The 65,091-nt window shown below is 32.0% G+C and overlaps 3 protein-coding genes across 3 annotated transcripts in view; 1 reads left to right on the forward strand and 2 right to left on the reverse strand.

Moving 5' to 3' along the window:
• Window positions 1-2,699, forward strand: part of LOC132741712 (uncharacterized) — an 8,499-nt gene extending 5,800 nt beyond the window's left edge. The window contains exons 3-5 of the mRNA XM_060729961.1: window positions 1-43; window positions 707-898; window positions 1,355-2,699. The exon at window positions 1-43 is cut by the window's left edge and continues 47 nt beyond it. Coding sequence (XP_060585944.1) covers window positions 1-43; window positions 707-898; window positions 1,355-1,515 — 396 coding nt within the window. The 3' untranslated portion in view covers window positions 1,516-2,699. The remainder of the gene's footprint in view (window positions 44-706; window positions 899-1,354) is intronic.
• An 11,419-nt stretch (window positions 2,700-14,118) lies between these two features.
• Window positions 14,119-20,707, reverse strand: LOC132741720 (uncharacterized). Its single transcript, XM_060729973.1, has 3 exons — window positions 20,561-20,707; window positions 17,924-18,052; window positions 14,119-17,178 (listed from the first exon to the last, which is right to left on the reverse strand). The coding sequence occupies exons 2-3, from the start codon at window positions 18,030-18,032 to the stop codon at window positions 16,358-16,360; spliced, it is 930 nt and encodes a 309-aa protein (XP_060585956.1). The 5' UTR covers window positions 18,033-18,052; window positions 20,561-20,707; the 3' UTR covers window positions 14,119-16,357.
• A 2,083-nt stretch (window positions 20,708-22,790) lies between these two features.
• Window positions 22,791-51,344, reverse strand: LOC132741729 (ATP-dependent zinc metalloprotease YME1 homolog). Its single transcript, XM_060729984.1, has 20 exons — window positions 51,186-51,344; window positions 44,070-44,243; window positions 42,545-42,692; window positions 41,952-42,050; window positions 40,935-41,035; window positions 39,967-40,192; window positions 38,304-38,380; window positions 37,592-37,682; window positions 35,064-35,123; window positions 34,424-34,516; window positions 33,891-34,023; window positions 33,387-33,449; window positions 32,848-32,960; window positions 32,220-32,264; window positions 30,374-30,484; window positions 29,733-29,884; window positions 28,809-28,935; window positions 28,498-28,571; window positions 27,975-28,094; window positions 22,791-27,305 (listed from the first exon to the last, which is right to left on the reverse strand). Exons 1-20 carry the CDS (start codon window positions 51,213-51,215, stop codon window positions 27,060-27,062), a joined length of 2,283 nt encoding a protein of 760 aa, XP_060585967.1. The 5' UTR covers window positions 51,216-51,344; the 3' UTR covers window positions 22,791-27,059.
• Between the last annotated feature and the right edge of the window lie 13,747 nt (window positions 51,345-65,091).

Genomic DNA, 65,091 nt, shown 5'->3' on the forward strand with positions numbered 1-65,091 from the left:
AACATCAGTACAATCGTTATATACGGAAGAGGAGATACTGAAAGTAGGCTGTTTTCTTATGTTTTTTGCTTTCTTAATTTCCTTCTTTCTTTATTGATATATCTATTATGGTTTTGTTTTTGAATACACATTATATATTGTATATAAGTCATCTTTATTCTTTAAACTCCAAGTTTAAGATTACCATGTCAATTTTCTACTATATTTCTGCTATGATAAATTAATAGCAAATGTCACTAGTATTCAGTCAGGCAAGCCTGAACGTCTTAGTAGTCTAACCTGAGTTTATACTGATGGTTGACCAATTTCAACGTTTATCTTGATATCTCCAAAATTGAATTAACAGTTCAAGAACTGAAAGCTGAGCAATAAAATCTGAAAGAAGGGGAGATCACACAAATAACATCATTATATGAACATTGCAGTATCGGTTTGATTGGGTCTCTTCATGGGGGATAATGGAGAAAGTGGGGCATCCCTTACGCCCTCCAGCACCGGCTTAAGCGGCATTCAATCTTCAACAAGAAAGTACAGGAATCATACCCCTCAAGTCTACTTTAAAAAATTACGCTGGTTAAGGGTTTTTAACTAATAATAACCACTATAGATACGTACAAATGATATAATATTCTAATATCCTACTGATGAAATAACGTATCTCATTGTAAACTAAATTATTAAATTACTCATGTTTATCATCATCTAGCCCAGACAAAGGATTTCCTGGTACATATTGTGAACGAGAGCGGAGTAGAGGTCCTGGTATATGACAACACGTGCTGTGACTATGGTAACGGAATATTCACCATACCTGTGAATGATACGGCTGTTCTATCAATCGTCCTTACCAGACCTAATAATGCCATACTGACTGTGTGCGAGATACAGGCTTTCCAAAGTATGTATTTTCTTACATTATTTTCATTTCGCTGTCTATTATTTTAGGTGAAGTTTTTATTTTGCAGCTCAGTAAAAGTCTGTTAATCTTCATGTTAATTAATGATATGACATCACGTTTCAGTATTCTTTAAGAAGAGTTCTTAACCTCCAAATGACGAGTTATTGCCCCCTATACTAACATGATATAACGGGATAGTAAATCTGTAGTAAGCGTGTCTAAATACGACAATGGTACGTTAGTACTGTATGAAGTAAAAAAGAAATTTTTAATTAAATGTATTTTTTTTTTTTTTTTTGTCTAAAATGTCCAGTGATTCAAGTTATTAAATCTGCCAAAATGTAGGACACGTTCTACAGCAATCGTTCATTATATGTTGCCAGAAAGTAGAAAAAAGTAATCAATTAGGAAGAGGTGTATCATAATTTCTATCTACATTTCTATATATTGTTGCAGCAATGGAAGATGTCATCTCACCATCAGCAGTCACTGTAACATCTACAACAGTAAATACAACAATGAACGGAAATCCAAATGCTGCACCAGGCATGTTTAGACATGGTGAAGTGGTTATGTTATTATTAATGAATATTTTGTTTCTTTTGAGAAACATCTAATGTGTTTTAGGAAACATTAATATGCATGATTCAGAGATGATATATCCAAGGGGAAAAACAAAACGTTTTTGTTCCTATATAATAATACCGAAAGCGCTTGTCCTTATGTTATATTAAAATCTAATGGTATCAACCAATTTCTGTTAAAATTTTGGCTAATTTTGTGTTCTATTTTTATCTATTAAGTGACAATACGACCAGGAATAACATAATCTTTGTTAAGTAGACGTTCTTTCAAGTTGATATGGGAAACAGAAATTGACACTATTGGCTGAATTAATACAAGTTGTAGATTCAACGGCATTATTTGATATATATTCAAAATGTAACGACAAAATATTCTGATAGAGACATTGAATACTTGATATGTCCTTCAGTATTTGCATGTTCTACACACTGTTTCCCTTTAAGTCAGGGTGTGTATCTCAATGAATGAACACCATGGTACATTTTAAATTGGTTACAATCTTTTTTTCGACACAGAAGAAAGAAAATAATATTTGATTTCGTTTGCGAGAATACATTATGAATTATAACGTGTCTGATTATACTGAAGCCTGCATTAATCGATATATTTCATAATAGTACAGTCTAATCAATAGCAGAACAATGTTGTTTTGTAATCATTGAAATTTTAATTATACAATGATGGTCCTATATACAGGTTTTTAGCTAAATTGTCAAATATCTTTAAATATTAAGAGGATATTCTTTCCTTTGAGTGAAATATGGAATATATTTTCACGAAACATGATAAAATGCCACATATTTTCACGAGCCGAGACGACTTTTCTACTGTGAAATCAGAAATTTTTCGCGATGGCTTAAATTTTTCTTATTTCGCGAATTGAGATTTTCGCGGAAAATGTTCTTTAAGAAGCTACTAGCTTATGAAAGTATAATATATATATTAAACTGAACTAAGTGGAGAAATTCGCAAATATTTAACTTTGCCATTTAGTCAGCAATGTTGATTTCGGGGTAATTATGGTCGATTGAAAAAAGCTGACTTTACAGTATTTGATAACTCTTCTAGAGTATAAGTCATTACTTTAAACGAAAACCTGTTATTTATGACCGCACATTTTTTTGTTCTGTTCCATTTCATAACCAATAAATACAGTGTATATCAACTAGTTAAGAAGAAAACACAGAGACGCACACACATGCGCGCGCACGCACGCACGCACGCACGCACACACACACAAACAGAACAGTTGTATTTTTATCATTTGTCAGCACTAGTCTTAACTACATGTTTGACTGTATCAAAAAGTAACCGTTGTTCTGTTTGGAGGGAAGGAATCTTTATGTTTAATTAAAAAATTTATAAATTATTTTGTTTAATTTGATATTTAAAAATAATATTAACATAATGACACGTAATAAAGATGCTGTATATCTAGGGAACAAACAGGGTTAGCCCTATATGTGTACATTATATGCATTATGAAATGGGTTGAAAGGATGTAACAGGGTTAAGGAATGATTACTAACGTTAAATGTAGATTCACTCAGCGTTATTTGTGATTTAAATATGTACAATATCTATATTATAGGAATATCGGCTGATTAAAATAACCTGAAATGTATGATGATAACTTTACATATATATCTTAATGATCCAAACATATATAAATATATCTGAAAATTGTAATATGTAACCAGACATAAAACAATACTTGAAATTACTACGAACAAATTATATTTCGTGCCATAAGTCTATAACATTTATTTTATATTTTTCTTGTTTATTTATTACTCAAACCAATATAAAATGTACCCAGTGAGATGTACTACTGACAACAAATTTAAAAATACATTTTTGTGTCACCAAACAAACGCTGGTGCGACATTTCCTCCCATTAAGATAGCTCAACTCATAATTTCAAAACGTTTTAATAAAAGTCGCTCAGACAATTTTTCTTTGTATATTGTTATCTTTTAAAGACAGCGCTTTTCGGTATTAGGGAAAATGATTCTTTGATGAACTTGCTATTATCTTGTGTGCACATAATATATTTTTATACAAAAAAGTCATAGTTAATAAAATTTGTTTGCAATATCTCTGTCTCTTTCTGATATATACAAAACTACCATAGAAATATATTATATTTCAACCACTCTTGACGAGTCTGTTTTCCTTGTACTTACCAGTACTGGTGGCATACACAGGTGTACGGCAGTAACTAGTACTCCAACCCAAAACCTCTCTTCAACCCCAAAAAATATATTGATGTGAATAAAATCATATTTAAAATGAATATTAATGCATAAAAATGATCATTAAAATATCACAGATCAATCGGACTTACTGGTTATCTGTATAAAAAAAACATAGTATATATATTAAAACAAGGTATCCAACTCCCCTGTTATTATCCCGCAAGAATGTGCCCTCGTCTACCGTTGATATTTTAATTACAACAGCTTTTAAGCAATTTTCAACAAAAATTGATGTAAATGTTAGGGAGTAGATTGCTTATAAAGGAAAAAAGAACGGTCATTTAAATTACCTCGGGTTTTCTTAGAAATACTTTATGTCTAAGTGTCCGAGAATGTTCCTAGGAAAAGATCTGATATCATTGTTATTGTACAAATGCCATGATTGAACACCAACCCAGTCGTAAAACAGCATAATCCTGAGTTACCGGTAATTATTAAAAGGAGTCAATATCTAAATCTTATACCCAAACACAACATGTAATATAGCTAAATACGAACTTAAAAGAACAACAACAACAAAACAACACGCCAAAATCAAATCCGAAAGTAGACATGTTAGTGAGCATGTAAGTCGACATCTTGGTCAGAGGTAAGACTTTGACCAATGAGAGCTCTGCGTACATGCGTGTCTCGCTTGTATCATGGCAGTAAACGCAGTAAGGCCAAAATTCATGTTCCCTGTTTTGTTAGACAGACCACCTTAGCCACAAGACCACTGTTTCCCTAAACTGTTGTCTCTCACATGTATTTTATCTTATCTATCAATTTGTTTGCATTTAATAAGTAGAAAGTAGACATCTGATTGGCGTAAATAGTTTGAGACCATCTCGCTACATGTATTATCTTAATAGGCGAAGAATGTGAAGCGAGTATTTATATCGCATTGTTTATAATGATCAAAATGAAATATGATACTTGAAAGTTTATAGAAACAATAAACATCTGATTTATCAGTACACTGTATCAAATGACCAATTGTCATATATTGCTGAATAAACAATCATAGCCAATAAAGCATTGTAGTGGCAAAGACTTATCATCTCTTCATTGATTGGCTTGGTAATTGTTGACGTCATTGTCAAGGATATAACCCAGATAGCAGGCTTTAGTCAGCCAATCAAATCACACTATACTCAATAGGCTGTAACATTTCAGACCAAATATTGCATGGTTATACAATGGCTGTTATCTGCACAATATTTATGCATCATATATCACTGTAAATCGTTTAACTTGTGTAGCAGACAACATTCAAGTAAACCCCAATCTTGCGTACATGTAAAACCTTATTCTGTGTACATGTAAAGCATAAAATTCCATTTTGTGATGAAGAATCGCAACTTTTGTAAAGCCTTGCTGAGTTTGACTACCCTCTGTGGCCAGTTATATGTCGCTTCAGCGCCAAATGTCGCCTTGCCGCTAAATGTCGCAACAGCCGGTAATTGTACATCTCGCAAAACATTTTGCCGTTAACTGTCGCAATGATGACGTTAAATGTCGCACCATTTCCCCTTGCCGTTCAATGTCACAACACTACCATTAAATGTCGCAATATATTAATTTATGTTAAACAACTGGTATTGTGACAATGTCAGAAATGACGGCTGCTAATGTTCATTAAGTTGTTTTTTTATAAGTAGAATAAGTCGAATATAGAAATTAAATGCGTACTTTGGCAAAAATGTCCCTAGGTTACTTTAACACAGTGAGTGTGGTGGAATGAATGTTGCCGGTACTCCTGGTGTGTCTGAGGTTGCGTTTACGTCGTATTCACTGGTGAGTAATGTGTTCGCCACTGTTCTGACATCCTGTGTTTGGTTGTCTCCTGAGCCGTCGTCACTGTTTCTTCTTCTTTGAAGTCCAGCCGATATGTTTATGTTCTGTTTTGTGTGATTGTATGTCAGTCCCACTTTGTGCATTGTCAGCGTTCTTGGTCTGTTCAAGTTCCACATGTTTTGAGGTATTCCTGCTATCTCCCATATGTCGCCTGCCAGCATGTTGGATTCCAGTCCGCTCAGATTCATGGTGAAGAAGCCCAAGTCTACAGACGTTCTAAACTCAATTGTGGACTCGTATGTGACTCTTATTTTGGCTATTATGTTGATTGCTCCGGACTCGCAGTAATACGGTGCTACCTTAATAAGGAGGGGTTTTGTCTCGTCTAAGAAGTTGTGATTGACGAGTGTTGCGTAATTAGCTTCTATGTCTCCTGTGGTGGTGGGACATTCTGTTGTCTTAAAGTTGTTTGCGAAGGGCACATCTCTGAGTTCCGTGGTGTTGAAGTTGCCAATGGGGTACCATCGACATTCGCTGCTCTCGTATATTGTTCCGTAACTGTAATTCATTCCTGGTGCCATTTCCTCTATGTCTAACATTCCGTGCTTATCGTTGACTATGTCTGTGGGGAAGTCTTCCGGTTCTATGTGTTCATTGTTTGTGGATTGCACGAATTCCTTTCCTAAGTCTGTTATGCATCTGTTCAGAGAGCCTTCCTGCAGGGATGTGGGTTCCGGAACTTTGAGGTATCTGTTTGGACTGTATAAGCTCTGTCCGACCAGTTTAGGGTTTATGGCCTTGCAAGTCCAGAACCTTCTTGGGTCCGTACCAATCCATACTTTGGGTGCACTCACGAATTGTGACTGTATCTGGGTGGAGTTACTTGCTGACAGACTCTGTTGAATGGGTGTTATGTCTCCTATGTTTACGGTGTGTGATTTTATCCTATAGCTGCTGGCTTTCATGACTTCGTTGAACCAGTTCTAAGGAGTCCAAGGTGTCGTAAGGGACGTATTGCCAGCCCGCGTCGCATGTCCATGACCAGTACCCGTCGGGGTCTACGTATACTTCTAGTCTGTCTTGTGTCATTGCATTGCTTATGTAATGTGTGAGTGTTCTTTTGTGCGTGCATAAGTACGTGTTAGTATCTGGTTGTTTTGCAATTGAGATTGTGTACTGCAGGCGCAAAGCCGCTTCCCATGTTTGTGTTTGCATTATTGGTCTGGTCGGTGTCCATGTCTCTGTCTATCTGTCTGATTAGTTAATGTAAAAATTAACGTAAAAACAATTTGAGAAACTTATAGGTGTCTCTTTGATTAAAACCTGTCTGGTTGCTTATTTTTATCAAAGTGTTTTTACTTTCTTTAAAGTTCTAAGTATGAATTTTCACTTACCTTTATTCACAGTTAATCCAATATAATCCTTTTATTCCAATTGAATGTTAATATCCAAGTTGTTGTTCACAGAATGAGGACTTTCTTGTCTGCACGTGTATTTATAGGGTGTGATCACGTGTTTATTATGGATCAGTTTATTGTTGGATGAGTTCATTTCCTGTCTTTTCATTGGTTGGACGATTTCATTTTTGGAACTTTCCATTGTATTTTTTGTGTGTGTTTTGTTGTTTATGTATTTATTTTTGTTAGTTAGCAAGTTCGAGGTCCTTGAGGGGACCATCTATAGACATTTATATATAGTTAGTGATACCAACACCCATACCCAAGAGCCCAGAGCCCAGAACCCAAGAGCCCATCACCATCACTAATCACTTACCCCTTTTCTTGATACCCAAACGTAAGGGGAGCGGTGGCCTAGTGGTAAAGGTGTCTGCCTCTCAACCCAGAAATCATGGGTTCGAGCCCTACTCGGGTCACGACCATGTTTCTTCATATGACACCAGTACTGGTTGGTTCCAGGAAGCAGACTCGAAAGTGATTAATATAAGTTGCAAGAACTTGTTTCGCAATCGAGCTTAAATAAATATGTTTAAACCATTTAACACAGTGCCTTATCCAGGTGATTAACAATCTATAAAAATACATATGTATATAACAAAATGTAAATACCTGTTTGTCCTTGAAAATTAATTCCTTATGTGTTAAATATTACATGTGAAAACGTCTCTCAGTATGTCATCATTAATTACTCACTAGTGTTTATATACATACACACGAGATGTACGTGTAATGCATGTTAAATCACTTGTTTAACTCCATGTGGTATTTATTTTTTATAGGAAAAACCAAAATCTAACATAATATTGTCTATATTTAGTTGTTTTAATCGTTTGATTATGTGCATTTGTATTGCGAAACTTTTCACTGTGATTTACAAACAATATTTTGTTTGTTTTTAACAAATATTCTATAAAGCTATATATAGTATTGTTTTTGCGCACATGTTAATGTTTGTTTTTAACAAATATTTTATAAAGCTATATATAGTTTGGTTTTTACGCACATGTAAATTAAAATGATAGCATCTATTAGAAATTTGTTTAGAATGATTTATTAACATGTACACACTTATGTATTTACTCTTTTTTGGAAATGGTATTTATAATTTGTTGTTGTTTTTTGTACAAGTATGTGATATTTGTAGTTATGTTTGTTGTTTGTTTGTTTGTTTATTTGTACCCGTGTATATAAGATTTTCCTGCTAATATAAGACGGACACGGAATTTTGTAAAAAATCCTGCTAAGCAATTTCATATTCCGCCTAAGGCTTAGGCGGAAAATATGGGATGAGCAATAATTAAGGCGGGTTTTAGGACTTAGAATTTTGTCAGTTATTTGTTAACAGGAATTATGTACTTAGACTTCTTTGTTAACCAGAAATGGAACTTAGAAATTTTTACTAGACAGAATTTTTCTGAATTAAGAGAAATTTCTGCAGAAGACAGGTAAATTATAAATAGAATAAGTGATCAACAATTATTTTGCTGCTTTTATTCATTGTTAATTTTCAAAACTAAAATATTGTTTGTACAAACATAAATATACATAATCATTAATTGATAAAAAATCTCCACTACAAAACTTAAACTTAGAACATGTATAATGATGTTGTGGTGACTTTTGCATAGAATATATTTCACTGTGTTAAATTTGGGTATGAACTAAACTCATATATTAAGCTTTTTAATGTAATATAATTAAATGAGTAATATCCCTGAAAATTTCTTATCAACAGGATAAATAAATAAATACTGCCTCTAGTAACCACTCTACTATGATTTAACACCACAGACCTGATAACACACAGATCAGATAATGGTTTCCCATCGTAAATTCTGCTACAGTCCAGACTGTTCCATGTGATTTATTTGGGGGGAAGCAACAGTTACTTTGTACATTTTATATGAAGAGTCTGTTAAGAAGGACTTTGCAAAGTTTTTTTTAAAAATATTTATTATGAATTTTGGATTCTTTTTCCATTTATTTTCTGGTATGTTTATATAATTGTGAAAATAAAACGATGGGTTGGATTATCCCTGTTTACCATCATATCATGGACTTGTCCATAATTTGAAATCTAGCTAGGAAATATGGGTCAGCAGAAGCTGAGACAGTGGAAATAAAGCAAATAACAAAGGATTTTATTGATAGTTAAAAATTGTGGTGATAATATATAAGCAATTTTTGAGATAATATTTTGTTTAAAGTGTAAGGATTGAATATTTTTGAATATTTATTATGAATTTTGGATTCTTTTTCCATTTATTTTCTGGTATGTTTATATAATTGTGAAAATAAAACGATGGGTTGGATTATCCCTGTTTACCATCATATCATGGACTTGTCCATAATTCGAAATCTAGCTAGGAAATATGGGTCAGCAGAAGCTGAGACAGTGGAAATAAAGCAAATAACAAAGGATTTTATTGATAGTTAAAAATTGTGGTGATAATATATAAGCAATTTTTGAGATAATATTTTGTTTAAAGTGTAAGGATTGAATATTTTTGAATTTTTCAAAGAAAAAAAATTAAGACTTAGCCTTGTGAATGAAAATGACAATAATCTGGATATGCTCAGTTGTAAAGGAATTTTGAATGCTCAGTGGCGGATTCAGGCATGGGCTTCAGGGCTGCAGCCCCCCCCCCCCCCCAGCTTGGCCCAAAGATACGTTTACCAGCTGGGCTGGAAAATATTTTTGTCAGTTTCAAACTCTATTGCCTGTAGTGTTCTCCCTTAATGGCCTTATCAAAACATAAATTGCTGTCATCCAGTTGTTAATCTCCTGCCTGGGGGCTTGGCAGAGATCTTTATCTATCAACATGCTTGAATGACTTCAATGTTTAAACTGCATAATTGATTGGTTTTTGTGTCGCCTCTACGGAGTAGTGGCGACATATAGGGATCACTTCTCCGTCGTCTGTCTGTCCGTCTGTCTGTCTGTCCGTCCGTCCGTCACAAAACTTGTCCGGACTACTCCTCATAAACTACTGGTGCAATTTCATCCAAACTTTACAGGAATGATCAGTACCAAGTCTAGTTGTGCATATTGTCAGCATTTTCCGGTTCAATGATTTTTGTCAGAGTTATGGCCCTTTAATAATTTTTAATTTTAAAGTTTGTCCGGACTACTTCTCTTATACCACTAATGCAATTTCAATGAAACTTTACAGGATTCATCTGTAGCTCAAGTCCTTGCGCATATTGCACGGGTTTTCCAGTTGAATGATTTTTGGCCGAGTTATGGCCCTTTGATAAAAAGGTGTTTTTTTCTGTGTGTTGCCAGATACACAAAAGCTTGTCCGGACTACTACTCATAAACTACTAGTGCAATTTCATCCAAACTTTACAGGAATTATCAGTACCAAGTCTAGTTGTGCATATTGTCAGCATTTTCCGGTTCAATGATTTTTGTCAGAGTTATGGCCCTTTAATAATTTTTATTTTTAAAGTTTGTCCGGACTACTTCTCTTATACCACTAATGCAATTTCAATGAAACTTTACAGGATTGATCTGTAGCTCAAGTCCTTGCGAATATTGCACGGGTTTTCTGGTTGAATGATTTTTGGCCGAGTTATGGCCCTTTGATAAAACGGTGTTTTTTCTGTGTGTTTCCAGATACGCAAAAGCTTGTCCGGACTACTTCTCATAAACTACTGGTGCAATTTTATCCAAACTTTACAGGAATGATCAATACCAATTCTAGTTGTGCAATGTCCGTCTGTCTGTCCGTCTGTCACAAAATTTGTCCCAACATGAAATTGGCCATCATGAGGCGACACATGTGATTACTGATCGCTCTTGTATTACTTTCCAAAGGTCTAATGAAATTAATAGTCACAGATAGTGGCAAATAGATGTGTTACATTGCACACCATATTTTACCATCTTTGTCTTTCATTTTTCTTTGCAAAAGCCCTATGATTAAGAAATTGAAAATTATTATTTGTAAATTAAAAGGGTGACCAGTGTTATAAAGATTATACTATATGAATAGCGTATTAAATAATAACTAGTTTTTCTAAGATTTTTAATCAGATGAATTGATTGGTCATTTGCTTTTAATAACTTTTTTATTGCAGTTATATTTTTTAAAATTAAATTTAAATTGTACTGACCTCTTTAGTATCTAAAATGGATTCATTGATTGAAAAAATTCTTATTGAATATATGTGTTTGAAATTATTTTTTTTTACAATTGAAAGGCAGTACTTTAATAATATCACTTTACTTTGGAAAATCTTCTATTATTCAGATGAGTACATTGATCAAGTGTTTAAAAATTATTTTTATCAACAGTCGCGCAAACATTGGTTAGTGTGCTGTTATTTTGTAAATGCTTAATACTAAACACCAGGGGAATTCTATTTGAAATACCTTGTAAACACTAACCTGTAAAACCATCCACAATTTATTATAAACAGCACTAGAAAGTCCAGGAAATAACACCATTTTTAACCTCATATTTCAAAATTTTCTCAGTCTATGGGAGGGGACACCCCTCCCAGGCCCACCCCAATTACAGATATTTTTCTTAATTCCATATCATAAAAATATATAAAAAAGTATTTACGAAAATATTAGTATACACATATACAAGCAAAAGTACATTGCCACTCATAAGATGAGCTATAAAACACATAAATTACAATCTTTGTTACATGAACAAGGTATTGACCCTATCTTCAAACATGCACAAGTTTCGACGGTTGCATTATTTTTGTCAAAATATTCCACCCATATGTCAGCCCCCCCAGGAAACCATGTTCTGTATCCGCCCCTGATGCTACATTATGACCTTGGACAAGAAGATAAATACATTTGTGTACCAACATCATAAAAATTCAGGTAAGTAACTTTTGGATACATTTAAACAATAAAAATATATTTCAAATAAATTAAATAATTTTGCATTAAGTTTGATAGTAAATTTGTAACACTAAGGTTGGTTGTAATGAATTATAGTTTAAATGCATGTATAATTATAACTGCATACATTATGACAAGAAACAATAATATAATGTTTTACTGATGACTGTTTGTGTTTCAGGATATGTGTCAAGCTGGTGTAAAAAGAATGGGAGAGGAGTCAAGGACAAGGATATTAACGATGCCATAACTCAAAGCAGATCAGTTATGCTTGGAATAAAAATGAAAACAACTGGCTGAACAGAAAACATTTACAGTGAAATAAAATGAAATAATTTGCCATGGATTAAAACAATACAATAGCAGTGCAATAAAAATATATCTCGTGTTTCTGTTTTTTTTTGTGTGACTCTTTTACGTACTGTACATGCACCCTAATTTAGAAAAGATATGGTAAAGCTCACAAAGATAACTTAAAAGCTTTGTAATTGTGATCACCTATTGTCTGTCTGTACATTTTGGATTCCAATTATTCTTATGCAGCTAAATAATAATGTTGTATCCATCCATAATTCAGCTTTATTAGTGACAAAGATGTATTTTAAATGAAACTTTTAAATATTTTCTTCGTAATCTCAGTCATTTAATATGAAAAGCCGCCTCAAAGTGGTTTATGTAACGGCTGTAAAATTCTAACATGTCTAAGTTAATATTTTTTATGTTGTTTAAAAGTGTGTTTTTCTTTTACCTAATAGGTGATGATTTAACCATACACTCTCAAAACTGCAAAGGACTGGGAAATTCTCACAAAACGTCGTGCCATATTTCATTATTTTACAAAGACCGATTACAATATTAAATGTCTGCAAGATGTTCAGATTCAGAAAAAGTCCTTTGCTAAAAAATGAATGGGTATATGACGCCTATTATGCAAACGTAAAAGTTGAGGAGTAATGAATTTGTTTAGAAATTGTTTACAAAAAGTAGAAAATACATACACATACGAAAAAGGGAATTATCTTATTCTTCATATGTTAATGCCAAATTGCAGACTTACTCCCGTTAATTTATTCCGTCCAAATGATGATAAACCGACTTAAAAATATTTGAAATTGGTAATGACAATGTGATAATTTACGGAGATTGGAATCTTGTTATCAATCCGTCTGTAGATTAGAAATAGAAAGAGCATGGAAACATGACGCTATCTTATTTGTATGCAGAGGCGTTTCTCCAGAATATAAAACAGATAACCGAGTGCTTTAAATAATGTTCTTCATTGGCAAAATAAAAACATGTTCTCTGTCGTCACAATATTAAACCCAAGAAAAAAAGTAACTAATGTACGAGCATCTTAATATGACTTTTCTATCGTTTTCTTTGAGTAAAGCAAGAAAAATGAGCCAGTCAACGAGCATGTTCTAGACAGACAGTGGATGCGGGTAACTAAAGTACATATTTTCTAAGCAAGGACATGAATTTGTCGTTGTTTCAGTTAACGTAATGTGTAATGTAGATTGAAAAATAATGTTTGCTGTAAAGTATTAACATAGAGAAAACGGAATACCTAAAGAACGCCTAAAAACGACAAAAATTGAAAATTTTGCCAACTCGGGTTGAGTCTGCTCATGAACAGTATATTTGAAAGTGTAAGTTACCGTTCACACCCTAAGCACCGGCGTAAGCAGTATTCACTATTTAAAATTAAAATAAAATGGTTGAATTTGAATTTAGAAACATCCGCAGACGTGTTCATACAGTGGTTATGATAACTGTTATTTTTGTTGTTGATATTAATCTCAAAACTGTTTCTAAGACAAACGGATTAAAATAATTGCTACACGAGCCGACAGGTTAGAATAATCTAATAATATATGTTTGAGAAAGACTTAAGAAATTATAAATTCACATTTATAACGTGATTGACGTATTTTTTTTTCGATTTGATATTATGTAAGTTATCACTGGTGTTGAACTCTTCCTTTATGTAAACATGCTTACTTACATGCCATCGTTCTCCCTGTTTTACAACACTACAACCTTGGTTTTCTCTATATTAACTGAGACCACCTGTTACTACATTAATCGTATAATTTAATAAGGAGATTTTACCTGAAATAGGGACAATAAACGGAGTTACCTGTTGGGCTTCAAAAACATGTTTTTATCTCTCAGATTTTAGACAAAAACTACTATGCTCCCAACAATAATTATATGTGACATCAAATACGTTTTTGTATTTTTGTTTTGGTATAAAGACAAGCCAAACAAATATGACGGCGTAAACTTTTAATAATATAAATATATAAATATATAATAGCTACATGTTTGTTCTACATTACGTAATTGAACACAGATCTTTTATTACGAGAATTATATTAATAAACGATCAATTTGATTTTACAATCATGCCTTTTCATCAACAAACGTCAAACAATATATTTTGTTAAAACATTTATTTTAGTTCCTTTGCAAATTAAGCAAACTTGAAAATAGATCGAGTCCGTTCCCTTACATAGGATGAAATACGATCATGACACTAGAAGTGTTCAGACCTACGATCCCTGGGTTGGAAGGTAGACCTGCTAACCACTAGGTCACCTGAACAACCATGAAAATCAGTAAAATATGCCCGAGTAGTGACACTATGTCAGAACATATCATAAAAGAAAAGGCTTAAACAATACCTATTTTCGTAATAAATTACTCGGTAAAACAATGTAGTTATGTATGAAAATTCAGAAAATATAAATACAATAAACTGACCAGAATCACAAAACAAATCAAATGGAAATGCAACATCAACTTTTCATGCTGACTGTTTCAACCCCTCCTGTGAAGGACTGACTAGTGAAATTGAAAATACTGATTGAAAATACCTTAACATTTGTACAGGAATCATTCAGAAACAATCATATACAAAGGTGTATACTGTAAACATGACAGGCACAAAAAGAACTACAAAATATTTACAATATTTTTTTTCAATAGAACAAAAATAACAAAAAAAACCTAAATATATGTATACCCTAATTACAATTAATAATGTAAATAATGTAACAATAACAAAACAGAGTGAATTACTAAATGTGTACTACACATATACAAAAAAATTGTTCCTTGTTTCATCATACCGGGTGATCACACATAAACAATATTCATTGAAAGTTTTTTATGAAACCATCAAACTTTATACAGGTGGCCTATCTTTTTCATTATCAACACACACAAATATAAAGTCATTTCGGTATTTTTTTATCAAATATCTTGCGAAATTAACCTCGATTATTATTTTTTTTATCGTTTTACTAAAAATATGTAAATTATAGTGTTAGTGATTACTAGAATTGAAACGTCTTTGCATAACACAAGCTACTGTATATTAAATTACTCTTTAAGTAAACGCATGTTACATGTTCAGCTTAAATTTATCATAAATAGTCAAACCATTTTCCCGGTTTTAATTATTGAGTTCAGCATTTTAAATTTGTAAATGATTATTTATTATGCTATTTTGAGAAATTATGAAGTGAAAACTTAACAGGTTAACCAGAAGGTCAATGCGGCATGCTGTCAGTTCGACCTGGTCTGTTCTCATACGGCAGTGTTCCTTCAGGCAAACATGTATTAATTTACTTCTTACCTACTGTTATAGAAAGATTAGTCTTTGTCGCCAGTATATAGAGCCAGGGCAGTCGTCACATCCATGTAGTCTGACCACGCTCTATACTGTTGGTAGCTTAATATAATATTATAATTTTTGGAAATATGCACTGCTCAAAATTCAAGGCTAATCAAATCCATTACACAAATTCAGCAGGTTTTTTTTTAATTTAGAAAGGAAAAAATAATGAAACGGTTGCATGATGCTATGGTTTTTGTTCATCAAATTTCAAAACTAAATTCTATATCGACATTATCAATAGTGTAAGAAAACTGTTTATAATATGCATACCGACAATGTCAAATAAAATGCACATACATGTAGAAATGCTTAATTAACACAATTAAATTATGTACAAATATATACAAATATAAAAACTTATAAAAAATTGTAAAAAAAGCTGTCGTAATTTTAGCACCTTGAACTTCATAATTGTAAACTGAGGTAGATTCTAAATAATGATAAATAATTAGAACAGGTGAACGAGATTCCTTTATTCTGTTAAATACTACTTCATCATGACTATACATTGTAAAAATATAATACTACAAATATCATACATGTAACGGAATAAAATGTTTACCCGTACATCCGGATTGACTTCTCGGATAATACCCTTGAAAATATCAACATAATTCAGTTAAATGGAGAAAGAGCTAGTCATAACTCATAAATTAATTTGGGTCTTTCAATACATTTAAAAGACCCTTCTCAAATTAAAAAAATGCCCATGAAAATATTACCAATGAGAAAAAACAAAACAAAAGAAAAACATACAATCTATATAATGCCGTTTTGTAAATAAATCTGGTCACATTGACAGAATAGTCGTATACAAATTACAATAATCTAAGCTAATGTTCCCTTGACGTCATCATTGACATTTCCTTCAATCGGAAACCTTCTGTGTCGTCTGACGACAAGGATTAGTTTCGTCAGTAACAACAAACTGCTCACTGCCAACATTACCACAGTGAATATCGAGTTGCGGTTGTTGGTGTCAAGGTCAAAATTCTTGGTTATACTTCCGGTAAGGGCGACAACCAGGACAATATACGGAGTAACTGTATAGCGGATGTACTTATCAATAAAGCATGTATCAATGACAAAGTAGGTGACAATTTCGGCCGATAAGATGGCAAGGACGATGGTTGAGGACAACTGCAATTCAACTGACCAAATGTATGTTAAAACTATACCGAAATTTAGCAGCGTTGCTATGGATACCCACGTGGCGAAGAAAGACATACCATTATGTATCAATACGCGCACGAACCATAATTCCTTGCCTGCACCTCTACGTTTTAGGACCTCGATATTGTCGTACAGGTATTTATAAGAGATGAACAGACATACGTATAGAGTAGCCGGTGCAAAAATAATATCCAGCAGTGACCATTGGACCCATTGCCTATCCCATAACACCAGCCATGCAACAAGAACTACATTGTTGACCATGAACACTATGTAAAATGCAGACGGTAAATATGGCAGTGTGTACAAGTAGTTCCCCTCGTTATCTCGTCTGCAGATGGTGGTCAAGGCGTACACATACCATACTAGCTGGTAAGTGTATATAATTGCCCATATCAGTCCGAATGTCCATCCAGCTGGAGTGATGGTCAGGTAAAATTTGTCCGAGATATCGCCAGTTTTGTTTTCGAATATTCCTAAAATAAACAAATGCATACATCTTAAAATATTTTCAATCTCAGCTAATCCAGCTATATCATCTTACACACATATTCCTGAAATTAGTTATTAACTTACCAAGGATATGATAAAACAAGAAAACGTATACAAGGTATCAAGCATCGATCCGAAAAAAGGTATTTCTACCCTTAAAGGACATGAATTAAATTGGTAATTATCTAATTAGTATGCCAAACATTTAAAAAAAAACTATTGATTCCGAAATCGAATGAATATCCACTGGGCGGATTTTACAAGATATCTGGAACATACGATACGTTATAGTACATCCCAGAAGATATGTAGCAATTATGAAAGTGAAATATGAGGAGTATAGTTTGCTTGTTTGTTTGACTGGGTTTTACGTCACACCGACACAGTATAGGTCATAAGGCGACTTCCAGATTTACTGGTGGAAGAAGACCTCACGTACTCTTCCGTGCATTACTTCAGGCACGAACGGGCACCTGAGTAGTACCACCGGCGTTCCGTAAGCTAGCTGGATAGCTTCCTCATATGAAAGAATCCAAAGTTCCTGTCGGGATTCGAACCCACAGCGGTGAGGGGCAAGTGGTTTGAAGTCAGGAGTATAGGCTTTAGTAATTCAAATCAAATATTTTCTAAAGAATATTAGTATGAGAACCATTATACTAGCTTATGTTTTGTTTAATTCTTACTTTTAATATCTAGAAAGGTTATAACTTATAGATGAAGCCTACTTACCAATATCAATGGCGTTGTTAGAGGACATGTAGGAAATAACTAATGTAACCGCGTACCACAGAAACCCTATGAGAATCAACGCCATCTTCCCAGCACTGTGTGACGTCATAATGATCTTTATATTGTTCGCTGAAAGTGAGACAAAATAAACTAATTTATGCTAAATATGCAAACCGAGACACTACTTATTTAGTCATACATGTAGTCGTATCTTACTCCCATTTCCTCCCCGCTCACATAGACACACACCAATACTCTCTCTTATATAATAATTATATAATATACTTAATATAAATATGATAAGCTAATCAGGGTATTTCTATTTAATGAGAAAACCCCGAGTGAATCTGTACCTGATTTTATGTACATAAACCTGTTAGATCAGCAAGTTAAAAGTGAAATAGTACAAGGATTAACTTTGTTTCTTTGTTTGTATGTAGGATTTTAGGCCTAATTCACACAGACATTGCACGGTCATACGGTGACTTTCCGGCTTTACTGGTGGAGAAAGACCTTACATCTTATTGAAGACCTTATTTAAACACGAGCCGGTTTCCGTGTACGACCGGAATGACATAGATGCGTGTGTAGAATTTACTCAATAACATTATTATAATGAATTTAGACTAATATGTCTATATTTACCATCAGTGGACATTTAAGTTAACAACGAAAATAAGTAGCCCAACAAATTGCATGACCTCCATGGCTTTATATATATATATTGATAGAAATTCAAGTTCCTGTGGAAAGAACTGCGAGATATTGTCAAACTTGTTGACAAAATTTATTACATAACACCACAGCGATTTTTATTCACATTTAACAGAGGTCCATACAAGATCTCATACCAATCGTAATTTTCCAAAAAAAAATAACTTACACCAGCTTTTTTACTTCTTACATAGCGATAGTTTTTTCTTATTAAAATCAAAAAGCTACGGCCTTTTCCCAATTTAGTTAGAAAAATCAGTCAGTTACATGCAATTTAAATTATCAGATTTATATTATGATATAATTTATTTCGGGAGTATGCCCGGGGCTCTACGATATCGGTGTACTTACTCGATACATGTACTGATATATAGGGCCTATATTATACAGTATACAGTTGTTTAGGCAGTAGCGGATAGCTAAGGAGATCGGCGCTGCTTATGTCTTTAATAATAATATTCAGAAAATCAAATTGATGCCATTCAGAAGTCAAACTACTTCCCTTTTTAAAATAAAATATTTTTAGCAGTATCTTTGACATTACATGTAGTACTCTTTGTTTATGTTCGGCATATAGTTCAGGTAGTAGTGGATAGCTTTGGGGAGTATGGGATAGGTAGGTGAAGGTCAATGAGGGCGAGTCTCAAAACGTTCTAAATTTAGTATTTACAAAGTACATGTCACAGAAACATGTTTTGGGGTTACTGGAATGAAAAATGTTACATTTGATAGTAATCTTTCAAATTTTTATATTTCAATAAATATATAAATAAATATCTGGTCAACAACTTATGATGCAACTGTGACATGTAATAGTTTGAACATAGCTATAGCTAGTTTACCATAGTTATTTCTTTAAAAAATCTATAATTGTATCAACCATAGTAAATAGCTTTATTTATTTAAAAATTATTTATTTATTTTGTAACATCACAGTATACAAGCAATGATAACTGTATAATATGTCGCAATTTAACAAATAAAAACAATATTTCCTAAGATCTGTATAGATGAATTAAAAAGTAAACTATATATTCTGAATACATAAATTACAAAAGAAATTGCAATAAACTTGAGCTGAGCATGTGTATTAAGTATGAAAAATGAAACAACAAAGTTCAATGAAAAAGAGGTCTGTTTTACATTAAAGCAATTATTAATCTTATAATCTAGCTGAAAGAAGAGTTAATAATGATGGTATATTCAAAGTATCAATACAACTGAGTTTAAATTATAAAAAGATAGAATAAATAATATTATACCATTAAAACTGGGATAATTTTTTGTTAAAGTCTATTTTTAATCCACTTTTGACGGCGTTTTGACACATAAAATAAATTTTGAGACCACCCCCAGATGTAAAATCCGTTACTGACAGAAGCACTTGCTATTCATTTTCAATAATTTTTAGTGTCAGTAGGCGTTATATCTGTAAAAGCTTTTGCAAAATTATAAACAAATGATTTTTACACCAAATCATGTCAATATTTCATTACTTTACTTGGTGTTGATCAATAGTTTTTTGTTTATTTCTTTTGGAAGCGCTTATAAACAGTCTGACGGTGACAACATCCGGTTACCTCGTTCTGATTTATGTAAGAAAAACTCGCTGTGCAATTTGAAATAAATAAAACAAAATTAGCCACGGATGGCAAATATATCACTCTTTTTGATGGTATAATTGTATTATTTTGAAAAAGGCATATTTGATGGAAAGGAGCATTGTTACTGCCATGTTATCCGCTATACCCTAAAATCCGCTACTGCCTAAACAACTGTAGTATATACATACATTAGTTATGTAACCGGGCGCATAAATTATTGTAAAATCCACAAATAAAAGCTTAATACCCGTATGACTGGAGCAAATAACATTTATATATATATACTACAATATCTACAAAGTAATTCTCAATCTCTCACCTTTTAATCTTTCCAACTAGATAAATTTTCACAATTTTCAAGATGTAAACAACTTCACGTGACGCACAATGTGATCTACGTAAATTGATTATCTAGAATAAATCCTGTGTCCGGTCGTACCATTTCCGTATGAAAAAAAATGTGAATCGCACGTTTCTTTAAAATTATAATAATTCTCACGTTGTTACGAAATATTACTATTAAATATGAAACTTTTTTTTATAAATTTTCATGCGTACAAAAACCATTTAGTGAGTGTACCTCTTTTAATCAGTAAAGGAAGTAATTTCAGATATTTTTTTCGGAGTTGATAATTGATACCGGACATTAAGTCTTAGTGCCATTGTCTCTCAACTCTGACTCAGTAATCATTTGTGGATAATTGATAATTAATGGTTAGTTATCGAGGAAACCCAGTTAGGTACCTGAACCGACCGATGTCATGTGACCAAAAATGTGATGAAATCGTCGTAAAAAAGACAACCAAACCTTGTTTTTAACCATTAATTATAATATGACGTAGGTCGCTAAAATAAACAAATGATTGTACATATCATAAGATAAAATAATTATCGTAAAGGTACATAGAGATACTTCTATGAATGTCAATGACATCACCATAAATCCCTTCCGGCTCTCTGTAAGACTGTACGTCCTGGGAAATATTGTCAAAATTTGTTTTTGACAAAATTAATTCTAAAATTTATTATTTTGTTTTATATGGGAGTGGACCTAATATAAGTTCTCATTTACAAGAAAACCCAAGAGAAACGTATGTCTTGATATAATATATAATTAGGTTAACTGAGATCACATGTTCCACATTCATATTATCAAATACAAATAAGACAATTTGATTCATCAACAAACTCAATCAAAATGGTTTTGTCTAGCACAATGATCATTACAGTAGTAATATTCATCAACATCAAATATTTTAAATATTTAAACATTAAGGTAATATAACCTATATAAATACATTATTGTACAATTATGTATACAAATAACACACAACTAGGGAAGGATGCGAGGGTAAATTAGAATCTCAACATGTGATCTATTTGTCAACCAAATACTGAACTTTAGAGGTGAAAAGGACAAAAATGTTTACCACAAAAGATATAATTATTTTTACAGCGATAAATAGAAAGTTGTTTATTGCCTACGTCAACATCACCCAACTTTATATAATTAAGTTATTTTTAGTTCAAAATAAACAACATTAGAAAATGAAAGCGGATCAGTCAAGGAACACTCTGTGAAGTTTTTATGATATTGGCCGAAATGTTTAGATGTTGATTAAAGAACGTGTGGACGGACGGAGGTACGGACGGACGGAGGTCAGCGATTCGTCACACTTAGAAAAAATTCCTTTGAAAATATAAAATATATACCGGACTTCAGGAATAACGCTAAAATGTCATGATTGGCCTTAAATCGCTCACCGGCCTGTACATAGGCCCCCGGGTGGGGCCAATTTTAACCCAGGGGCTTTGATGTGAACAAACTTGGTAGACAATGACTAGATGATGTTTCATGCCAAATATTTAAGCTCTAGCTCTTTTCTAAAAGAAGATATTATAAGTTTTTTCTTTCGGTTGCCATGACAACCAGAGTTTTGCTTGGAATTAAATTCTTTGAACAATTTTTTTAAGTTGACTACCAAAGGAACATTCCTATGAAGTTTGGATGACATTGGCGTAGCGGTTTATGAGGAGATGTCATTTAAAGTAAAATTTTTACGGACGGACGCAGGACGAAAAGCGACTTTGTGACAGGTGAGCTAAAAAGTGTGCATTTAAATAAAAACAACCCTCGAGATAGCTGATATGATATATTTTCGTAACAATCGGAGACACACAGCAAATGCATATGTGGGGACAGGAACTTTGACTATGTGTGACGTCGATGTTAAAACGCGTGAAATGCTTCCTAGATATATGTTGGATCCATGTAGTTATTTGTCTGTACTTGGCTCTGCTATGTTAAATTACATGTACATAAAACGTTTATAATTATTGCCGTTAATAACGCCATCCATGAAATTTACAGCTGACCCTCGTACCCCTACCCAGTCAAAAACTTATATCCATATAAATTATGTTGTGCAATCGTCAGAAATTGTTGTTATAATAATTTATATAGACATGCACTTGGTTGGATGATTTCTTCTTGAATATAACGACAAGTAAAACTATGTTATGTAAGGAAAAATTAAAACACAAACATATACCATTTACATGTCTTTTATTAAAAACAAAGTGAAATGCTGTTGCATAAATGCAATCAAAATTAAAACATGACATACAATTAACAAACATAATGAATAGTTTTGTATACCTTAGGCTAGTATACATGTACCGGGCACAATTTGATCTAACGAAAACTACTCATCTGATACTATGCTATATCAAGTCATAGACCATACTGACCTACTGATAAAAGTTAACAAGACTTTCTACAAAGGTGAATAAATTTGGTGTCAAAAACAACTACAAGGTATTACTCTGCGATACAGACTCACAAGAAACTCCTCTGTCAAAGGCAATAGATTCAGTAGATCCGAATATGAAATAGAAAGTGCCCAGTACTGATTAATAAAATGGAGGTTTACACCCCAATCCGGACAAGATACACTCTGATATCAAAGTAGAACACCAAATTTACCCATTTTTTTCTATGTGTATAAGGTAAAGACAATGTCCTACTGTGTTCTTAACGCTCATCCTATCCACGTCTTTGTATTATCAATAAAAAAATACTGTTGCTTAAATTGACTGGTATTAAAGAGAAATGCCTGTTTATTTTTTCTTTCTTTTAATCATTCCATTATACTTCATTTGTTCATCTTCAGGAACTAAGTGAGCCGTTACATTCAAACAACTCATTATACTGAAATAAACAGTACATGATGGACTAGACTAAAGTTTGATACACAAGTCATCTTATAAAAACACCCTCGTCTCTCATAACTAATACCTTCTTATGATATATTGTTATATCATGTAAACAAGAGGGCCATGATGGCCCTGGGGTCGCTCACCTGTATATAGCCCCCCCATCCCCCCATGCCAATTTTTACCCAAGGGCTTTTATTTGTTTATTTGAACAGACTTGGTAGACACCCATAAGAAGATGTTTCATGCTAAACATCTAAGTTCTAGCTCATTGGGTTTTTTAAAAGAAGATTTTTTAAGTTTTTACTATACACATATAGTTAAAAACAATGACACCCCTGGGGCAGGGCCAGTTTTGACCCCAGGGCTTTCATTTGAACAAATTTTGTAGATATTTACTTAAAGATGTTTCATGCTTAATATCTAAACTCTAGCTATTTGGGTTTTTTCAAAGAAGATTTTTAAGTTTTTGCTATACACATATAAGGAAAATCAATGACCCCCTGGGGCGGGGCCAGTTTTGAACCCAGGGCTTTTATTTGAACAAACTTGGTAGACATTCCCTAGAAGATGTTTCATGCCAAATATCTAAGCTCTAGCTCTTACGGTTCTTTAAAAGAAGATTTTTTAAGTTTTTACTTTATGCATATAGGGAAAATCAATGACCCCCCGGGGCGGTGCCAATTTTGACCTCAGGGCTTTATTTGAACAAATTTGGTAGACACTCATTAAAAGATGTTTCATGCTAAATATCTTAGCTCTAGCTCTTTGGGTTCTTTAAAAGAAGATTTTTTACTATATGCATATAGGGAAAATCAATGACCCCCTGGGGCGGGGCCAATTTTGACCCCAGGGCTTTTATTTGAACAAACTTGTGTCCATGCACAAGAAGATGTTTCATGCCAAATATCTAAGCTCTAGCTCTTACGGTTCTTTAAAAGAAGATTTTTTAAGATTTTACTTTATGCATATAGGGAAAATCAATGACCCCCCCCCCCCCCGGGCGGGGCCAATTTTGACCCCAGGGCTTTTATTTGAACAAACTTGGTAGACACTCACTAGAAGATGTTTCATGCCAAATATCTTAGCTCTAGCTCTTTGGGTTCTTTAAAAGAAGATTTTTTAAGTTTTTACTATATGCATATAGGGAAATCAATGACCCCCTGGGCGGGGCCAATTTTGACCCCAGGGCTTTTATTTGAACAAACTTGGTAGACATGCACAAGAAGATGTTTCATGCCAAATATCTAAGCTCTAGCTCTTACAGTTCTTTAAAAGAAGATATTTTAAGTTTTTACTATATGCATATAGGAAAAATCAATGACCCCCCCCACCCCCGGGCTGGGCCAATTTTGACCCCAGGGCTTTTATTTGAACAAACTTGGTAGACACTCACTAGAAGATGTTTCATGCCAAATATCTTAGCTCTAGCTCTTTGGGTTCTTTAAAAAAAGATTTTTTTAAGTTTTTACTATATGCATATAGGGAAAATCTATGACCCCCTGGGGCGGGGCCAATTTTGGCCCCAGGGCTTTTATTTGAACAAACTTGGTAGACACTCACTAGAAGATGTTTCATGCCAAATATCTTAGCTCTAGCTCTTTGGGTTCTTTAAAAGAATATTTTTTAAGTTTTTACTATATGCATATAGGGAAAATCAATGACCCCCTGGGGCAGGGCCAATTTTGACCCCAGGGCTTTTATTTGAACAAACTTGGTAGACACTCATTAGAAGATGATTCATGCCAAATATCTAAGCTCTAGCTCTTAGGGTTGTTTAAAAGAAGATATTTTAAGATTTTTCTTTCGGTTGCCATGGCAACCAGAGTTCTGCATGGAATTATATTCTTTGAACAAGTTTTAAAGGTGACCACCAAAGGAACATTCCTGTGAAGTTTGGATGAAATTGGCTCAGTGGTTTATGAGGAGATGTCATTTAAAGCAAAAGTTTACGGACGGACGACGGACGGACGGACGCCGGATGAAAAGCGATCACAAAAGCTCACCCTGTCACTTTGTGACAGGTGAGCTAAAAACGTATTTAATCACCAGAGCCACAGCTTGGGTGATTAAATATTAAAGCATTTAAATGACAAAATATCATATAACAATAAACTACAAGAAGGCACTTACTTTGTATTTTAACAGCTCAACAAAATGAAATTGATAAAAACGTAACATGCCACATGCTATATTATGCCAGTAATAGAGGTCCCACACAAACATTATCATTTTACATGTACATATAGTATGTAGTACTAGCGGAAATGTAGACATACTAACACCATGTTACAATAAAACAGTTTGAGCCACGTCACGACAAAACCAACATAATAGGTTTGCAACCAGCATGGATCCAGACCAGCCTGAGCATCCGCGCAGTCTGATCAGGATCCATGCTGTTCGCTATCAGTTTCTCTACTTGTTATAGGGTTTGTAAGCAAACAGCATGAATCCATGCTGGTCGCAAACGCATAACAATGCTTTTGTCGTGACGCGGCTCATTTAAACAAACTATAAGAGAATACATAACCCTCTTAATTCCAATGAATATACCTAAAATTATACAAAATATCTAAAAATAATACATATCCATTAAAATATCTTCACAATTAGAACAAGCGTTATAATAATTCCATATAATAAAACAAAATTTAACACCTCATTGATTCAAAACAATATCATGTACTAGTGTAACAGATTTATCCAGTTCCTAATTTGAAGCAGTTCAGTAAACAGTATCTCAATCAGGCCGGTCTATCTAATTCTTACCAGCTTAATGGATAACTAACCAGTTACTAATAGAAAAATTCCACTGCAGGTGACAAGACTACTAATCGCACATGATTTCTGAGAACATGTTGGTTAGTCTGGCTCCATCTTAATGTCACAGATCTACAAACATAGCTACTTGCATTTAAGGATATCCATGATTAATGCAACACTTAATTTATGTACCTGTGAATTTCTTAGGTAAAACTAATCAAAATTCAATTAAAACGATTAAACTAGATCTAATACAGATATATTATTTCTAGTTAACTTATCAAACAGTTTTATTGATATCACATTATCTTTTGTTGATATGGCTTCTGGCCTGCAAAGAAAAAATCACAAACGAAATAGTAGGCCAGCATAATCATCACTTCTATTACAGGACATCTAATCTGTATGTTTCAAACATTTCATGTTCAGATGTATAGTCATTTTAAACAGGTGTGCTTGACACAAAACGTAACAAAGGTCCGAGACGCTTATCTTGCATAATGTTTACAATGTAACAGAAACTATATCTATTATATATGACTGACAAGAAAACACCTTATGGCAAGTCATGTTGTTTCATTCTATAACATAAACCACTGTCATTATGGCTTGTTTAAAATTATAACAATCATCTTTTCCTTGGTTTACATAAAGAAAACATTTTTACTTCCATTTCCCCAAACATGATGGAAGTGTCGGAATGAAAATGTATTGTTTATACACATACTCAGTTCCATTTATTTCGGAAACATTAACACTAAAGCCTTCCATTGTAAATTTCTTTGGAAGAACATTTGTATGTTCTCTTTTTTATATATATCAAATTTATAATGTATCTATAACTTGTTTTTATCGCCACCTCTGATGTCCGGTACACCTTTTGTATCATCATTCCTTAGCTTTGGAATCACAGTTTTAGGGTCAAACATTTTGCCGGTTGACATCCGTTTTAATGGTCGACCTTCAATCACATCCTTTATTTCCTTACTGTCTAATGTCTCATATTTCATTAATGCCTCAGCAAGTAATTGATGTTCTTTTTTATGTGATGTCAGTAGGTCCTTAGCTCGCTTATAGGACTCCTATTTATAATAAAATATATAATCAATAGATATATCAGACATATATACATGTATACCTAACAATCTGCCCTATTTGATTTACCCTTACAATATATAACAATTCAAATTATTTAATAATTTTCCATCAACTCGCCACAAAGCCTCCTCACTGAACCATCGCCATTCAGTAACAAGCTAGCTTAAGACACTTTACTGTTTCAAGAGCTAGATATCTTCTCCATACTACCATCAACCTTCCAGTAGGCTGGCTACATAGCTTTCTCACATACAGATAATTAATGTCAAAATATAACAAGCAGAGGATAAGAACCAGTGTTTATCTGTTTATTTGGATATTAATTGGTTTGCAATATGGGGACTTTCTAACTTTACTGGTGGTTGTTGCAGATGAAGAACTCAGGTGCCCTTTTATACATTGTTTCTGGCCAAACAGGCACGAGAGTAGAACCACCGACGTTCCATAAGCTAGCTGGATAGCTTCCTCACATTAAAGAATTCAAAGTCCCTGTCAAGATTCGAACCCACAGCGGTGCAGGCAAGTGGTTTGAAGTCAACAACATTCAGAAACCACTGATTTATGGTCAGTGTTGACAATAAGGCTTATTAGGCCATACGGAACAATTTGGATTAAACATTTAGGTATCAAACTATGTTACATGGCATACTTACAGTTAATATTTTATCTATTTCAGAATCTATAACTTGCTGCATACTAGGACTGATGTCATTCACTTGTATAAATGAATTTCCCCCATCCATTAAAGCATCAGAATGTACTCTCGGACCAACCTGTAAATATACAAAAACATATACCGTAAAAGTGGATTTTGCATCACAAAAATTTTGCTTATGTCAAAAAGTGGACTGTTTGCACACGGAAATATTTGCGAAAATATGATTTATTGAAATTAATACTGTTTTGTGATATCTTTATTTAAGCAGGTACATGTTAAGAATATGTCGTTATTGTAATAGTTCTATTCAGTAATTTAACACCTTTATTATTTATGAATTGTTTGACATATACATTGTTAGTTTGAATAAAAGACCTGATCACACCCTGTGTGGGTCATGACAATACCTTAGCCTTTTTCTTTCTTTGAAAAATGGAGCTTAAAAAATATTCAAATTCAATCATTTCTTTATATGTAAATCAATATGTAAATCCTGAATTAATGCAATAAATATTTACCTTATCTGACATGCCATATTTTTTCACCATTGCTGTAGCTATTTGGGTGGCACCTTGAAAATCTGATGATGCACCTATAATAAAATTTCAGGAAAATAAGATAACCAGAACTTTAGCTTATTTTAATTGCATCTCTTCAATCATAAATAACAAGTTCTAATCTTAAAATAATATTAAATTTACAGATTATTGGAAAAAGCTGAGAAAGGCCTAGGTGTGCTATGACTAGGTATAGTAAAAGCTTTTTGTTTATCATCTGTTATAGTAAGTTTTAATAAAATTTCTGTATGTATACAGAAAAAAAAATTTACCATCTGTAACTTGTTCCGAACCATGCACCAATTCTTCACCTACCCGGCCACCCATAGCAACATCTATTCTAGCCAACATCTGAGCCTTTGTTGACCCGTACATCTCCTTCTCTTCAGTAAATGCAGTCTGAAAATACGACAGAAAAATTACCACATCTCACACATGTCTACATTAACAGTTTAAGACCAGGGACTGTAGTACACTTATATGGATATAATATAGTAATTACCAATTTCTCTGCATGTGACTGACTGGGTGATGGTGGTTACTTCATGAATATTCATATATATGTGGCTATCCATATGTTTACAGACTTGTTTCACATTCACTTCTATATTTGTATAGTTTTTATACTGATTTCAGCACTCATTTGGTAAAATACTGGCTGTCAGTAAAGCTTTCCAAGATAACTAACAAGCAATTACAAAAGAGTCCTACTAATCACATATGATTTATGAATCAGTGGTAAGAGACAAGTTTCATTAGACTCAATGTCCAGGATCAAATGTCACAGAGAAATTTGTCTTTGCCTAAGAATCAAACTGGGAACTCCTGGATTTTCATATTAAATGTTTTAGTAACAGAACAGCAGCATAAAGACAGTTGTTTCACAAAGGACTATCCTCTAATACATGGTAATACACTGTACCATTTGGTTCAATGTGAATGGATAAAATAAAAGTTTGTTTTAACAGGTGCCGTCACGCAAAAGTGATGAATGCCCCTAAAAAGGTTTCTTAAGTATTGCAGAAAAGTATTATGAAAAGAAAAGAGAATAAAAGTAACAAATTGCTTAATATTGTTCTTGTGAAATGAACTGCTATTTATAGCAAACTTAACATCTTGATCTTGGAGGTAAGGACACATGGGTCTTGGACGGGGCATAAAGACACTTGCTAAATGTATCTATATTACAGACTTACATGTCCTAGTGATCTGCCACGTGGTAAAATTGTAACTTTATGTAGAGGACTAGCTTCTTTAGAAAAGTATGCTACAAGGGTATGTCCTGCCTCGTGGTACGCAGTGTTCCAGTTTGTCTGCTCATCTATTTTCTTATTCTTCCATGCTGGACCTAAAATTATCATTATAAAATTATAAAATGTACATCAACACACACTAAATATCCAAAAGGGTATAATGGTAACCCAATTAAATTCTGTTTGATGCAATTGTTTTTCAAATAAAATTCTAAGGAAATTATTGCATATCTAGATTGAAGTTATAAGTGTAAATAATACAGTTAACACGAATATATTTTTTTTTTAATAAATAAACCATTTGTTTTATTAAACGTTTGGGCTCAACATGAAATTTGTAACTGTTTGTGGAAAGGTTTTTCAAGTTTTTACTCGTTTACTGGATGTTGGCTGAGAAATATTAGTAGAATGTTTTGCTAATTATCAGTAATGACCAATTGCATGCAGTTTAAATTTCTGATTAACTACATATAATAATAAACAAAGATGGTGACACATTTTCACAAGGACACGGTCATAGTTGGCTAGGCAGATGCAATTTTAGTATGTTTAACATAAAGTGACATAAAATCTGATTCCCTTACCCATGATAACTTTATCTCTAGCATAATCAATGTCTTTCATTGTTACTATATTATGTCCCTCTAACACAGCTCTTAATGCAGCCTGGTTTACTATATTGTTGATATCAGCTCCTGAAAAAAATACATAAAACAACATTTTCAACTTAAATATTTCTAGTCCAGTAATTTCCTTATACATTGAAACATCTTAACATGATTAGAAAATAAAGTGGTTCATAGATGTTGACTGAACAAACAGTGGATAGGTCTACTATGTGCACATTTTCTATTTATAGTATTTCAAATATTGATATGATAAAAACAATAGAAATGTATCATGTGAGTATTCTTATAAAATATTGCTTGAAAAAAAAATGTTGATAAAGTTTTAAGTGATTTAGAATGACCATTTATCTGACGAATAATAATATTTTGTTAATTTTATCACCTGCTATATAAATGTATGTAATATTGGATTATGTATTTCTCACTAGCCAACAACTTCCTCGTATAGGTCTTGTGTGGTTTGATGTTATGTCTTATACTATGAATGAATTACTTATTGTCTACTATAGACCATTCCACTTTAAACTATCTTGATTGAAACATGTGTGACTGATTCAGCATACAGTGAACATACATGGTTAAGACTAAGACTTAGTACATGTAGTAAACTATCATGATTCAGGGCTCACACTGGCTCAAATAAAATAATAGCCAATAATTTCAACTTAAAAAAATAATAGCCAAAAGTTCAGCGGACTATTCACGAATTAGTGATTGAAAAATATCATCATCACCAATGTAATACAAATTTTCTGCCATAGTAGTAAAGATTTTTAAACAGAACATAGCTTATTTCACCTTTAAATAAATATCAAAATTATCGGTGTCGCGAAAATATGTGACAATCGGATTTTTCCTGTTTTCTGAAGAAATATTCACAATTTTGGTTGGTGTGCAAATAGTTGTTTGGAATTAAATACTTTTTAAATATTTTACCATTGTTTTCCACTGGCGTTTTAGTCAAGTAGCTTAAAACAAACAAAAAATCAAAATTTGCAATTACTGGAATTCACGGTAAATTTTGGGTAAGTCAATATCCAGTCAATATCCAGTTTATCAATTTTAAAACGATTTTTGTGGCTAATTGACGGATATTTGATGGACAATATCTTTAAAGTTCTTATACAATTATACATCTCGCATGTATTTTATCACCTCGGGCAATATAGTTAGCAGCACGTGACCGGTAAAAAGTTGACACTCAATTAAATGCACCCCGCTGGTGTTAATTGGGTCTACTGCATTCATTATCGATTTTTACACCTTATATAAACACTGTTGGAAGTAAAAAATAATCGCCAGATTTTGTAGCCAAAATGCAAAAATAATCGCCAATCTTATAAAATAATCGCAAATGGCGACTATGGCGACCGACAGCGTGAGCCCTGTGATTGATACATAGAGCATGACTAATGTTTCTGAGTAAAGAAGTAATGTTAATTTGTGCTTGTTCCTGTTTTGTAGTCCTATCAAGTTCTGTGCAAGTTTTTACAATTATATAAGACATAAACATATTAACAACAGTTATAAAGTATTCCAAGATCCTGTGTAGGTATCTATATATCTACCAGCAACTGACAACTTTACATATTTATCATTGAATATAGGTAGAAGAAACACACTGTTACACATAATAGCACATCAGTTCATATATGTAATCTTTTCCCTCATAAGCTTTATAGGATATAAGGAAGAATTACAAGAAATTTTAACTTTATCATTGATATTGAATTATCTACTGTTCAACTAATTCAAATTCATGCTCAATTTAATTGAGTAGATATTATTTATAACAACTCACCTGTCATTCCTCGAGTCATTAACCCAAGCTTCGGATAGTCTAAATCTGTAAATATTCAATAAGGTGTGTTATTAGACTACTAGCTTTAACAATCTTTTTTTACATGTTATCAAAATATCTATGAGAAGTAAATGTGTGTATTAAAGGCATATTTGGCCTATAAAGATATACTATGCTCAAATTTGATATTTGAAAATATTGAGAATTGTTACACAGTCTCTTTGTAAATATAAAATCAACATATTTCGACTTTACACAAATCAGCTGTGTTATGTTTTAAACTCTACACACTACACAAGGTCTACATACGAATATAATGTGTCATTAAAAAAAACTGGCAAATTTTTTAAGACAGGACCAACTTTACATGACCTGTAACAGAGAATACAGCATTGTAAATTCTTTTGTCCAAATAAGACATATTCTGAAGAGTTTAAGAGATTTTAATAAATATTTGCGATGAAAAAAATGGAAGATGAGCATAGTATATCTTTAAACAAAATATGCAATATGAAAATTTATATATGATAGTCCAAAACTTGCATTACAGAGTCAATTTTTAAATACATCAATGACACAGTGTTTCTTTTTCAAATTGTAAATCAAACAAGATATAAGTAAAGTTTACCTTTGCTGGCATGAACCTTTGACAAATACAATCTGAAAATATCTTCTCTCCCTTTAGCATCTGGGGGTAACACATTTACCTCCATGTCAAATCTGCCTGGTCTCAATAGAGCACTGAAATATCATATATCATAAATACATTCATGCCCAACTTTTCAACTGATTTAATATTATATTATTCTTAAATAATAATGTATATAAATCATAGAATATCATATATCATTAATACTTAAATCTACCAAAATAGAGAATAGTAAAGGCCGTGATCAAACAGCACATTTTTGAACTGGTACTGGTGGATGGAAAGTTTTCTTACCTGTTTGTTATCAAAATCCGTGAAAAACCCACTGTGGTGGGTTGGTATTTCGCAGAAAAGTGTTCACATCAAATATACTAAAATTCACGCAGTGTATATACAAAACACCCTTTAAATTATCATTAATAATTATTAAGATCTTCTCTAAACAACTTTCAATCCATTTTACATTTTTAGGTATATGTATTCATATGGTTGGAAGCTATATTTGAATTATAACCTACTGATCTAGATTGTCCCTTTTATTTGTGGCACCAATAACAATCACCCCCTGAGATCCTGTGAACCTGAAATAGTGGGGGTATAATATCAAATGTTATTAAGTCATACACCATACACATCTATACCAAGTTCAGGATCCACTCTAGATGTAATATAAACAATCATTCTACCAATTTCTGACAACCTTATATATATAAATTGTATGTTTAAGCACATATTCAGGATCACTCTGCATTCTATTACGTTAGTATAACTTTGTGTAATTATTTTAACTTTCATGACAAACTATTTCACATTCAACCCTGCTTCTTTGGATAATAATCATCTTACAATACAGGCTCTCAATCCATAATCAATATAAATTTTCTTGAGAAGAAAAATCAAATTTAATTCTGAGGTTCAATATGCATTTAATTAAATTTAAGTTCAGATTACCAACTGTAAAAAAACAACAACAATGTCATTGAAACATTAGTCTATTAAAATGGAAAGTATATAATACTTACCCATCCATTTCAGAGAGTAACTGATTGACAGTTTGATTAGCGTAAGGATGTATTTGTGAACTTGTTCTTTTTGCTCCTACACTGTCTATCTCATCTATAAATATCACACTTGGTGCCCTCAACTTTGCTGCAGCTGTATGTTAAGAAAATAAAATTTATTATTAGATTACCAAATTATATACACACACATTATAATTTTATGCAAAGAAATTGAAAACTAAAGTTACAGATACAGGGAATACCATGCATTGTTTAGATGTTTGATAAAGCTGAGGGTGACTGATAAAGCTAAATTTATCAGACATGCAACTTTACAAACAGAAATGATAAAACCGTTTTTGAAATTGGTGCATGAATGATAAAATTGTTTGATAACATATGTAAAAGAAATTGACATTTCGCCTAAATCATCTGTCTCCCTGGTTTTTCTTCATAGTCAATAATATCTGACCCCCCCCCCCTACACACATATAAATGTTCAAGGGAGGTACATGTATTGTAGAAATTGTAAACTAAAAATTTAGTTAACTTACCAAATAACTGTCTGACTTTTCTTGATCCACTCCCAACAAACATCTCATCAAACTCCGAGCCTGATGCGTGGAAATAATGGACACCTGCTTCACCTAGTTGTAAAATAATAGAAATTATTCTTTATGTTAAACCTAAATGAAATAAATGCTGGTATATTGTGTTGTGATTTTTCTATAATTAAAACAAAACTGAATACCACCACAACAGGAGACTTGTACTATTCTTTACCGGTTTTCTTTTTTTAAGAAGGGGGGTGGGGAGTGTTATGTGGTAGTATTATGTGACACTGACACTATCAAGGTTATATTATGATGACTTTCTAACTATAATAGTATAAGAAAATTTCCAGTACAATTGGATGGATTAATTCAACATCTGCAGGTACACAAGTAACACCATACACTTTCTGTAAGCTAGAAAAACAGCTACATCATATTAATCAAAGAATATTTAGTTCCTGGCTGGATAAAAACTCATCTCTAGACCAAGACTCAGTCTCAATCATTAATAGGCCACTTCTATGGTACAATCCAGAATTTGGCTGTGTCACATATTTTTAATACTTCATTTTTATTAATATAATAAATTTCACATTTACACATTTATCAATTCTTAACTATTAGTTAAACTCAACTATACCTGCAACAGCCTTTGCCAGAAGAGTTTTTCCCACACCTGGTGAACCTACCAATAGTACACCTGTAAAATATTTAAGATACAGGGTTCGAATTTAGCAATATTTACTACTAGCTAAAATTAGCTTGTGCATTTTATGCTTACTAGCTAAAATGAAAAGTGACTAGCTGAAATTGAGAAGGCAAATTTATTAAAATATGATGTAAAAATCATATCAAGTTCTCGGGCCATATGGAGTTGTAGTTGGCCTCTTCTTTCTCTGACCATTGCATTGGATAAGGTGGTTGTTATAAATGACAACAGTCATAAGCTTTTGAAAAAAACTGACTTCATTATGAGAGAATAATGCCATGGATCATGTAATGTTGAAATAGAATGTCTTTGCTGGTGATAGCCTTCTTAAATAAATATGGTCTTACCCCTCTACTGCTCTAGCCTATGCAGTTTCTACAACCTAACAAAACAAGAGCTGTCCGTAAGACAGCGCGCTCGACTTTTTTATTGCTTGCCAATAAAAAAAGTTTTTGCAGTAAAAGGCAATACAAGAATCTCTGTATTTTTAAAGTGAACAATGGCCATGAGCATTAAGATATTTAGTGAAGAATTATTTTACTGAATTGTGTGATACCCTTGAACACTGCAGGTTCAGTGGATAGGAATGAATTTTTTTTAGATTTTTTAAGTTTTTTAGTGCTTGCCTATAATACAAAACATTGACAGTTAAGGGCCATAATTCAAATAAAATCTTTGACAGAATTACCTTCTCCTGGACATGTTTGGGAATCATGATTGTAAACAAGTATTCCAACTTTCAAATTAATATCTCAAACAGTTCAGTCAAAAAGTGGACTGGTACTAAAAACTTAACCAAGATTCTAAGTCGATAAAAGGCCTTAATTTTTAAAACAAATCCTTGACAGAGTTACCTTCTCTTGCGTACAGATGGGGGTAATGATGTGAAATAGCATTAAAAGTTTCAAAGCAATATCTCAAAGGGTTAAGGCAATAAGTGGATTTTACCCATATTCAATGTATTTTCTAAGTCAAAAAGGGGCATAATTCTGTCAAAAACCTTGACAGAGTTATGTCCTCTTGTCTGTTGATGAAGGTCGTGATGGTAAACAAGTATGGTCAGTTTCAAAGCAATACCTCCAATGGTTTTGAAATAAAGTGAGGTGGTACAAAAAACTTAACCAAGCTCAATACACTTTCTAAGTCAAAAAAGGGCCATAATTCTGTCAAAAACCTTGACAGAGTTATGTACTCTTGTCTGTAGATGGAGGTTATGATGGTGAACAAGTATGGTAAGTTTCAAAGCCATACTTGTAATACTTCTGAAATAAAGTGGGGTGGTACGAAAAACTTAACCAAGGTGTGACGCCAACGCCGACGCCGGGGCGAGTAGGATAGCTCCCCTTTTCATAGAAAAGTCGAGCTAAAAATGGCGATACCCCTCCCTAGCCTAGGCAGTTTTTATTGCACCCACTCCCAAGACCATATAAAAGATTGGACATTACAAGACGAACATAATAGACAGAAAGGGGCAAGACCATATTTTCTTTCCATTCTGGTTAATAAATAGACAGAAAATCTAATTAAATATAAATTCCTTAGTCTAGATACTCTGTCTGCAGGTGCAAACATTTTACATGTTTTGCAGGCCATTTGATTCACTGTTGATGAATCACCCATAACAATATCCAGGTGAACATCAAGTTCTTACAGTTTTCAAGCTTGCAGTTACTGCCTTCTCAGACGTTTCCTCGATATTTGATATGCAATAGAATCTCCATCAGATTTGTCCGCCGGCCGTTTCGTCATTAGAAAATTCGTTACTGAGTATAGACTTTGAGACATTTGACCTTGTTTATTTCACGTGATAAAGTCAAGCATAACGGACCGCCTATAAGACTGAAATACTGTTCGGAAAAGGCGTAAAATGAAACAAACAAACAAACAAGCATAACGGGAATCGGATTTTCCAGTACATATCTATTTATAAAGACCAATCAGAGACGGTTACAAAATTATCTACGAATCGTAGTGGCGGGTACCGATTGACGTCATTTTTTTCACGCACATGCCCAAAGAATGGGTAACCCCCTAAAAATCGGATTTCCGCAATTGTATTTATAGCGAAAATGCGCAAGACTGTCTTTATTTTGCGGTGTTTTAAGTTTTGTTTCAAATTTTACACAGACATTTTATTGAAAAGAAAACTTTTATATATTTGGGTCCTTTTTTATTCACTCGCTAATAAATGCGAGTGTCTTTTATTGTTACTCACTATTCAGAATTTCTACAAGCTATTAGCGTGTTTGCGTGCCTAAATTCGAACCCTGAGATACATGTATAAAGTATATTGTAACATACAGCAAGAAAATGGCATACCTTAATTGAATTATACTGATTTTTTCGGTACAGAACATTGACAGAAGCATTTAAATTAAATTTAATTCTTAAGTGAAAACATGAAATATATCATTAGGCAATTAATTGCATTATTATTTATAAAGGATTTATATACATACCTTTTGGTAGTTTAGCCCCAATGGCATTGAATTTTTCTCCATTTTTTAAGAATTCTACAATATCAGCCAATTCTTCTTTTGCCTCATCACACTGTCGTGGAAAGATAAGAAAATAAAATAATTTTGTTTAAGTTAACAAAGGGCCATAAATCAGACAAAACCTATGCCAGAGTTACAGGTCTTGGAAAGTGACCTCTAATTATGATCCCTGACATGTATATGTAATAAGTTCTAAGAGAATATATTCAGTAGTTTTTGCAGATGGATATTGCATTATGATAAGATTTTAAACACGTTAAGTTACAAGGAAATATCTTTAGCAGCTGATGAAATATAAGTTGCACCAGATGAGTATTATGTCAGCTTAGTGTAATAACTGGTTAACTTCTAGTTAAGTTAGATGGACTTAACCTCTTACTACACTAAGGGGACGATAAGTTGCCCAGGTGAGCAGGACGGTCTCACTAGTCTTATAATTGGCAATTATCTTAACAGCACAACTGCAGAAACTGTTCAAACATCAATCAAGAAATCACCTATATATTTAAAACAAGGTCTTGTTAAATCAGTTGTGATTAATTAGTGAACAAAATAGGCCAACTGAATGTCTTTGATGATTTTTTTATTTTATTTTATATATTTTTTTTTTGGAGGGGGGAGGCCTAAACCAAAGGTCAACAAAGTACTTCAACTATGAAAATAGTTTACTTACACCTTTCACATCAGAAAACTTCACTTTTACTTCTTCTGGATTCACCTCAAATCTTCCAGGAGTTACCATTGGGAATCCTGCATTCAAAAAATATATGTGTAAATAAAAACATTAAAACAGAAGGAATTAATTGATCCCATCTCTAACCTTCTACTTGAATATCAATAGATTTAACCATACACAATGACATGTTGCCATGATTATGTGTACTTTAGTGGTGAAATGTTTATTGTATGTGCACTAATCTGATATTTTGAATAAGACAGGTTCATATCATATAGGGATGTATCCAGTACACAGAAACCTATACAGTACATACACATAATACTGCATATGTTTAACTTCAAACAAACAAGACAGCAGGGCCTCACACAATTCTTCTTCTATAATAGTTTTTGAAAAAAAAAATTTAATCTTTGAAAAAATTCTTTTTTGTGTGCGCATATATAAGATACTTATTACCTCTTATTTGCAAGTATATATACTCAGTAACATAATGGTTTTAATGAGTTCTTTTTAAAAAATATGTTTCAGACCCAGCACAGTGACACTCAACAGCCTGGGATTCAGGCATTGATATTTTTTGTCTATTCATAACATACGCACTATTTCATACTCGATCGTGTTTTGATACCATCAACAACTGGTGGAAACCTGCGGGATTTCCCATGTAATTATTGACTAATGATAATCGGAAATGGTGTTTTGAAACAAGGTTCCGTGACTGTTCTTTGAGTTTCGGGTCACATTGTGGAAACTCTGTTTCATTTCGTAGTAATTCTGTTTTTATTTTTAGAAACTATTTTGAAGTTGAATGAGTTATTGTTCATTACATTACACCTGTAATTTTCAGGTGAATACTAGGTGACCCTTTGATTGAAAATTGTATTTCCCAAAGCTGTTGATTTGCCGAACAGAAGCACAAAAAGAAATCAACAGACTGGCCCCCAGGCAAAGTGACACTCTGTATAGCAATAATCTCTTTACAACAACAGTATCGCTTCTTCCAAAAGGTAAGCTTTGCAAATATGTCAAATTTATCTTTTTGGATTGGGTTTTCATGACACACCAACACAATATAGGTCATATGGCGACTTTTAAGCTTTACTGTTGGAAGAAAAACCTCAGGTGCACCTAAGTAGAACCACTGACATATTGTAAGGTAGCTGGATAGCTTCATCACATGACAGAATCCAAAGATCTTGGCAAGAATCAAACCTACAGCCGTAACGGGAAACCTTGACCTTTCGGCCACAGGTGCCCCTGCAAATATATTATACCTCCTCTAGTACCTCTGTACAGCACCCTCTCTCAACAACAACAAGAGCTGTCAGTAGGACACCACGCTTGACTATTGTTAGTGCTTGATAGTACACGAGCCTTGATAATGTAAATTTTTTTCACATAATTCTGTCGAAATACTCAAGTTACCTCCTCCTGTCTACAAGTTCATGTCAACATGGTGAACAAGTGTGCAATGTTTCAAAGCCATATGTCAATGGACTTTGAAAATATTTGAGGTGTTACATTAGCATAAGTGGTTACGTCGACATCAACACTCTGGTGACTAGGACAGCTCTACTTATTCTTATTGCATAGTCAAGGTAAAACAAAGGGTGTTTCTCTGCAAATTCTATACTATATTAAGGAAAGTGAAACCTACCACCATTACCAGGTCCTACAGTCATATCTGACAACTGCCTGTACAAGAAATATGCCAGAAGAGCATACAAGAAGTATTTCAGAAATAACGAGCTTTTTTCCTTTGTGCTTTTGTTCTTTAACGCAGAACCTTTGTCCGCATTGCTTATTAAGCCTGCTATGTAAGCCATGTTTATTTTATCCTTCACTTCCTTAGACGCACCTTCATGTAAGTTGTTGACAAAGTCCTGAATAATACAACAACAACAACAAGTCAATTATGTTTTAAACAGTAACATAAAAATATGTTCTTAAAAGACTTATTATGCTTCAGAAATCATTAATTTTCAAAATTCTTTACAAAGGTGAAACATATGTTAAATAATGCTTTTAAACGAAAAAAGAGCATGTTGGATCTTTAACAACTGAAGAAAGTAGCACTGAATGTGCAGTAATCTGTTATAAAGGAAGCAAAATGTAAACAAACTAGTATTTTGATTTCTATACAAAATACTGAATCACTATTATCATACCAATTGCCAAAGAGCAAAAAAAGTAAAAGACATTTATAAGGCCAATGAATTACCTTTTGGAAACTGAAATATGAAGTTTTAAAACAAGATCATCAAAAGGTGAGTAAGATGTCCCACTATCCATAAATTGTAGGGTAAAAATGAGTGACAATTACCCCCTCATCCCTTCACAGGAGTTGATATCATCATATTTATAAAAAATTTTGAAAGTGAGCATTTGAACTTCATTTGAAAAAAAAAATCCTTTAGGAAAAACTTTTTTAAAGCAGACACAAAACTGCCTGATATTTGGACTTTGATCTGCAAACATTATATACAATATTCAATCCTATAAACCTTATACAGTTTCTATTTTGTTGTCTAGTAATTCAAAGGTTTTTACTATGTACAAATGATAAAAGTATACTTCATGTAATCTCAGGTTCCAAGTTTTCAGAATAAAACACTTTGTACTTACATCCCCAATTTTTGGTTTTTTATCCAATTCAAAGCTGGCAGTACCAAGCCCTGTTTTTCTTGTCTCTTTACGATACATACGTCTTTGTTCTACTGTATGTGCTGCAAAAACAATATGAGCCGCGTCATGACAAAACCAACATAATGCGTTTGCGACCAGCATGGATTCAGACCAGCCTGCGCATCCATGCAGTCTGATCAGGATCCATGCTGTTCGCTTCCCAACCCTGTTACAAGTAGAGAAACTGATAGCGAACAGCATGGATCCTGATCAGACTGCGTGGATGCTCATATCATACAATGTCAACTGTTTACTGAGATTCAAATGATAAACTTCATGATAAAATTTGCCAAACCAAAACACCCCAAACAAGTGAGGATAGCTAAAAATCTTTTTTTTAAATATCTGGTTTTGATAAAATATCAGTACAAATAAGCATGTGTGGGTAACTATGGAATCAGTACCACCTTTTTATGATTGCTGTTTTAATTGGCATGGTCGTGATTTCAAAAGAAAATTTCTAGCATTGAAACTGTTGATAAACATTATTAACTTATGACCTCGACACAGGAAAATTGTATCCTGATTCACTGTACATGTATATACAATTAAGATGACAAATTTCTATCAAAACATACATGTTTTGACAGGGCTTTTTTTCCTTCTATAGCAGGAGCCATTATAGGGCTGCTTCCCCAAAGAAAAATTCTTTAAAATCATGGTTTTCCCCAAAAATTTGATTTACGTCAAGTTTTTTCTTCGCCTTTTGCAAAAATACCATGTATTTTTTCCTCAAAATTAAGGGCAGGGCTGCTTCCCCAACCTGTGAAAAAAGCCCTGGTTGATTCGAAAAAAATATATGTATATCTACCATGTATACAAAAAACATGTGTCCACTTTATGGCTCTATAATAAATTTAACAAATACCATTTGATTTACTTAAAACTAATAGATTTATTCATAAATTTATAGATCTGTTATATTTTTTACTATGAACAGTTTCTTTAAAATCTTACCTAGTGAGAGGTTTTGACTCAATAACCTAACAACATCTGGTCTAAGAATTGAACAAAATCCAGCCGATGTTGGGATACTTAACAAGTGTTCATGAAACCCTGTTAAAAGACGAATCAGAAAACAAATTAAACATTGTTTCTTTTATTACATCAGCACACCTCCAGATGTGTTAAATAGTTCTTCACATTAGAAATGTATTAAAATTTTATACAACAGGGATTTCCCCACATTCCACAGCTTTACACTTCTAAGGACACAAAGCATGACAGACAAGAGCAGATCTATATATCAATACCTCTCCAACACTGTCGAAGCTGGAGGCATATAAATCAAACCAAAGAAAAAAGATATATTTGTATAATATATTCACAATCCAAGAGATTCATTGAATGTATTTTGCATGATATGACAGAATTTGCTTATATTTTCCATCAACAAAGTTTTAACTTGTTTCTAATGTAGTAAGAGAAATTCCAGCACATTCTGACAAAATCATAAGAAATTTCTATGAAAAACTAGTACATTAGTCTAAATTAAATCACTTCATTTCTTAACTTGTAAATTTGAACATTGTATAGAATCATTATCTTACCGTTTTTGTTTTCAAAAAATGTTGAAGCTGATACATAATTTGACTTCCAATGGTTTTCTTCTGGAACACCAAAATAAACAGACAATTTTTTTAAACTGTCTTCTTTCATGAGGATATCCCAGCATGATTCCATGTCAAGTTCTTTAACCTAGAATAAAGAATAAACATTACCTTCATTTTTGATACACCACAAATTTGTCACAATAAAGGTTTAAATTTCTCAAAACATTACAATTTTATTTTAAGTGGGAGATAACACCCTATTCCAGACGGAAACCGGTTTTATTTCTCTTCTCTGAAAACTGGAAAATCCTTTTGTGATATACATATATAATATATATATATACAAGAAGTAACAATGCAAATTGCAATAATAATTATTGTATAATATAACATGTTTGTCTTTGAAAATCCATAAATTAAACCAAAACTGTTCAAAGGTTTTTCTACACTTTGCTTACTTCCTAAGTATACAACAGAATCAACCTTAACCACCAGTCCAGACCAAGAACAGCCATACTGTCAAATCATGGTAATGGTGGCATCTCTGCACTGTTTGCTATTGAGTCAGTGCCTTATTTGAAAATTTCCTTAACAATCATAAATGGTTTTGTGCAGATTGAAGAACAGACAAGTCCATTTAAGATGTATACATATATATAATATTGACATATATAATATAGCATGGTAAGGGCTGAACAAAGTTCTACAGACCAACCACAGGTTAATTAGCCCATTACTTCATGAGCATTTTGTGAAAAATGGCTGTTTTCAATGAAAAGTCTCCAGTTACAAGGTCAGATTGCTATAAAAGTATAAAAACTGCTTCAATGCTAATCAAACTTGGCACAAATGTTGACTGGAGTGGACCATTGCCTTTGTAACAACATGCTCAGACTTAAATTTCCTGTTACAATGGCAACAAGGGGACATCTCAAAATTGCCAAAAATCACTATTTTGCATTGATTTTTTCCATCAAAATTGATTTCAAAGTGCTGCAACTTCTCAATTGATTGAGATAGAGTCAAATGCTTTTCAGCGTTGGTTACACATTACCTTATGATCGTTCTGGGGTCATTTTTAGCCTCTCACAAGTCCAAAATTGTACTGGCGATGAGGGGAACTACTGCCCCCCTTCAAACCCCGCAAACAGAAGGGGGCACATCCCCTTATGGCAACCCCCTGATGTATCTTTTGGCTGGGGGGCTGCACTGAAAAAGTGGTCACTTTTTTTAACAACATTTCTCAAACGGAAACATGTGTTTGGGGCCCAAACAGAACAATTTTCACTATTTGAGGCCTTAAAGAGAGGGTAGGGGGGGGGGGGGGGGGGGGGGGTAGACAGTGTGTTGTTTCAAGTGTATATGAGGTAATGGGTTAAAGGTTTTCCAATTTTTCAAAAGCAATGATGCTATACTGCAAATAGGAAGTAAAATTGCTGATGCATAGTTTTAATTAACTATGTCAATAAAGATGTGACTGAACCTTATGTCAGTTCCGTGGAACAGTGTTGTAAATACTCACTTCTGAGTCAACTTCTTTTGACTTAACCTCATTGTGCGACCCTTCAGTGACTTCTGACCTTGGTTGCCTTGACACTGCTCTCTGACTCCTCCTCCCTCTAGGTATAACAACACTATAACTTCCATTCCTTATTGACTGAACAATAGTTGATAAATGATTGACAGCCACAGCAACCTAAAATGTGTAAATAGGGGAGAATTTACACATCTTTATAAGAAAAGAGGATTATTCATAAAACAACTAAAAATTTACAATATGTATGTAAGCGTCAAAAGTTGTTTCAGTGTGATTTGCTTCAATCTTGTTTAAACATCTGGTCTGGTGTTTAATATTTGGAAAAAAATATAATGTGATTCCAAAATTGTGACTAAAAAAAAAATTATATATACATCATATTTGTTGCTTTATCTAGTGTTTATAATTATTTCAGTTGTAATTAAGAAATCTATATCTGAGTTTTTGTTTGATTTTAAAATACATTTTAACTATTTATTACTTAGAAAAAAAGTTATCTCAAGCTTACATTTCCAAAATTTAAATATTTCAAGAGAGGGATCTGGGAAAAACTGTTATTTCCCATTGGAAGTGTTCGTTTACAGTACCAAAAACAAAGAAGGAAAAAACTAAATAATATCGAAGATTAAAAGTTAAAAAAATTATTCCAATATCACAGGTCTTGTTAATCCCAAATTTGTTGTACATGGCTCTTAGCCTAGATCAGTTTGTTTAGCCCATGATATAAATTTTTTGTTGTTGACTTCATAGTTCCATTGCCTGCTTTCATATGAAGTCAGTGACCATGCCTTCAGGGCATATTTTGCCTAGCTTTAGGTAACATGACTGTGTATCTTTAAAAGATAAAAAGTTCAAATAACTTTTTCTTCTTTTTTAGCATTTAAACGTACTGCATAATCAGAATTTGGAAAACAGTGCATGCAAATGCGAGGAAGATTGTTAACATGTGATAATATTTAGTTTTACCATACTTACAGGAAATTGTTAAGTTCGTTAACAAGTAAGTATAATTATGATTTGTATGAGACTGTAGATTAATTTAACCAATGGGTTAACCGTTTTGTATCTGACTTTCCCATTCCATTGGCTATTTTTTATTAATTCTTATAAAACAGACTTTCCTAGCACACAAAGGGATTATTCTGGCCAGGATTTTTCTGTAAGAATTTCTTTCATTATGCCATTTTTAATGAGAAAAATTGTTTAACTTTTTTTTTGGTTTTGTTTGGTTTTGTGTTATGAGAGATTTAACTTTTCATGATGGGTGAGTTTTATGGTATATTCTTACTATTGACCAAAAGTCTTAACATTGTATTTTCAGCTAATGCATAATAGCTAAATAAGAACATATAAATTATAATAACAGGTGATCATCTTACAATTGATATGGTATATCACTTGGCAGTTTGATAATTTTATTCAAATATTTTGCATTACATATTGATGTTGGATTTTTACCAGGTAAATGCATCTTTTCTTGAAATAAATTACAGAAATATTTTAATTTAGCTTTGTGTACACATCAATTAATATTAGGTGGCATTAATCAGTATTTTAAGGAAAGAACCTGACTGAATATGCCAAATTTGTTGCATATACAGTAGAGCCCAGCCTTGTGTAAGAATGTACTTATTTCAATGATATTTCTATCCAAAATTGAGAACACCCCACTTTTTCATACTACCACAACTTTCTCTTGACCAATTAACAATTTTGCATGTATTTCTACCCCGTTATTCGCACATATATCTGAATAGTTGTGAAATCATGTGTGTCAACATTAACTATCAACTGCCGTAAGGAGTTCTGTTGTAATTAATGAACCATGATTTTATCACATCAAGAGCAGATTATTGTTGTCGCTAATTGATTGAAATAAATTTGTCAGTTTATCTGTGTAACAATGTTTCTTTATCGATAGGCAACAAAGGATTAAAGTAACATGTCAGAAATATGAACTAATATGATACGACGAAGCATTCTTATAGCCTCGGCATTCGTACACATCCAAAGGAGAAGGAAGCGTCACTCATATGCTTACTACATTGAAACTTAACTCTCTTCAAGACCGCTGTGTGTACAACCGGTTGGTGATAATCTACCAGATAGCAGGTGGTAGGGTGCCGGCAGTGTGTTAGAACCATTAGCAAGAAAGTGTTGTACACAATATAGGGCTTTAAAGAATGTCAGACGTTTCACTCCCAAGACATTTCACTATTGAGACGTTTCACTCCCAAGACGGTTCACACCTAGACATTTCACTCCCATTTTGTCAATTGTATGGACGTTTCACTCCTATTTTTTAGATGTTTTTATTAAGAAAATTTATTTTCATTATGAAGGGGAAATTCAATTTAATGATTCATTTTGTTGAGTTTGAGAGTATTGTTAAGAAGAATTTATGAATTTGAAGAATGATTATAAAAGTATAAGTTTCTGAAATATAACAGAATGTGTAAATAATTATGATCTATACAGTACAGTATAGTATCAGCTCAGAAAAGTGAATTTTGTTCCGTTTAAACAGTGTTTTGAAGGATTCCTGTTAATTAGTAGGAGTAAAAATGTAGGTTTCAATGAGGACATAATTATGATGAATTATTAGAACATTATCATTATACTCATTTAAATATGGGTTGAATGATAAGAGGTATAAATGAAAGACAAATGTCTGAAATATCGTTTTTATTATAAGAGTAACAACATGAGAAAATTCTATTTATAATAAATCAAGAAAGATAATAGAATAACAAAATGAAAATGTTCATGAACAACAAAGACACATTGTAAGTACCAATTTGAATATTGAAACCACTACCAGTACAGTCATTAAATAATATCAATATATAAAATATATTTATTAGTTTTTTTTGTAAATATATTTATCAATGAAATGCAGAAAATGTGCATAAAATTAATTATTCTTTTAAATTATTTCTTTAAAGATCACGTGATTGATAGTTATGGTAGGCGTTTACTCGATACCTGTCAAACAACTGGTCTATTAATAGCAAACGGCCGTCTGCTAAGCGACAGTAACAGGGGTAACTTTACATTTTGTTCAGGTAGAGGATTAAGTACCGTTGATTATTTGCTATTGAATTTTACTGATTTTCAATTATTACAACATTTTAAAATTGAAGATTTTAACGAATTCTCTGACCATTCTCCTCTCACATTTACTTTTGTAAAAAAGAAAGAATGTACATCTCGAATAGCAGAATCGGGTATTCATCCCAGCGAGGATAAGATTTCGTGGGACGAAGAAAAAATACCCCTGTTTAGATCACAACTTTTAGATAGAAATGACGATATTTTAAAACTTACTCAAGAGGTCATAGATCAACCAATAGACCACGTGGTACAAAATATTTCACAATTCATATCTGACAATGCATTCGATGTGTTCGGAACAAAGCGAATTTTAAATCATAAACATGGAAAATTAAGCAAAAAATGGTTTGATAAGGATTGCTTTGAGGCAAAAAAGGAATTTAAGAAAGCACGTAATGTTTTTAATAGGCACAATACAGTTGATAATCGCCTCCATTTTATACATACGCGAACGCGTTATAATAAAATTAAACGATCTGCAAGACATAAGTTCAAAATAAAAGAAGGTTTAAGAATAAATAACTTAGCTAAATCTCAACCCCGGAAATTTTGGCAAAACATAAAAAATACTTATAAAGATGATAAAGAAAAGACCGATACATTAAATGTTGAACAACTTTATGACCATTTTAAGGCACTATTCGGCGAGGAAAGCCAAAATGAAAATCAAAACTTTTTATTTAATGATAACTTAATTGATGAAGATTTAGATTCAGAAATTAATGAGTGCGAGTTACGGGAAGCTATATTTTCTCAAAATAATAATAAATCACCAGGCTATGATAAATTAATATGTGAAATTTTTAAAGCAGCCTACGATATCATGTCTCCATTGTTGCTTAAACTCTACAATAGATTGTTTATTAATAGTGAATATCCTAAAGTTTGGGGTGAGGGTATCATAACGCCTGTTTTCAAAAAAGGAGATGTTAATGATGCTAAAAATTACAGAGGGATTACACTTATTAATATTCTTGCGAAAATTTATTCCCAAATATTGTTAAATAGACTTAGTAAGTGGTCAATAAAACATGATAAAATTTGTAGTGAACAATTTGGTTTCCAAAAAGGAAAATCAGTGTCTGATTGTATTTTTATTTTTCATGCAGTTATATCAAATGTTCTAAATTCGGGTAATAAATTATATTGTATTTTTATTGATTACGAAAAGTGTTTTGACAAAATAGATAGATCGTTTTTGTGGCAAAAGCTTATTGCAGAAAATATCAGCACGCGATTTGTTAAAGCAATAAAATCAATGTACACTACTGTAAAATCATGTGTAAGGTATAATTCTACATATTCAGATTTTTTCAATTCTCATATAGGCTTGAAACAAGGAGATCCGAGCTCACCTCTGATCTTCATGTTCTTCGTAAATGACCTTATAGACAATATTAACACTGATTTAGAAGGTATTTTTACAATTAACGAACTTAAGCTTTTTCTCATTTTATTTGCAGACGACCAAGTACTTTTTGCTAAATCCCCTGAATCTCTACAGGCAATGCCAACAGATATTGAAACTTATTGTAATACATGGGGTTTGAAAATAAATACGTCTAAAACAAAAGCAATGATTTTTGAAAAAGGCAGGCATACACAGCATATTTTTTATATTTACAACACACCAATCGAACCTGTAGAATCATTTAAATACCTTGGAATTACCCTCTTTAAAAATGGCAATTGGTTTAGAACTCAAAACAGAATAGCTCAACATGCCTCATTTGCTTTACATAACCTGTTTAAAGTATTTAAAAATATAGAACTGCCAACCTATCAGAAATGTAAATTGTTTGATTCTCTAGTCGGTTCCATTTTGAATTATAATTCGGAGATATGGGGAATGCACGATGCTAAAGATATAGAAGTTATTCATACTAAATTTTTGCGGAGAGTCTTAGGGGTTAAAAAATCTACTAACTTGTCAGCACTTTATGGTGAGCTTGGTCGTTACCCGTTACATATTACTAGAAAACTTAACATGATAAGATATTGGTCAAAAATACTTAAACTTAATGATGTATCACTTGTTAAGCAAGCGTATTTACTTCTTAAGTCAGACACAGATGTCGGTCGAAATTACAACGGAAAAAATTGGGCTTCTTTTATCAAAGACACCTTGTCAAGTCTTGGCTTTTCATATATTTGGGACAATCAGTTTGATATAGATATACCATATAATACTATTAAACAAAGATTAATTGACACCTTTCTACAAAGTTGGTATGCGTCTATCAATAATTCACCAAGATTACAAACATATTGTATATTTAAGCATTCTTTTGAAATGGAAAAGTATTTAGATTATGTCCAAGAAAGTAAATACAGAACTGCTTTAACTAGATTTCGAACTTCTTCCCATAATTTATTTATAGAAACTGGTAGATACGAAAACATTCCTAGAGAACAGCGATTATGTAAATCATGCAATATGAAGCAAATAGAGAGTGAATACCACTTTCTCCTGGTGTGTCCCAACTACCGAGATCTTCGAACAAAATATTTTAAAAAATACTACTGCCATTGGCCTTCTATGAATAAATTAGATAGTATCTTGTCGTCAGACTCAAAGAAATCTATATGTGCCTTAGCTAAATTTTTGTATTGGGCAAATCAGAAACGTATATCTTGATCTGATATTTTTTTCTGAAAAACTATATTGTTGATAAGTACAAGTCTTATTTGTTCCTATATTAGCTTGTATTCTTCAGAAAACTTGTGTATAATTGTTAACTGCTATTTTTCTCACTGTACATGTGTATCATTGTTAATTGGCTATAAGCAATGTATTTTGTTTTATGCTTAATAAAATTCGTATTCGTAATATCAATTTATTGGACAGTAGCCATTAAACAAACTTAGGTAATTGTGGTGTTAACAGTAATCTCATCACCTAATTAGTTGTATAAACACTGAGACCATTGATCAAACAACAGTTTGACATCACTATTATATTAGTTGTATAAACATTGCACTTTAGCATCAACAATTATTAATTAGTTGTTTATTGGACCATTGAAATATTTTTAGACAATGTTCAGCCAATTAAAACCAAAGTCATGGAAACAGAAACTCCTCCATAAGTTTTGGTTATAAATTATAACAAAAATAAAATAATATTTAATCAGATAATCATATGAAAATATTATGTAAGATTATGTACAGATTTGTTTTACTTATTGATATAAAAATATACTTAATGCAAAGAAAATCACTTATAAATTATCATCATTAACATCTTTAGAGAACTGCAACTTTCATACAATTAATTATATCCGGTCATAATATCTTTCCCTAAATAAGAGCAAATATCTGAAAAGATATCAGCTCAAAGATCTCTCTAAGTCTAATCCAGTAAAAAATAAGAAAAAAAAAAACTTTAACAATAATGACATACAAACTTTCATTTTTTAGTAAAATTAAGGTCTATTGTAGTATATCACAAGTATCAAAATAATTTTGGTATAAAATGGGAGTGAAATGTCTTCAAGACGTTTCACTCCCATTTGGGAGTGAAACGTCTTGGTGTGAACCGTCTCAATAGTGAAACGTCTGTCTACCGGCTTTAAAAAGTCACTTCTGAGCCCCTTCCCTGTAGAATCATTCCAGAAGTGGTCCTTCTACATACATGTACAGACAGATTTGATATTGCTCAAAACCCAACCAATCACAGGATAATAACTTCCTTTCAGTTTCATCATTCATGTAAATCTACAAGTCCAAATTCATTAATAATTATTTGATTCTTCTATAATGTGAGGAATAGGAATATATCTTTAAGATTTTTACGTGGAATTCTAAAGAAACTTATATAAGATTCAGATGGTTTGTATCCAGATTGGCTACGCAAACTGTAGCTGATGAAACTAATCACACAGTCATTGACGTAATTTCTCAGATTTTTTACTAGACACATGTGACATAAGTTACACGAATATAATGTACCACTATACAAAAGGATACCTAGTAAAGTATACTCACCTGAGGTTGACAAGTACTTGCTGCAAACATCTTTGCTTTCGAAACACTCTTTAGCTCTGTATTTCTTTATAAAATCGTTATATAAGTAAATGTTTTCTGACTCTTTCGTAAATGTGACATTCGATTCAGTAAACCCTTCTGTAAGAAAAATTTTGATTGGTTCATTGCTGGACGTATATCCAATAGAATTGTAGATATCATTTCAAAGGCATAGACTAAAACAGGGGGATACTAATCGACGGTCTCCGGTCTCCGGTCTTCGACGGTCCCCGGTCTCCAAAGACCGTCGAAGACCGTCAATTGTAGTAGACCGTCGATTAGTAGGTTATAACACAAATCGACGGTCTCCAGATTATATACGTAATTAGACAGAATGACCAATAGGCAATAACACTTTTATTTTCAGTGATTAATGTCAATAGATTAGAGTGATTAACGGGTATTTTTGATGAAAAAAAATACAGTAATAATAAAAAAGAAAGAAATTTTTTAAAAGTTATAAAAATATTTTTAGAATTTAGATGATGTGTTTGTTCAGTTGTAATTCAACAATGATCAATTAATTGTCTTAATGAAATAAATACATTTTTGACTTAATATATGTAAAGATAAAGTAGAACCCTCTATTAATAGGTTATTATACGAGATTTATTACATAATTGAAATTGCGAAATAGGTAAAATGTGGCCAATAAGCATTTTTTTTTCTAAAAATAAAATAAACTTTAACTTAAAAATGTAATTGTTTTTCTCCGTGGAAAATCTAATATAATTTGTTGAGAGCGTTCAGTTATTACATTTCGCCAAAGGTTAGATGTAAATAAAATAAATAACGGATTTGACTGTTTGCGAAATGTAATATCCAGGCCACACCACGGGGAGGAACTCTCTCGTGGCCCAACCTAATGATAATATTGATCCTAATATTAGTAACCCTACTTTCGAAGAGCTCAATATACCCATATCTTGCGAAGAAGTTAGAGATGCGGTGAAGCGATTAAACCGCAACAAAGCGTCTTGTCCAAGTGATGACTTATTGAACGAATACTTTATATTTTCTATTGATATATTAGTAGGCCATATCACTGATCTTTTTAACAGAGTTTTTGATGCGGGCTATTTTCCAGAAATATGGTCTGAAGGCTTTATTATACCTCTTCATAAAAAAGGTGATCATACTAATGTTAATAATTATCGTGGCATCACATTACTAAGTAACTTTGGGAAATTGTTTATAAGTATCTTGACAAATAGAGTGGAAAAATGGTTTGATGAGAACACGGATTTATATTACAATGTAATATAAATCCGTGATGAGAATAACATTTTGTCAGACCCTCAATTTGGTTTCAGAAAGGGGTGTAGTACAGTAGATGCAATTTTCGTGTTACACAATTTAATAAACCATATGTTAACTCAAAAAATGCAATTACCTTGTGCTTTTATCGACTTAAAAAAGGCGTTTGACTCTGTGAACCGCAATGCATTATGGTATAAATTGTTTAATATGGGATTAGATGGGAAGTTACTTAGAACTTTTAAATCAATGTATTCAATTGTTAAGTCGTGTGTTAAACATTGCAATACATTTTCAGAGTTTTTCAATTTATCGGTTGGGCTACGACAAGGCCAAAATAATTCGCCCGCCATGTTTGCACTATTTTTAGAAGACCTAGAATTATTTTTACAAAACTCTGTCGATTGTGGATTGAATATATTTGAAATATGTATAGTAATATTGTTATTCGCTGATGATATTGTAATAATTGGTAACTCGCAAGAGGATTTACAGCAAAGACTAAACTCTCTATTTGAATACTGTAATCTATGGGGCCTAGAGGTAAATACCGCCAAAACTAAAATAGTTGTTTTTCGGAATAGAGGACCAGTACTTCCTCATGAACGTTGGTTTTATAATAATGAAGCTTTGGAACTCGTTGACGATTTTAATTATTTAGGTGTAGTATTTAATTACACTGGGTCCTTTGTACTTCATAATCAATATCTTATAGGTAAAGCTTTGAAAGCAATGAATGTTTTAATATGTAATATTAACAAGTATGAAATTTCCCCTTCCGTTTCCTTACAATTATTTGATGCTTTTTCGGCTCTATCATAAATTATGCTTGTCCAGTCTGGGGATTTACAAAATCTAAAGATATAGAGAGATTACACTTGAAATTTTGCAAGTTAATTCTTGGTGTGAAAATAAGCTCTTGTAATGCAGTAATTTATGGTGAGCTAGGAAGATACCCACTTTATGTTAATAGATATGTTCACATAATAAAATATAATTTAAAGTGATACATTCAAGCAATATCATTGTTAAATGTGTGTATATAAATACATTAAATCAGTGTAAAACAGGAGTAAAAAACTGGGCATATAAAGTAAAAGGAATTTTAGATGAATTTGGTTTTTCTGAGGTGTGGAATTGTCCTGAACTTTATAATCCAAAAGAATTTGTTAATATTTTTAAACAAAGAATCATTGATGTTTTTAAACAAAAATGGTTTTCAGATATTGTTAATAATAACGTTTTAAATACATTGTATAGACATATCAAGGATAATTTTTCTATGGAATGCTATTTAGATAAAATTAAGTGTATGAAATCAAGACAACAATTAGCCCGTCTCAGAATATCTGCGCATAATTTAAGAATAGAATCTGGTAGATATGGTAGAAACAGACTTGAAAGACATGAGCGCATATGTCAACTTTGTTATACACAAGATATTGAAGACGAATTTCATTTTATACTTGTTTGTAATTTGTACCAGGAAATACGCACTACATTCATTAAAAGATATTATTATAAAAAACCTAGCATGTTTAAATTCATAGAATTACTTCAGTCATGTGAAAAGTCTATATTATTAAATTTATGTAAATTTATTTATTTTGCAAATAGTAAAAGAAAAGATATGTTGATAAGCTTAGGTTATACATAAATGTAATGTTAAAATGTTGTTATTATTTTCATAGATATTGTAAACGTTTAGATTTCGCTAGTAATTTTAATATTAAAATGAGATTATTCTGATATTAAAAATGAGATTATTCTGATATACATTTATTTAATACAAAATCAATTTTTTCGCAGCAATATATGTTCATTCTCCAATATACTGTAAATCTTTGAATTATATCATGTGTTTATCTATTTATAATATTTGATATATGTAATGTAACAAGATACTGTATTGTATACGTTACGAAATAAAATTTCTGTTCTGTTCTGTTCCTAACTTTATAAAAAGAAAAAATGTGAGATAATGTATTTCAAAAAAAATTGCACATGAAAAGTTAGAAAGGTAACAAAAATATAATTAAAGAAATCTATTAGAATGGAAAAAAAACGTCAACTTCTGTCTAGAAATAAAAAATTTACAACATAAAAAGCCTACTTTTTCCTGAATGCATTGATTCCAACAATGAAATACTGACGCTTTCGGGAAATTTTTCTACACTGCTTTAGTTAATGACACTTCCCTGTCTGCTACAAAATTGATTTTAGTATCTCTGATATTTGGAAATTTCACTTTAGACATAGATAGATATTACTATATTACTAGAAAGCTTTCAAATGACCAATAAATTGTTACGGTAATATAATTTGGTAACGCACACATGCTAATTGATTGGCTAATTCTCGATAATTAACTAATACTCCGCCCACAGAGATTGCGACAATTAGTGTAATTAATAGATGGCTATAACATATTTACGCAACAATTTTCGTAACAGTTTTCGATTATATGCCATTATTACTAATTAACAATCCGCTCCAACAGATTGATTTAAACGATTATTTTTTACCACTTTTAAATAAATGCTTCAAATATAGTCCGCTTTCCACCTCGAATACATAAATACTAAAAACAAAAATACATATAATTAATTAGACTATTTATGATCAAGATGTTACCCATACTAAATATCTATGTTGCATTCCTTTCACGCGTTATTGCCTGAAACATGTTAAATGTATATTATGTAATCTATGACAATTTAAAATAAAGTGGTTTGTATTTGGGTTGTATTGGACATGGATTTTGGTGTATTATATTTGTACATGCGAGGAGACTTCATTAAATGATATAAAGGGTAACGACCTTAATTTCTGTAATAAAACCTTGTTAATTTTTTGGTTGATTTGAAAAAGAAAAGAAGTTGTCTTAAAGTGTGAAACGATGTTTAATAAATCTGTCTTCTCAAAAGACAGAATTGGTTCTTATCAGTTAAACTATAACAAAACTTTTTACGTTTAAAACCGTTTTCGGTATCTTCAAACATATATATCCACTGAAAAATATCCTGTTATTTACTTATAAACTGAGCTATAGTTTATTTTAAATGTTCTTTTTGTTGTTGGTCAATTTCCCTCTTTTAATGTCATATGTCAAAATAACAGAACTAGGTCTGGTTACCCCCCCCCCCCTTCTGTAAGCGCATGACATCAAGTAGGTGTTGAATTTTGAAGCCTTAAAAACATCTGTTTATGTATAGATTTTTTCTGATGATATGTCTGCTATGTAAACATGTATATTTAATTATGTTTAAAACAGTTTATCCTCAACACTATAATATAAATTTTTGTTAATTTGATATAACATTCTAGAATAATTACTAAAGTAACGTGACATTGTCTTTAAAGTCTGTTTTAATTCATTGAAAATTAGTAATGTATTGTTTTAATTGTTTATGCATTTCTATCAATGTATTATCACACTATGTATGATTGTGATTATGTACTATGTACAAGCACGGATTTATATTACATGTAATATAAATCCGTGGTATAAGTCAAAATAAAATAATGTTCTGTTCTATTCTGTTTAACCCGGTAAGCGACATTTTGACAAATACACAAGAAATTATGTTGATAGGGTTTAATAAAGTTATTAAACGAAAACATTAGTACAAAGTTTGTTACTGCAATCAAGTCAATGAGTTAAATTTACTATTAAGAATATATAGAGCAGACTTGCTTGTTTTATATGTGGAAAAATTAATTCACTATGTATAGGCAATTTTATTTACGGTGTTAATATTTTGATACTTTATAATATATATTTTTTAATATAAAAAAAATGTTTTATCGCGAAATGCACAAGAATTAATTGGGACAAGGGTATGTCATAAGTATATTATACATGCATTGTGCTCTTCTGTTAACTGAAAATTGTATTGCTAGTTTTATTGCAATAAAATATTTGTAGTCGACGGTCCGGTCTCTCCATGATGACGGTCTTCTATGGTCTTAAGAATATAAAGAAAATATACAATTGTGCATTAATATTAAATGTTAAAAAATGAGATTATACTTCTATTACTGCTAATAATGATAACAATAACGATGAAGTTGATGTCAAAATAAAAAAGGAAAATAATAGCAATGATCTATCCGACAAAGTGACAGTCTTCAAACAATTTATTGCCACGATAATTATGCCTTAACATCTTTTTTCAAACTTATTAGTTATTTACAAATCATAAAAAATGACACAAATATACTATCGTCTTAGAGAAAACGCTTATTTGTCGGCTACATAAATTCTAACCACGAGACCGTCGATTTGTATAGTAACCTACTAATCGACGGTCTACACGAGACCGTCAATATTTATCAAACTACTGTGGTCTCTCCATGTTGACGGTCTTCGACGGTCTAAGATAATTGTGTGCAAAACTTACAAATTAACAATGTTTGTGTTAAAATAATTCTGAGTACACTACTATTACTTATACAAATGAAAATAGTATCGATGAAGTTGATATTAAAAAAATACAAAAAAAAAAATAAAATAACAATGATCTATCAATTAATTGACAGTCATCAAAAAAATCATATTAATTATATTATATCCATTTTAAAGGAATATCTTATTTGCTTTTTTTACAAATCATAAAAAAATTAACACAAATAAACTATCGTCTTAGAGGAAATGCTTATTGGCTGGCTACATAAATTAATAACACGAGACCGTCAATTCGTATATTAACCCACTAATCGACGGTCTCCTACAATCAACGGTCTTTGGAGACGCAACCATACCACGAGACCGTCTATATTTATAATACTGCAAATCGACGGTCTCTCTCAATTGACGGTCTTCAAGGGTCTTTAGAATATATACAATTGTGCGTAAACTAACACATTTTTATAGATTTTTAAATTAAAAATATCGAGATTATACTACTACTTATAATAATAATATAGAGGGAGTTCATGTAACATAAAATCTGAGACCTTAAACAAGAAAATAAAATAAAAATAAAAAAACAAAAAAGAAAAATGAAAAGAAAAAAAAAGAGAGAGAAAAAAAGTTTTGCTTATTGACCGGCTAAATTAATTAATAACTATATAATATCCATTAAATTCATGTATAATCACGAGACCGTCGATTTGTGTAGTAACCTACTAATCGACGGTCTCCACGAGGCCGTCAATATTTATCAAACTACTGTAGACTATAATTGACGGTCTCTCCCTGTTGACGGTCTTCGACGGTCTTAGACAATTGTGTGCAAACTTACATTAACAATTTTTCTGTTTAAATAATTCTGACTATGCTATTATTACTTATACAAATGATAATATTATCGATGAAGTTAATAGTTAAAAATACAAATAAAAACCACTCATAAATACAAAAAGGGGAAATCTGGAAAAATAACAATGATCTATCAATTAATTGACAGTCATCAAAAAAATCATATTAATTATATCATATCCTTTTTAAAGGAATATTTTATTTGCTTTTTTTTACAAATCATCAAAAAAATTGAAACAAATAAAATATCGTTTTAGAGAAAATGCTTATTGGCTGGCAACATAGATTAATAACACGAGACCGTCGATTCGTATATTAACCTACTAATCGACGGTCTCCTACAATCAACGGTCTTTGGAGATATAACCATACCACGAGACCGTCTATATTTATAATACTACTAATCGACGATCTCTCTCAATTGACGGTCTTCAAGGGTCTTTAGAATATATACAATTGTGCGTAAACTAACACATTTTTATAGATTTTTAAATTAAAAATATCGAGATTATACTACTACTTATAATAATAATACAGAGGGAGTTCATGTAACATAAAATCTGACACCTTAAACAAGAAAAAAAAAAATAAATAAAAAAATAAAAAAATAAAAAAATGAAAAGAAAAAAAAAGAGAAAAAAAGTTTTGCTTATTGACCGGCTAAATTAATTAATAACTATATAATATTCATTAAATTCATGTATAATCACGAGACCGTCGATTTGTGTAGTAACCCACTAATCGACGGTCTCCACGAGACCGTCAATATTTATCAAACTACTGTAGACTATAATTGACGGTCTCTCCCTGTTGACGGTCTTCAACGGTCTTAGACAATTGTGTGCAAACTTACATTAACAATTTTTCTGTTTAAATTATTCTGACTATACTATTATTACTTATACAAATGATAATATTATCGATGAAGTTAATATTAAAAAAAAATACAAATAAAAACCACTCATAAACACAAAAAGGGGAAATCTGGAAAAATAACAATGATCTATCAATTAATTGACATTCATTAAAAAAAATCATATTAATTATATTATATCCCTTTTTTAGGAATATCTTACTTTCTTTTTTTTTTACAAATCATCAAAAAAGTTTGACAAAAAAAAACTATCGTCTTAGAAAAAATGCTTATTGGCTGGCAACATAGATTAACACGAGACCGTCGATTCGTATAGTAACCTACTAATCGACGGTCTCCTACAATCAACGGTCTATTAACTACAAATCGACGGTCTCTCACCATTGACGGTCTTCGACGGTCTTTAGAATATATACAAATGTGCATAAACTCACAAATTTGTGTATGTATTTTTTAAGCTAAAACATCGAAATTATATTACTGCTACTAATTACTACTATTACTTATGATATAAATAAAAATATTAGACATTGATATTTCTAATAAATTTAATAGCATTTTTATATTCCAATATATTTCATTGTCTTAAAAAAAAAAAAAAAAAAATGGCATGTTAATTATGTTTCATCTTATTCAATTTTTTAATCGTATAATTATAAAAAAATACTGAAATCAATAAATCATTATCTTAGAGAATTTGCTTATTGACCGGCTAAATTAATTAATAACTATGTAATATCCATCAAATTAATGTATAATCACGAGACCGTCGATTTGTATAGTAACCTGCTAATCAACCGTCCACTACAATCGACGGCCTTTGTAGACATAAAACTATACCATGAGACCGTCTTTATCTATAAACTACAAATCGACGGACTCTCCCCATTTTGACGGTCTTCGACGGTCTTTAGAATATAATTTTATATGCAAATATGCATAAACTCACAAATTTATATTTATACTACTACTACTACTACTACTACTAACTACTACTAACAATAATAATATAGATCTAAATAAAAATATAAGACCTTGATATTTATTAATAAATTCAATAACATTTTTATATTTCAATATATTTCATTGTTAATTTGTTCATCTAATTTGCTGCATAACAATATCTTATTTCCCCATATTTTTTATATTTTTCCCTTTTTTATCTAATCATTTCTTTCCCCATTAATATCCTTAAATATTGACTTAAATAAAGTATCGTCGTAAGAAAAATGTTAATTGACCTATTATTAATTATTTCTAAATTATTCTTATCAATTCATCGCGAGACCGTCGATTTGTGTGATAACCTACTAATCGACGGTCTCCTACAATAGACGGTCTTCGACGGTCTTTGGAGACCGTCAAAGACCGTCGATTTTGCGGAGACCGTCGATTAGTATCCCCCACTAAAACATCTCCTTTTCTTCAAGACCTTTTTATAGAACCCGATATAAAGTACAAAAATACCAATTTTTCTGTTAATGTCAGATTATAGTGATTATGCATGCTAATTTTCATAAAACAATGCATAAATCTTTTTTTCTTATTCTGATTATTGGGTTAAGTGTACATAAAATGAAATTCTAGTATGATGTGATATTTTGTGATGTTTGATTGCTTTAATTAATTAATATTATCTTATCCATATTAATATGTGCTTATAAATCTAATTTGTTTTACAGATTCACTCATAAATGTACATTGATCTTCTTAATCCTTTTATATATTTTTTCTTTTATACATATTGTTTGTTGCATTGTTAAAGGATAGTCTGTTATGTCGGAAAATAGCTTATATATATAGAATGTCAGACGTTTCACTCCCAAGACGTTTCACTATTGAGACGTTTCACTCCCAAGACGGTTCACACCTAGACGTTTCACTCCCATTTTGTCAATTGTATGGACGTTTCACTCCCAATTTTTAGAGATGTTTACCAGAAAAGTTAACAAATTTTAATTTCATTAATATCAAACAGTGTAAAAATGAAATTCAATTTAATGTTTCATTTTGTTGATTTCAAAAGTATTGTTTATACAAATTATTAGAAGATTACTCATTTAATTATGGGTTGAGTGATAAGAGCTGTAAATAAAAGACTGAAATATCACTTTTATTATTAGTGTAACAACATGAGAAAATTCTATTTATAGTAGATTGAAAAAAAAAATAGAATAACATAGAAAGAACAACAAAGACATGTTAATATAAAAATCAGTTTAAATATTGAAATCACTACTAGAGGTAATTATAATAAAAAATATCAATACATTAAATATATTGACAATATAATGATTTTTTTGTAAGTCTTAAACAATGAAATGCGAAACATGTTTATAAAATATTTATTTTTTTAATTATTTTCTTTATCAATTTATTAAACAGAAGCCATTTTACAAACTTTAGTAATTGTGGTGTTATCTCATCACCTAATTAGTTGTACAAACACAGACAATCAACTAACAGTTTGACACCACTATTAAATCAGTTGTATAAACACTGCAATTAAGCATCAACAGTTTACTAATCAGTGGTTTATTGGACCATTAAAATATTTTTTGACAACAGCCAATTTAAACAGAAACTTCTCCATAAGTTTTGTTTATATAGATCTAATAATTAATTTTAGTCACAAAAATATGATTATACATGACAAATATTGAAAAAGTCCCAATGCTTCTTATTTAATTTAAAGGTCTTTCTGATTTCAATGGCCATTAAAAATTTTGACATATATCGCAAAAGCACTATACTAGCATTGAATAATTTAACAATTTTGTATCCCATCTTTAAAATTAACAACAAAGAAACAGGTTACTCAAAGTTAATTGTCACAATAATGTTATGCTTTAAATTAAAATTGCATATTGAGTCCATGTTTACAATAAATCAAATAGTTAGTTTTATTATTGTGTTATTTTAATCAAAACTATTTTTTCTTTAAGTGAAATGAAATGATAGAACTTAAAGTACTGAGTTTTAAGTCATTGACAAAAAAGTGAAATCCCCATTTAATTTATTTTTATTAAATTTAAGGTCTATTTTAGTTCAATTCAATTCAATATTTTAGGTCTATTTTAGTATAGTCTATTTTAGATATATCATAAGTATCAAAATAATTTTGGTATAAAGAGGGAGTGAAACGTCTTCAAGACGTTTCACTCCCATTTGGGAGTGAAACGTCTTGGTGTGAACCGTCTTGGTGTGAACCGTCTCAATAGTGAAACGTCTGTCTACCATATATATGTAGCCAATGTTTATATGTTTATTGTAATAGACTATAAATAAAGATTTTCTTATCTTATCTTATGCAACAGTAGGATATGACTTGTAGAAGGCACAGGAAATTGCAGTTCAAATAGAAAAAAAAAATATTTCGTTTTAAACTTTAGTTTCCTGTGCCTTATTAAAAGTACAGGCTGTACTCCTCCAGTTTTATTATGTGGTTTAATTCAAGTCTTTCTAATAGATCTATTTGAAAGACCCTGGTAAATGAATCAATATTATGCCAGAAGCATAAAATTACCTAAAATAAATTGTATTTTATGCTGGTGTATGATTTAGCATGGCACCTGCTGGAGCACAATTTATTTTACCTTAGTCAACAATGGAAGGTAACTCAATGTAGCTCTGATAAGAGCTGTAGAGCCACTTGAAGGGTTATCCTTTCATGGTGCCTGTAATATCTTGACAGCTGATAAGCCGGGCCTAAATTCACGTCAGGTTGAGGCCTCATAGCACACAAGTCATCCAAACTAAGACATTTGAACTTCCAGATCTGTACTCTGAGTTATAATCACCTCAGCTCCTACTTGGGTCCTAGCTCTCTAATAGGTACTAGATAATTTCCCATGCAAGGTCCAGTCCCAGTCTAAATATGTTCATAGATAGGTGACAACATCCCCTTCCTTTCTAGTTCCCACAAGTATTTTTGAACCTTGCACTCTTTTATTTTTTAACAAAGCACTTATAATTATGTAACTACTAATAACAGTTTTCCTGACAAGTGCCTTCCAGTTATTGCCAGTCTTAGTGATTGCTCAGGAGTATCATGTAGATGTACATGAAGTTTAACGATGTTAAGTTCATTTATATTATATATTTTAACATCATTTCAGAAATTTAGTTTCCACTGACCACATTGCACCTATTGAACATAATATATACTGAGAGACTTTTCCCAAATGCTTAGTCCAGATATATGAAAGTTGACTTAAGAACTCACTAATATGACTTTTCTCTTATTGTACTCACATGTGTGAGTCACATAAGTACAATCTCACAAGTCGCAACTGCTGGCCCAAAACTCACTGTTATAAATCAAAACAGTGCAAAAATTCTATCAGCTATTAATTGATCTCATAATACCACATGAAGTAATCAATGAAGACAATCTTACAAATTACAAACCAGACTTTATATATTTATACTGTTTATTTTGAAGAACAACATTTAACAAAACAAAATAATACAAAGAATAATTTATAACAAATAATCACAATAAATGCAGTGCTGGACACTAGTTTGGATTTCTTCGATAAAGTTCAACCATAATGTTATCTGTTAGAACTGAAAGCTATTAGTATTTACCACTTGTATATAGAGCTATGCCAGTTTGCACATTCATGCAGTCTTGCCAGGCTCTGCCATGTTGGTAGTTCACTTTTTGTATTTTGATACTGATACCCCCTATACTTTGAATGGACTGTTCCATATTCAAAGCTGGGCAATTCCATAACAAAAATACAGAAGGTTAATGGTAAACATATGTTATAAAACATACCCTAAGTTATAAATAAACATATTCTAACAAAAAAATAAATAAAACAAAAATGTAAAACAATATTAGCATAAAACATGTAAAAATATAATTCTTTGAATGTGTTTTTGTTCAGATATCCTATTATCACAAATTTGCTTGAATTTCTGCTGGGATTTTAACCCTTGTCTACTGAATTTCTTAAAAGAACTTGTCCGTCTACTTTTTAAGAACAATCCATTTTCCATTTTGGTGAAGATTTTGTTTGCTAACACTGTATAAAACCTAGTCAGACTGTAAGAACATGCAGACAGCCCTGGCTCTTCACTGGTGGCAAAGGTGATTTATTTGTGGTTCCAGCATGTAAGGGTTAAATACATTGGAAATACAGTTTATTTTGCTTACAGAAAACAAATCACATGGCATATTTTATAAATCAATAAGTACTTTTTTGTTTCAATAGAAAGGACACTTAGGAATGTAAATAGAAGAAATATGAGAATTTCAAAATTCAATAAAATTCAAAAGATATTACTAGAAAAGTATCCATTATATTTTCCATAGAGACTACATTTTAAATGGAAATGTTTTTTAAGCAAATCTTGTTCGTAAAGCTGATATAAATAAATACAATGTTCCATAACAATAAAGGAATACTGATATTCTCATGATATTTGATCAATACACTAACATAAAACATTGCTCATTATATCAAAATCTTTAAACATTTCATTATCACATTTTGTATCATTAGAAAGCAATATATATGTGAGCTATGCTGAAGCGGACACCTGGTTGTGTACATGTATAATAGCGCCACTTTTCTTCAAATAGTAAAGCAAAGCAAGAGCGATCAGTAATCACATGTGTCGCCTCATGATGGCCAATTTCATGTTGGGACAAATTTTGTGACAGACGGACAGACAGTGCACAACTAGACTTGGTACTGATCATTCCTGTAAAGTTTGGATAAAATTGCACCAGTAGTTTATGAGGAGTAGTCCGGACAAGCTTTTGCGTATCTGGCAACACACAGAAAAAAAACACCTTTTTATCAAAGGGCCATAACTCAGCCAAAAATCATTCAACCGGAAAACCCGTGCAATATGCGCAAGGACTTGAGCTACAGATCAATCCTGTAAAGTTTCATTGAAATTGCATTAGTGGTATAAGAGAAGTAGTCCGGACAAACTTTAAAAATAAAAATTATTAAAGGGCCATAACTCAAACAAAAATCATTGAACCGGAAAATGCTGACAATATGCACAACTAGACTTGGTACTGATCATTCCTGTAAAGTTTGGATGAAATTGCACCTGTAGTTTATGAGAAGTAGTCGGGACAAGCTTTTGTGTATCTGGCAACACACAGAAAAAGAAACCTTTTTATCAAAGGGCCGTAACTCGGCCAAAAATCATTCAACCGGAAAACCCTTGCAATATGCGCAAGGACTTGAGCTACAGATCAATCCTGTAAAGTTTCATTGAAATTGCATTAGTGGTATAAGAGAAGTAGTCCGGACAAACTTTAAAATTAAAAATTATTAAAGGGCCATAACTCTGACAAAAATCATTGAACCATAAAAATGCTGACAATATGCACAACTAGACTTGATACTGATCATTCCTGTAAAGTTTGTATGAAATTGCACCAGTAGTTTAAGAGGAGTAGTCCGGACAAGTTTTGTGACGGACGGACGGACAGACAGACAGAC

Source organism: Ruditapes philippinarum, unplaced genomic scaffold (genome assembly GCF_026571515.1).
Source record: "Ruditapes philippinarum isolate M1 unplaced genomic scaffold, ASM2657151v2 ctg4330_1_1_1_1, whole genome shotgun sequence".
NCBI classification, from domain to species: domain Eukaryota; kingdom Metazoa; phylum Mollusca; class Bivalvia; order Venerida; family Veneridae; genus Ruditapes; species Ruditapes philippinarum.

Bases quoted from the DNA above. Each gene is read 5' to 3' on its own strand.
- LOC132741720 (XM_060729973.1), bottom strand. From the start codon at position 18,032: ATGACGTCACACAGTGCTGGGAAGATGGCGTTGATTCTCATAGGGTTT. The intron at 17,179-17,923 runs GTAAGTAGGCTT...TGTTTATTTTAG, and splicing joins TAACAACGCCATTGATATTG to GAATATTCGAAAACAAAACT.
- LOC132741729 (XM_060729984.1), bottom strand. From the start codon at position 51,215: ATGTTTGCAGCAAGTACTTGTCAACCTCAG. The intron at 33,450-33,890 runs GTAAGTATTATA...CCACTATTTCAG, and splicing joins TTACTCTCTGAAATGGATGG to GTTCACAGGATCTCAGGGGG. The intron at 28,936-29,732 runs GTAAGTCTGTAA...TCGTATTTTCAG, and splicing joins GTGGCAGATCACTAGGACAT to ACTGCATTTACTGAAGAGAA.